At 45.4% G+C, this 72,089-nt stretch overlaps 2 protein-coding genes across 6 annotated transcripts; both read left to right on the top strand.

Moving 5' to 3' along the window:
* The first annotated feature begins 6,718 nt into the window (after nt 1-6,718).
* On the top strand, nt 6,719-10,166 carry LOC123139271 (uncharacterized). Its single transcript, XM_044559068.1, has 4 exons — nt 6,719-6,799; nt 8,246-8,307; nt 8,979-9,315; nt 9,619-10,166. Exons 1-4 carry the CDS (start codon nt 6,719-6,721, stop codon nt 9,958-9,960), a joined length of 822 nt encoding a protein of 273 aa, XP_044415003.1. The 3' UTR covers nt 9,961-10,166.
* Nucleotides 10,167-48,520: 38,354 nt separating this feature from the next.
* Nucleotides 48,521-51,041, top strand: LOC123137486 (uncharacterized). 5 transcript variants are annotated; one of them, XM_044557264.1, is made up of 4 exons: nt 48,523-49,866; nt 50,306-50,358; nt 50,470-50,579; nt 50,831-51,041. In XM_044557264.1, the coding sequence occupies exons 1-3, from the start codon at nt 48,588-48,590 to the stop codon at nt 50,542-50,544; spliced, it is 1,407 nt and encodes a 468-aa protein (XP_044413199.1). In that variant the 5' UTR covers nt 48,523-48,587; the 3' UTR covers nt 50,545-50,579; nt 50,831-51,041. The 5 variants fall into 5 exon arrangements, 3 of the variants coding, with proteins under 3 accessions (XP_044413199.1, XP_044413198.1, XP_044413200.1); XM_044557263.1 differs by having other exon boundaries at nt 50,467-50,579; XR_006468323.1 differs by having other exon boundaries at nt 48,525-49,866; nt 50,464-50,579.
* The last annotated feature ends 21,048 nt before the right edge of the window (nt 51,042-72,089 follow it).

The raw sequence follows: 72,089 nt of genomic DNA, 5'->3' as shown, positions 1-72,089 counted from the left end.
AGCCCTGTCGAACCCGTGACATCGCCGCCGACGGCCATCGTCGTTGTGGCCTTCTCCGGCCACCCCCAGGTCCCAACTGCACCACCAGTGGATGCGGCCGAGCCACAGCTACTCGTAGCTGTGATCGACTCGCCGAACCATCGCCCGATGCTCCTCCACCGTGCCTGGACGTCACCAGTGGTTACCTCCGGCCAGCTGACGTGTCCGGTTAATTAGGGGCACTAATTACCCTATTAGTTGCCCCTGTCACTATGACATGTGGGCCCCAACTAATTAGGAATAACTAAACAGCTCTTTGATTAAAACCTGAGTCTATTACATGTGGGACCCGTGTACTGTTTAAAAGGATAAGTTTTGGTTAAACTAACGGCCAATGACAGTCGGGGCCCTCCCCTGGAAAGATATTAACAAAAGTTAATAAAATAAATAAATAAATAAACATTAATTAATTAGTGGATTAATTAAGTTAATTAATATTGTTTAGCTAAGCTAATTAAAATTAGTTAACCTGATCAATGTAATTAAGCTAATTAACATGTTTAGTTAATCTAAGTCAATGACATATGGACCCACGCGTCAGCTTGACCCAGTCAACACCTCTGTTGACTGATGATGTCATGCTGACGTCATACTGATGCAGTAATGCCATTTTCGAATTAAATTAATAATATTAATTTATAAATTGAATTAAATCTTTATACATGAAAGTTGCTCGGATGAAAATACTTTATACATGACTCGGATGAAAATACTTTATACATGAAAGTTGCTCAGAATGACGAGACGAACCCGAACACGCAACCCGTTCGTCCGCCACGTGTCCCTAGCATAGCGAACCTGCAACATTTCACCTCCGGTTCATCTGTGCGAAAATGCAAAACACCGGGGATACTTTCCCGGATGTTTCCCCCATTCATCGGTATCACCTACTACCGCGTTAGGGCACACCTAGCACCGCGTGTTGCCATGTTCCGCTTTGTTATGCTTTGAGTGCTCTGTTATTTATTGTGTTCCCCCTCCGTTACTTCTTTCCGGTAGACCCCGAGACTGCCGACGACCCCCAGTTCGACTACGGAGTTGACGATCCGTCCTTCTTGCCAGAGCAACCAGGCAAGCCCCATCCCTTGATCACCAGATATCGCCTATTCTTCTCTATACTGCTTCCATTAGAGTAGTGTAGCATGTTACTGTTCGGTTACTCCTATTATGTTGCATAGCCTGTCATTGTTGCTACAGTCATTGATACCTTACTCACAATCCTAAATGCTTAGTATAGGATGCTAGTTTATCACCATTGGCCCTACATTCTTGTCAGTCTGCCTTGCTATACTATTGGGACGTGATCACTCGGGAGGTGATCACGGGTTTATACTATACATATATACATACTACAGATGGTGACTAAAGTCGGGTCCGCTCGAAGAGTACCCGCGAGTGATTCACGGATTGGGGGCTGAAAGGACCTTTGTCCCGACGGCCCTCTGTGTGGATCTTTGTGGCGGAGCGACAGGGCAGGTTGAGACCACCTAGGCGAGAGGTGGGCCTGGCCCTGGTCGGCGTCCGTGGTTGCTTCATAATAACACACTTAACGAGATCTTGGTATTTGATTTGAGTCTGGCCATTTGGTCTATACGCACTAACCAACTACATGGGAAAGATATGGGCACTCGACGTCGTGGTATCAGCCGAAGCCTTCTTGACGTCAGCGACGGAGCGGCGCGCGCCGGATTGGACTGGAATGCCTGCTCTTGTATTAGGGAGGCTACGTCTGCTTCAGGCCGCCCTCGCAACATGCAGGTGTGCAATGGGCGATGGGTCCAGACCCCTGCGCGCATAGGATTTTGACCGGCGTGCTGACCTCTCTGTTGTGCCTAGGTGGGGCTGCGACGTGTTGATCTTCCGAGGCCGGGCATGACCCAGGAAAGTGTGTCTGGCCAAATGGGATCGAGCGTGTTGGGTTATGTGGTGCACCCCTGCAGGGAAGTTAATCTATTCGAATAGTCGTGTCCCTCGGTAAAAGGACGACCTGGAGTTGTACCTTGACCTTATGACAACTAGAACCGGATACTTAATAAAACACACCCAGACAAGTTCCACAGACAACCCGGTGATCACTTTTCCATAGGGCGACGAGGGGAGGATCGCCGGGTAGGATTATGCTATGCGATGCTACTTGGAGGACTTCAATCTACTCTCTTCTACATGCTGCAAGACGGAGGCTGCCAGAAGCGTAGTCTTCGATAGGACTGGCTATCCCCCTCTTATTCTGGCATTCTGCAGTTCAGTCCACTGATATGGCCTCCTTACGCATATACCCATGCATATGTAGTGTAGCTCCTTGCTTGCGAGTACTTTGGATGAGTACTCACGATTGCTTTGATCCCTCTTTTCCCCCGTTTTCCTCTTCTTCCCGGATGCCGCAACCAGACTTTGGAGCCCAGGAGCTAGACGCCACCGTCGACGACGACTACTACACTGGAGGTGCCTACTACTATGTGCAGGCTGCTGACGACGACCAGGAGTAGTTTAGGAGGATCCCAGGCAGGAGGCCTGCACCTCTTTCGATCTGTATCCCAGTTTGTGCTAGCCTTCTTAAGGCATACTTGTTTAACTTATGTCTGTACTCAGATATTGTTGCTTCTGCTGACTCGTCTATGATCGAGCACTTGTATTCGAGCCCTCGAGGCCCCTGGCTTGTATTATGATGCTTGTATGACTTAATTATGTTTTAGAGTTGTGTTGTGATATCTTCCCGTGAGTCCCTGATCTTGATCGTACACGTTTGCGTGCATGATTAGTGTACGATTGAATCAGGGGCGTCACACACGTGATCCAAATCAACTAAACCATGTCCGATCATCACGTGAGATGGAGTAGTTTTCAATGGTGAACATCACTATGTTGATCATATCTACTATATGATTCACGCTCGACCTTTCGGTCTTAGTGTTCCGAGGCCATATCTGCATATGCTAGGCTCGTCAAGTTTAACCCGAGTATTCTGTGTGTGCAAAATTGTCTTACACCCGTTGTATTTGAACGTAGAGCTTATCACACCCGATCATCATGTGGTGTCTCGGCACGAAGAACTGTCGCAATGGTGCATATTCAGGGAGAACACTTATACCTTGAAATTTTAGTAAGGGATCATCTTACAAAGCTATCGCTGAACTAAGCAAAATAAGATGTATAAAAGATAAACATCATATGCAATCAAAATATGTGACATGATATGGCCATGATCATCTTGCGCCTTTGATCTCCATCTGCAAAGTACCGTCATGATCTTTATCGTCACCGGCATGACACCATGATCTCCATCATCTTGATCTATATCAATGTGTCGTCACATGGTCGTCTCGCCAACTATTGCTCTTGCAACTATTGCTATCGCATCGCGATAAAGTAAATCAATTATTTGGCGCTTGCATCTTATGCAATAAAGAGACAACCATAAGGCTTCTGCCAGTTGACGATAACTTCAACAAAACATGATTATCTCATACAACAACTTATATCTTATCACGTCTTGACCATATCACATCACAACATGCCCTGTAAAAACAAGTTAGACGTCCTCTACTTTGTTGTTGCAAGTTTTACGTGGCTGCTACGGGCTGAGCAAGAACCGTTCTTACCTACGCATCAAAACCACAATGCTAGTTTGTCAAGTTAATGTTGTTTTAACCTTCTCAAGGACCGGGCGTAGCCACACTCGATTCAACTAAAGTTGGAGAAACAGACACCCGCCAGCCACTTGTGTGCAAAGCATGTCGGTAGAACCAGTCTCGCGTAAGCGTACTCGTAATGTCGGTCCGGGGCGCTTCATCCAACAATACCGCCGAATCAAAGTATGACATGCTGGTAAGCAGTATGACTTGTATCGCCCACAACTCACTTGTGTTCTACTCGTGCATATAACATCTACGCATTAACCTGGCTCGGATGCCACTGTTGGGGAACATAGTAATTTCAAAAAAAATCATACGCACACGCAAGATCATGGTGATGCATAACAACGAGCGGGGAGAGTGAGTCCACGTACCCTCATAGACCGAAAGCGGAAGCATTAGCACAACGTGGTTGATGCAGTCGTACGTCTTCACGATCCGACCGATCCAAGTATCAAACGTACGGCACCTCTGAGTTCAGCACACGTTCAGCTCGATGACGTCCCGCGAACTCTGATCCAGAAGAGCTTCACGGGAGAGTTCCGTCAACACGACGGCGTGATGACGGTGGTGATGTTGCTACCGATGCAGGGCTTCGCCTAAGCACCGCTATGATATGACCGAGGTGGAATATTGTGGAGGGGGGCACCGTACACGGCTAGGAGAGATCAACAGATCAACTTGTGTGTCCATGGGGTGCCCCCTTCCCCCGTATATAAAGGAGTGTAGGAGGGGGGAGGGCCGGCCCTCCTATGGTGCGCCCTGGAGGAGTCCTACTCCCACCGGGAGTAGGATTCCCCCCCTTCCAGGTAGTAGGAGTAGAAGTCAAGGAAAGGGAAAAGAGAAGAGAAGGAAGGAGGGGGCGCAACCCCTGCCCCTAGTCCAATTTGGACTAGGCTTTGGGGGGTGTGCAACCTCCCCTCTCTCTTTCTCCTAAAGCCCAATAAGGCCCATATACTCACCGGCGAATTCCCGTAACTCTCCGGTACTCCGATAAATATCTAAATCACTCGGAACCTTTCCGATGTCCGAATATAGTCATCCAATATATCGATCTTTACGTCTCGACCATTTCGAGACTCCTCGTCATGTCCCCGATCTCATCCGGGACCCCGAACTACCTTCGGTACATCAAAACACATAAACTCATAATATAAATCGTCACCGAATGTTAAGCGTGCGGACCCTACGGGTTCGAGAACTATGTAGACATGACCGAGACACGTCTTCGATCAATAACCAATAGCGGAACCTGGATTCTCATATTGGCTCCTACATATTCTACGAAGATCTTTATCGGTCAAACCGCATAACAACATACGTTGTTCCCTTTGTCATCGGTATGTTACTTGCCCGAGATTCGATCGTCGGTATCTCAATACCTAGCTGAATCTCGTTACCGGCAAGTCTCTTTACTCGTTACGCAATGCATCATCCCGTAACTAACTCATTAGTCACATTGCTTGCAAGGCTTATAGTGATGTACATTACCGAGAGGGCCCAGAGATACCTCTCCGACAATCGGAGTGACAAATCCTAATCTCGAAATATGCCAACTCAACAAGTACCTTCAGAGACACCTGTAGAGCACCTTTATAATCACCCGGTTACGTTGTGACGTTTGGTAGCACACAAAGTGTTCCTCCGGTAAACGGGAGTTGCATAATCTCATAGTCATATGAACATGTATAAGTCGTGAAGAAAGCAATAGCAACATACTAAACGATCAAGTGCTAAGCTAACGGAATGGGTCAAGTCAATCACATCATTCTCCAATGATGTGATCCCGCTAATCAAATGACTACTCATGTATATGGCTAGGAAAACTAACCATCTTTGATTCAACGAGCTAGTCAAGTAGAGACATACTAGTGACATTATGTTTGTCTATGTATTCACACATGTACTAAGTTTCCGGTTAATACAATTCTAGCATGAATAATAAACACTTATCATGAAATAAGGAAATAAATAATAACTTTATTATTGCCTCTAGGGCATATTTCCTTCACTTTAGTGGCGCCGCGTGACGCTATTCTTTTGTAGAACCCTCCTAGCTTTCTTGAAAAGAAAGAGAAAAATCGCGCTCCACCATGTGGCGCGGCTGAGGGGTTTCTGCAAATAAAGAAAAAAAACACCCACCCTTGTCTCGAGCCCCTCTCCATATTTTTTTTGAATAAAAAGGTAGATTACTTTCTACCTTATGCATTCAAAACGGACCGAAGTCCGAATGACCAAAGTGATTTACATGAAGGTGATGTGAGCACCACACAGAAAGTGCAGCAGGCCACTACCAGACCTTGATAGATACTTCCTCCATTCCTAAATGTAAATATGTTTAGAGATTTCAATACGAACTACATACAGATATGTATACATATTTTAGAATGTAGATTCATTCATTTTGCTCCATAAGTAGTCCATATTAAAATCTCTAAAAAGACATATATTTAGATATGGAGGGAGTACAACACAAGGGGAGGGGGAGTAGAGATAAGCTAACCGTGACACATCTCATTGGCCCAGGGTTTATGGATTTCCTTCTCATTTGCTCCTGGTGCACGTACTCCCCAAAATATGAGCAGTTTGGCAATTTCCTTGAAAATCCTACTAGTGTGCCAGATATCATCATGGAAGACTTGTGCATTCCTGGTGCGTCAAAGAGCCACCGTGCATGCCACAAAGAAGATGTTCCAGAGCCTACCATTTAGATTATGTGGCAACGAGGAGGCAATGAAGTCGTTGATTGTTGTGGCTGAAACTGCGGGGTCCATGGGCCTTGCTTTGGACCAAACGGCGTGAGCAGGTTGGCACCTGAGCATTATGGGATGCATGGTCTCAGCCGCTGGACAACGGTCGCATCCATTGTGTTTCACAATTCTTGTCCATTGTTTCCTGAGCATGTTATCCCTCGTGTTGTGCCTATCTCTGTCTTCGAGAGCAATCCAAAGGAAGACGTGGTGCCTTCTGGGTATGATTTATCCCAAATGAATGGCGCTACCGGGCAGCCCAGACCTCTGAATGTTAGCAGCTGATAGAAGTAGGCCATGGACAACTTCTTGGCAAAGGCAATTGGCAGTCTGATGTTTGGTTTGTCAGCCTCGAGCGAGACATTGAGGAGTAGCCTGGTGAGGGTTTCCAACTATTCTGAGGCCGTAAAATATAGGACTGGGTGTAGCTGAATTATCCAATGGCCATTGGTTTATTGGGAGGCAACAATGCATAACCTGGAAGTGGAGAAGGTGTATAGCGTTGGGAAGCAGAACATGAGACGACCGCAATCCAACCAGAGATCGCACCAGAACGAGAATTTAGTGCCGTCATCGAGCTCACATCTGGTAGCCCGTTGAACTAGCTACATAGATGGCTTGAGGCAGCGCCACATTGGAGTATCTCCACTCTGCATGCTCGTGGATATGACCTTTGACAGTATTTTGAGGCAAACCATTGATAACATGGCACGCCACTATGTTTAGCATCATTTTGAACGAATTCTTGTTTATTCCCGTTGCAACGCACGAGCATGTTTCCAAGTAAAGCAAAAAGAAAAGAAACGAAGGAAAGACCCGGTTCATGAACTTTTCAGAAGTTTTGCAAACCATAAAAACCAGTCGGAACCTACCCAAAATCAGGGTTTGTAGAGGCAACAAATAGAGTAAACTAGACCAGCCCATGATCAGTCGTCTCGCTAGGGTCTATGCGAATCAGCCATCGTTTGACGCAATAAGCGTCAAATAGTGTTTTCTGCAGTACACGAGAAATAGAGGCGTTTCTGTTTCCAAACGGGCGTTACTTGGGCCTGACCCATGTTCTCTGATTAAATCCAAAAAAAACTATGCATGCAGCGTGACTCGAACCTAGAATCTCCAGATTGAACAAAGAAAATATTGACGCAACATTCCTTCTTGTACGCCCTAAATGCAGAGAGTAAAAACGCAACTCTTCTCCCTTTTTCTTTTTTTCTTTTTCTTAAATGTGGGGGAAATCGTAATTCCTTTCTCTTTTCTATTTTGTGGAAATGCACGAACGTTTTACATCAAATTCGTTGAGCTGGTTTCAAATTTGATGATTTTTGTTTCACATTCAATGAACATTTTTGAAATTCGATGAACTTTTTTTGACATTCGATGAACTTTTTTTAAATTCGATGACTTTTTTCTAATTCAATGAACTTTTTCCAAGCTTGATGAACTTTTTTAAAATATTTGATGGGCTTTTTATCAAATTCGATGAAGATTTTTCAAATCAATGAATGTTTTTCAGTTTTTGATGAACTTTTTCAAAAAACTTGAATGATCAATTTTTTCAGAGTTGTGATTTGTTTTTCAAAATTGATGAACTTTTTTCATTTTTGGGAACTTTTCATACTAATAATTTTTTTTCATAATTTTGTTGTGTTTTTTCAGATAATTTAACGTTTTATTAAAATAAAGGTTAACTATCATTGTGTTCTTGTAGTGATAATAGAGCAAGTATGGTACAATGGTTATTGCAGTAGGCTGTCTACCCGGTGGTGCTGAGTTTGAATCTTAGTGCTCCCAGAATTGATGTTTATTTTTTCTCTTTCTGAACAGGTTGCTGGTCCAGCCCGCCTCGTGTCGCTTGCGAGCGCTAGAAGCGCCAACCGGCGCTTAAGGCGCGGATAGGAGCTCCCAGAAATAGGGTGTTCCCTATTTGACGCTCGCGAGTGTCAAGGTGCTGCGCTTCCGCTGAAGCGCTCGAGCGAGCACCGCGAAGCGGGCCGGCCCAATTAGAGCTTCAACGGTTTTTAGGAACCTTGTAGAAGGTTCCCTCAACCGATTATTTTCTGGGGGTTTTCATTTTTTCGTTTTCCCGGTTTTTTGGGTTTCCCTGTTTTCTTTTTTCTTTTATTTTTCTTTTTTGTTTTTGTTTCTTCTTTTCTGTTTCTGCTTCTATTTCCTTTTTTCCTTTCCTTCTATTTATCCTTTTTTGTTTTTTTAAAGGTTTGAATTTTTAAATTTTGTTCATGATTTCAAAAATTGTTCATAGTTTTCAAATTTGGTTCTTTTTTTAAAAATTTGTTCACAACTAAAAAAATTGTCCATAGTTATACCACAAATTTTTCAGTGTGTATTTAAATTTTGTTTATCGTACCTCACAAAAATGTTCAATGTGTAGTTAAAAATGTTCAATGTATATCCTCTGTTTTTAAGGCGTCTGTAAGGCGTCGCTTAGGCGACGCCTAGGCGTCAGGGCGCCCTCCAGGCTCAGGGCGTCGGCCTTGCCTTAGACAGTCGTGTAAGGCGTCCGCCTTAGGCTGTAAGGCGTCTGAAGCGTCCGCCTTAGCGCCGCCTTGCACGCCTCAGACCAAATCGGACGCCTTAGCTTGTCAGGCAGGGAAACAGAGATTGCAGGCGGGAAAACTGACCTGGGCGGGAACACAGGCGCGGGAAACATTGGTTCAGGTGCGACCAGTTATGAGAAAGGGAAAGAGAGAGTGAATCGACGCGAGAGGTCTCTCCTGTCTCCTCTCTGGACCATTGACGGAGGCTTCCTCCTCAGATCTGCGGCAGCCGCCAGCCTCCTCCCTCCGGCCACAGTTCCTCCCCCTCCTCTCTGGCTGCAGCTCCTCCCCATCCTCCTCTGGCGCAACCCTCTTCCAGCAGATCAGCACCACATCAAGGTATGAATTCAGCCCTCTCTTCTCCCCCCTTTCCCCCTCTCCTCTTTCTTCCATCCAGCAGTGTAGCTTGCCATGCTTGCCTGCTCTGTTATGCACAGCTCCTCTACTAACTGTTAGGTGCTGCCTCTCTTATGCACAGCAGTGTAGCTAGATGTGCTTGCCCGCTCCTCATCTGCATCTGTTTCTTCCCAGATCTGCTTCTCCACCCACAAGGCAGCAGCCCCACCACTGCTTCTCTCCTTCCCCATGCTTGATCTGGCTGCTCTAGTGATTTGGCTCTTCTCTCTTTTTCTTTGACAGTAGCCAGGTGTACCTGCTCTGATGGATCTAGCCAATGATCCTAGGAGAAGAGCTACATCAGATGATCCAGCCTGGAAGTATGGGTTCTGGCCAGATTTAGAGAGGAAAGATTTACTCCAGTGTACATTGTGTGGCAAGATAGTCCATGGTGGAGTGAGAAGGCTAAAGCAGCACTTTTCTGGGGGTTCCAGTGATGCGGATAAGTGTCCCGAGGCATCCATGGAGATTAGGATAGAGATGCACAATTCCTTAAACACTAGAAAGTTTAAAGCTATGGAGCAATATATTGATGAGGAGGATGAAGCTGAACTTCAAAGGCGCCGTTCTGTCATATACACAAGATGATTTGAGGCCTATGCTTTGGTAACAGTTTATATGTTAATGTTAGTTGTTAAATCTCCTAATTGGTGGCCATCTATTATATATGTATGTACAATTTATTAAGTTAATGCTAGTTGTTAAATCTCCTAATTGGCTGCCATATATTATATATGCACGTGTCTAAGGCGTCGCCTCGCCTTACGCTTTAGCGCTTAGGCGGTGAGGCGCCCCCCCCCCCAACGCCTCGCCTCGCCTTACCGCCTTAAAAACATAGCGTATATCATAAAAATGTTCAATGTGTAGTTAAAAGTAGTTTAGCGTATATTAAAAAATGTTCAATATATATTTAAAATTTGTTTATCATACATAGAAATATTCAATAAATATTTTGGAATTTCATAATTGTATTCATGTTTAAATAATTGTTTACGTTTTTGAATAAAAAATATGTTTTCAAATTTGTCCAAGCAAACATTATTCTTTTTTAAGGAAGATTAAAAAACATATCTGCCGGTGCACATATTACTTCAAGCGTGGCGCTGTAGTTTGAAACATACCCAGTCCAGAGTTGTAGCGGATGGCAACGCTGTTATCCAGCTTTAGGTCGACGGTTCGAATCCATCTTTCGCTGGTATATTTCTCCAGAAATAGACTCACCGGAGGGGGCTAGCCAGATGCCCTGATGGGCCTAGTTCACAACATATGGTATTTTTGGGTTGGGCTGGATTCATTCAAAACAGAACCAAATTGGAGTTGGTTCCTCCAGCTGAGACCTCCTATGCGCCACTTATTGCCGCAAGGAGTCGAAGTTTCGCACAGGAGCATATGGTATTTTTGGGCTGGGCTGGATTCATTCAAAACAGAACCAAATTGGAGTCGGTTCCTCCAGCTGACACCTCCTGCGCCGCTTATTGCGGCAAGGAGTCAAAGTTTCGCACATGAGACGACTCCGCAGAATGAAAAAAAATGCAAAAATATAAAGAGCACTAACCAGGATTCGAACCCGCGAACTGCTGTAGATGCACACCGCACGCTCGCCACTGGGACACGCAAGCGCCAGGTTAAAGAACTGGAACGAATCAATAGCCACTATAGTAACTGAGGTTATTTTTTGCATACAATTACATATTAAAACTTCTATTAAAATTTCAAGCGTAAAAAGGAAAAACTTATTGAAACGCAAACATTATTTAGGAACTGAATAGAAACTAAAACCAAGTAGGCACACAAAATTGAATACGAGAATATTTTCTAAATTATGAACTACTTTTCGTAAACGCAAAACGTATTTTCCAAAACAAATATCAAATTGAAAAGGCGATAATTTTTCTCAAAACTAAACTATTTTCAAAAAACACGAGCATATTTTGAAATTGTGGACTAACTTCTAAACCATAAACATTTTTTAAATTTCAGAACAAATTTTGAAAACTGTAGCTTTTAAGAATATGTGAACAAATTTGGAAAACAAGAACTTTTTCGAAATTCCAAATGTTGTAGAATTTCCGAACAAAAATTAAACATGCGAACACATTTTCAATTTATCAACAAAATTTATAAAATGATCATTTTTTGAATATGTGCACAAATTTTGAAAACGAAAATATGTGTCTGAAATTGTGAACAAATTTGAAAAATGGGAATAATTTTTGATATTCCAGAACATTTTTGAATTTGTGACCAAAAATTGGAATTTTTTTATGAAATTCCCGAACATTTTTTATTTCTGAAAAAAATTAAATATGTAAACATTTTTTGAATTTGTGAACAAATGTTTGAAAATGGGAACTTTTTTGAAAACAAATAGTTTTGGTTTGTAACAAAATTTAAAAAGGTGAACATTTCTTGATTTATCGGGCATTTTCTGAAACGAAAAGAACATTTTTGGATTTACCAAACATTTTTTGAGACGAATTGAACAAATTTTTATATTACTTTAAAACAATTTATGATCCAAATTTGAAAAAAGGAAAAACAAATTGTAAAAATGAACAAAATATGTAAGAGGCAAACATTTTTTTGTAAAAAAGAACAATTTTTGAGAAAGAGAAAAGGTGAACATTTTCATACCAGTGAACAATTTGTGAGAAAGGGAACAAATTCTCTAAATGCGAACATTTTTTATTTTTTTAAATAAAAAGAACATTTTTTAATTTGTCAAGAACTTTTGAAAACAAGAACATTTTTTAAATTTATGAACAGAATTTTGAAATTCGAACATTTTTTAAATTTTCAAACATTTTCATGAATAAAATCTTCAAAAATCACAGTTTATTTAAAAATTACAAGCATTTTTTCAAATTAGCATACATATTTCAAAATTGTGAACATAATTTGAAAATAGGAACAAAATTTTAAATTTTGAACAATATTTAAAATTTCCAAACATTTTTGAAATAGGTAAAATAAACTTGAAAACGGAAAAAAAGAAATGAAAAGGGAACAAAATAAAAAGGAAACAGTAAAAAAGACAAACTAAAATCAGGAGGAAAAAAATGAAATCACTACTTAAGGAGTACTCGTTGCAAGATCACTCCAACTTCCCTAGGTTGCACCACTTGTCGCAACCTGGGAGTTTTCCCTTTTTTCGTAGATACGTTTATTTAAAACGTTTTATCTCTTAAACCGTGCGTCCAAATCTCGAACCGCTTTTGCCGTTTGATTCCTCGTGTCGAGATCTTCAAAACTAGATCCCATGTTGATAGGTTTTGACGAACTTTTTTTCAAAAAAAAGACCGGACGAAAAAACGAACAGGAAGAAAAACCGTGCCTCTCGCAAAAGAAAAAAAACAGAAAACGATTTTTTTTTCCGGTTCCGAGGAGGCATGGCCATGACTCGCGAAAGCACAACCATGCCTCTCGCGGAAGCAAAACCGTGCCTCTCGCGGAAGAAAAAAAAAACAGAAAACGTGTTTTTTTTCGTTTCCAAGAGGCACGGCCGTGACTCTCGCAGAAGCAAAACCGTGCCTATCGTGAAAGAAAAAAAACCAAAAAACACATTTTTTCCGTTTCCAAGAGATACGGCCGTGCCTCTCGCGAAACAAAACCGCGACTCTCGCGAAAAGAAATGTGTTTTTTTGCGCAAAAAAAATTTTTGTTGTCGAAAAGCTAGGGAAGATCGGTGGAAAACCAAAACATAAAAAAACCGAAAAAAACATTTAAAAAAGCCCGAAAACGCGTACGGAAAAATAAATAAACAAAATCTAGAGGAAACGCATAGAGCGCGACACGTGGCGAATGAGTGAGAGCATTATGGATGATCTTTTTTTTGCACGGGCATTATGGATGATGTTCAAGGCTATGTGTTTTGAATGAATTCTTCTTTATTCTCGTTGCAACGCACGAGCATGTTTCCTAGTAAAGCAAAAAGGAAAGACATGAAGGAAAAACCCGGTTCATGAACTTTTCAGAAGTTCTGCAAACCATAAAAACCAGCCGGAACCTACCCAAAACCAGGGTTTATAGAAGCAACGAACAGAGTAAACTGGGTCGGCCCATGGTCAGTCGTCTCGCTCGGGTCTATGCGAATCAGCCACTTTTGACGCAATAAGCGTCAAATAGTGTCTTTTTAAGTACGCGGGAAATAGAGGCGTTTCTGTTTCCGCAATCGGTCGTTACTTGGGCCCGACCCATTACTGTTTCTCTGATTAAATCCAAAAAAACTATGCATGCAGCGTGACTCGAACCTAGAATGATGCGGAGCATCCCTCGCTCATCCCCATGGACGTGCCTACATCTCCCTCAACACCACTTGGACCCATGACGCGAGCCCGAGCTAAGGCTATTGAAGATAAGGTGAACTCACTCCTCTCCGAACTCCCTCTTCCTACTCACGAGACATGGCTACTACCTCATTCGGAAACTCTGTGTGTGATCAGGTGCCTGGAAGCGAGCCACGGAATAGCTGCATACAAGAGCCAAGACGGCGAGGACACCAAGCATGATGGACAAGAAGAAGAGCTGCCGCGGAAGCTACAGGCGTCGGACGACCGACACTGTCCGGACGTCCGACGAGTCCCAGGACACGGACGACCGGCCTCTCCGGACGTCCAGCACCTGGCCACCCGAACCGAATCCACGGATGTCCGTGACGCTCTGGACGACTGGGCGACAAGCACCCGAGCCAAATCTACGAACGACCGACAGCCTACGGACGTCCGGTCCCTCCAGAAGCTCCGGACGACCGACCCTCTCCGGACGTCCGACGCACCAACGACAGAGCCGAATCTATGGACGTCCGAGCCCTGCCGGATGTCCGGACCGTCCCGAGCCTCCGGACGTCCGACGTCTTCCGGACGTCCGGCACCTGAGTGACCGCACCTGCGGGCTGGAGCCCTTGTATCCCTTCACTTTAACTTCCATTTGCATTAAGACTATAAATAGGACGCCCCCATCTCCTATCTAGGGTTAGCGTTGATTTAGCTCAATTAAAGATAGAGCTTCGCTCATCCACCGGATCTCCTCCTCGTGAGAGACTGCGGCCTCCTCGGAGAAGATCCTATCGGATTCAAGACACTAGTAGAAAACCACCCATTAGACCCGGTTCGTAAGGGCCTTTAGTCCCGGTTCATGAACCGGGACTAATGGGTCGTTACTAATACCTCCACCCATTAGTCCCGGTTCAAACACGAACCGGGATCAATGAGCCTCCACGTGGCCCTGTGCGCCGAGCCCAGTCAGGGGGCCTTTGGTCTCGGTTAGTGGCTCCAACCGGGACCAAAAGGCATCCACGCGTCTGCATTCTAGTGGCTGGGGTTTTTGTTTTTTTTAAAGGAGGGGGGTTGGGGGTTTTGGGGGGTTAATTTAGGTGTTTCATATATTGTGTTAGCTAGCTAATTAATAGAGAGAAGTGTCCTCTCTTATGTCCGTGCTTGGTCGATGCTACGTAGTATATATACATAAGTGATTGAGAGAACCATTCAGTACAGAAGTTCGTCATGCATACCGAGAGAAGATCGATCGGCCTCTCCTTCTCCGAGAGATTGGTCGAACAACAAGTTTTTTACTGGCTACATACATGTATAAGATCTCTTAATTACAAACCCCTAGCATTTGAAATCAAGTTCCACATGGTATTTTTCTCCGGCTTTACTGATGACGTGTTCAAGAAAGAATCCCGCCAATTCCTCTTGAATTGCTTTCATGCGATCTGGTGATAGGAGTTCATCCCGCATCTACCACGTCTAATTTGAAGAAGGGGGTTAATTAATACATATATATGAATGAAACTCAACAGAAATGATGGTGTAATAAAATGAAATTGTGAATATTATTGCTTACGCACTTCATATTGTCTTCTAGAGTAGCCCGGCTTGTTTTTCAAAGTCGCGTTGTGGATGAACTTGCACACGTAGTATCCACAGAAATCATTCCCTTCCTCCTGCCACAAGCACTTTACGAGAAATAGAGGTCAATCAAACTGATAATGAAGCATTATAAATGGCATTGATGAAAGTATAGCTATAGAATCAACGGGAGATGCGCGCAACTAGCTAGCCAGTAGTACTTACTTTCGGTTATACATATCGCAGCTCCTTCGGCAGTCCCGGAGCTTGTGCGGTGAACTGTTTCCAAACCCTGCAAGACAAATAAAATAATTATTATTACTTGAGATATCAGGAAATGAACAAAAAGTTGCCGATATGGTGCGATAATGATCGATTGAACTTACTTGCTGAGCATTTCAGTGATGTCCGCATAGTTTTCGGGATCTTTCCGTCTCGAGTCTAAGACGGTTACTAGTCCACGCTCAAGCTTAATCTCCAGAGGAATATAGTGGTACCTGCGCACGCATGCATAACTCATCAATTACATTACTATAACCTCGCTCGAGTAATAAGGGAAACCGAATATGCACACGACAGTAACACTCATGGGCCGTTATAAGGAAAGAGTATGGTATCTTTGTTTTGATTTTTGATCAACGATTGTAGCAAGTTGTCCTCGGCCGGTTCGACGCGCTTTTTAACCAGAAATACATCTATGATATTTGTGTTGGGGAACGTAGTAATTTCAAAATTTTCCTACGCACACGCAAGATCATGGTGATGATATAGCAACGAGAGGGGAGAGTGTTCGTCCACGTACCCTCGTAGACCGTAAGCGGAAGCGTTAGCACAACGCGGTTGATGTAGTCGTACGTCTTCACGATCCGACCGATCCAAGCACCGAACGTACGGGGCCTCCGAGTTCAGCACACGTTCAACTCGATGACGATCTCCGGCCTCCGATCCAGCCGAGCTCCGGAGATGAGTTCCGTCAGCACGACGGTGTGGTGACGATGATGATGTTCTACCGGCGCAGGGCTTCGCCTAAACTCCGCGACGATATGACCGAGGTGGAATATGGTGGAGGGGGGCACCGCACACGGCTAAGGAACGATCCGTAGATCAACTTGTGTGTCATGGGGTGCCCCCCTTCCCCCGTATATAAAGGAGCAAGGGGGAGGAGGTGGCCGGCCAAGGGAGGGCGCGCCAGGGAGGAGTCCTACTCCCACCGGGAGTAGGACTCCCTCCTTTCCTAGTCCAACTAGGAGACCTTCCATGTAGTAGGAGTAGGAGAGAAGGAAAGGGAAGAGAGAAGGGAAGGAAGGAGGGGCTGCGGCCCCTCCCCCTAGTCCAATTCGGACTAGGCCTTGGGGGGGCGCGCAGCCTGCCCTAGGCAGCCCCTCTCTCTTTCCCGTATGGCCCAATAAGGCTCAATACTTCTCCCGGCGAATTCCCGTAACTCTCCGGTACTCCGAAAAATACCCGAATCACTCGGAACCTTTCCGAAGTTCGAATATAGTCGTCCAATATATTGATCTTTACGTCTCGACCATTTCGAGACTCCTCGTCATGTCCCCAATCTCATCCGGGACTCCGAACTCCTTCGGTACATCAAAACTCATAAACTCATAATAAAGTTGTCATCGTAGCGTTAAGCGTGCGGACCCTACGGGTTCGAGAACTATGTAGACATGACCTAGAACTATTCTCGGTCAATAACCAATAGCGGAACCTGGATGCCCATATTGGTTCCTACATATTCTACGAAGATCTTTATCGGTCAAACCGCATAACAACATACGTTGTTCCCTTTGTCATCGGTATGTTACTTGTCCGAGATTTGATCGTCGGTATCCAATACCTAGTTCAATCTCGTCACCGGCAAGTCTCTTTACTCGTTACGTAATGCATCATCCCGTAACCAACTCATTGGTCACATTGCTTGCAAGGCTTATAGTGATGTGCATTACCGAGAGGGCCCAAAGATACATCTCCGACAATCGGAGTGACAAAACCTAATCTCGAAATACGCCAACTCAACATGTACCTTCGGAGACACCTGTAGTACTCCTTTATAATCACCCAGTTATGTTGTGACGTTTGGTAGTACCCAAAGTGTTCCTCCGGTAAACGGGAGTTGCATAATTCTCATAGTTACAGGAACATGTATAAGTCATGAAGAAAGCAATAGCAGTATACTAAACGATCAAGTGCTAGGCTAACGGAATGGGTCATGTCAATCACATCATTCTTCTAATGATGTGATCCCACTAATCAAATGACAACACATGTCTATGGTTAGGAAACAAAACCATCTTTGATTAATGAGCTAGTCAAGTAGAGGCATACTAGTGACACTATGTTTGTCTATGTATTCACACATGTTTATGTTTCTGGTTAATACAATTCTAGCATGAATAATAAACATTTATCATGAAATACGGAAATAAATAATAACTTTATTATTGCCTCTAGGGCATATTTCCTTCAGTCTCCCACTTGCACTAGAGTCAATAATCTAGTCCACATCGCCATGTGATTTAACACCAATATTCATATCTGTATATGATTAACACCCATAGTTCACATCGTCATGTGACCAACACCCAAAGGGTTTACTAGAGTCTAGTTCACATCGCTATGTGATTAACACCCAAAGAGTACTAAGGTGTGATCATGTTTTGCTCGTGAGAGAAGCTTAGTCAACGGGTCTGTCACATTCAGAGCCATATGTATTTTGCAAATATTCTATGTCCACGATGCTCTGCATGGAGCTACTCTAGCTAATTGCTCCCACTTTCAATATGTATCCAGATTGAGACTTAGAGTCATCTGGATTGGTGTAAAAGCTTGCATCGTTATAACTTTTTACGACGGGCTCTTTTATCACCTTCATAATCGAGAAACATGTCCTCAGTCCTCACTAAGGATATTCTTGACCGCTGTCCAGTGATCTACTCTTAGATCAAAATTGTATTCCTTTGTCAAACTCAGAGCAAGGTATACAGCAGGTCTGGTTCACAGCATAGCATACTTTATAGAATCTATGACTGAGGCATAGGGAATGACTTTTCATTCTCTTTCTATTTTCTGCCATGGTCGGGTCTTGAGTCTTACTCAACTTCACACCTTTGCATCACAGGCAAGAACTCCTTCTTTGACTGTTCCATTTTGAACTATTTCAAAAATTTATCAAGGTATGTACTTATTTGAAAAAATCTTATCAAGCGTCTTGATCTATCTATATAGATCTTGATGCTCAATGTGTAAGCAGCTTCACCGAGGTCTTGCTTTGAGAAACTCTTTTCAAAACACTCCTTTAAGCTTTGCAGAATAATTCTACATTATCTCCGATCAACAATATACTTATCAGAAATGTTGTAGTGCTCCCACTCACTTTCTTGTAAATACAGGCTTCTCCAAAAGTCTGTATAAAATCATATGCTTTGATCAACTCATCAAAGCGTATATTCCAACTCCGAGATGCTTGCACCAGTCCATAGATGGATCGCTGGAGCTTGCACACTTTGTTAACATCTTTAGGATTGACAAAACCTTCTTGTTGCATCATATACAACTCTTCTTTAATAAATTCATTAAGGAATGCAGTTTTGACATCCATTTGCCACATTTCATAAAATGTGGCAATTGCTAACATGATTCGGACAGACTTAAGCATCGATACGAGTGAGAAAATCTCATCGTATTCAACCCCTTGAACTTGTTGAAAACCTTTTGCAACAAGTCGAGCTTAGTGGATAGTAACACTACTATCAGTGTTTGTCTTCCTCTTGAAGATCCATTTATTTAACATGGCTTGCTGATCATCGAGCAAGTCAATCAAAGTCCATACTTTGTTCTCATACATGGATCATATCTCAGATTTTATGGCCTCAAGCCATTTCGCGGAATCTGGGCTCATCATCGCTTCCTCATAGTTCGTAGGTTCATCATGGTCTAGTAACATGACTTCCAAAACAGTATTACCGTACTACTCTGGTGCGGACTGTACTTTGGAAGACCTACGAGGTTTTGTAGTAACTTGATCTGAAGTTTCATGATCATCATCATTAGCTTCCTCACTAATTGGTGTAGGAATCACTGGAACTGATTTCCGTGGTGAACTACTTTCCAATTCGGGAGAAGGTACAAATTACCTTATCAAGCTCTACTTTCCTCCCACTCACTTCTTTCGAGAGAAACTCCTTCTCTAGAAAGGATCCATTTTAGCAACGAATATCTTGCCTTCGGATCTGTGATAGAAGGTGTACCCAACAATTTCCTTTGGGTATTCTATGAAGACGCACTTCTCCGATTTGGGTTCGAGCTTATCAGGATGAAACTTTTTCACATAAGCATCGCAGCCCCAAACTTTAAGAAACGACAACTTGGGTTTCTTACTAAACCACAGTTCATATGCTGTCGTCTCAACGGATTTAGATGGTGCCCTTTTAAACGTGAATGCAGCTGTCTCTAATGCATAACCCCAAAACAATAGTGGTAAATCAGTAAGAGACATCATAGATCGCACCATATCCAATAAAGTGCGGTTACGACATTCGGACACACCATAACGTTGTGGTGTTCCAGGTGGCGTGAGCTGTGAAACTATTTCACATTGTTTTAATTGAAGACCAAACTCGTAACTTCAATATTCGTCTCCGCGATCAGATCGCAGAAACTTTATTTTCTTGTTACGATGATTTTTCCACTTCACTCTGAAATTCTTTGAACCTTTCAACTATTTCAGACTTATGTTTCATCAAGTAGATATACCCATATCTGCTCAAATCATCTTGTGAAGGTCAGAAAATAACGATACTTGCCACGAGCATCAATACTCATTGGATCGCATACATCTGTATGTATTATTTCCAACAAGTTAGTAGCTCATTCCATTGTTCCGGAGAACGGAGTTTTAGTCATCTTGCCCAAAAGGCACGGTTCGCAAGCATCAAATGATTCATAACCAAGTGATTCCAAAAATCCATCTTTATGGAGTTTCTTCATGCGCTTTACACCGATATGACCCAAACGGTAGTGCCACAAATAAGTTGCACTATCATTATTAACTTTGCATCTTTTGGCATCAATATTATGAATATGTGTATCATCACGATCGAGATCCAACAAACTATTTTCATTGGGTGTATGACCATTGAAGGTTTTATTCATGTAAACAGAACAACAATTATTCTCTAATTTTAAATGAATAACCGTATTGCAACAAACATGATCAAATCATATTCATGCTCAACGTAAACGCCAAATAACATTTATTTAGGTTTGACACTAATCCCGAAAGTATAGGGAGTGTGCGATGATGATCATATCAATCTTGGAACTACTTCCAACGCTCATCGTCACTTCCCCTTCAACTAGTCTCTGTTTATTCTGTAACTCCTGTTTCGAGTTACTAATCTTAGCAACCGAACAAGTATCAAATACTCAGGGGCTACTATTGTTGGAAATATGCCCTAGAGGCAATAATAAATTGATTATTATTATATTTCCTTGTTCATGATAATCGTTTATTATCCATGCTAGAATTGTATTGATAGGAAACTCAGATACATGTGTGGATACATAGACAACACCATGTCCCTAGTAAGCCTCTAGTTGACTAGCTCGTTAATCAATAGATGGTTACGGTTTCCTGACCATGGACATTGGATGTCGTTGATAACGGGATCACATCATTAGGAGAATGATGTGATGGACAAGACCCAATCCTAAGCCTAGCACAAGATCATGTAGTTCGTATGCTAAAGCTTTTCTAATGTCAAGTATCATTTCCTTAGACCATGAGATTGTGCAACTCCCGGATACCGTAGGAGTGCTTTGGGTGTGCCAAACGTCACAACGTAACTGGGTGGCTATAAAGGTACACTACGGGTATCTCTGAAAGTGTCTGTTGGGTTGGCACGAATCGAGATTGGGATTTTGTCACTCCGTGTAAACGGAGAGGTATCTCTGGGCCCACTCGGTAGGACATCATCATAATGTGCACAATGTGACCAAGGGGTTGATCACGGGATGATGTGTTACGGAACGAGTAAAGAGACTTGCCGGTAACGAGATTGAACAAGGTATCGGTATACCGACGATCGAATCTCGGGCAAGTACCATACCGCTAGACAAAGGGAATTGTATACGGGATTGATTGAGTCCTTGACATCGTGGTTCATCCGATGAGATCATCGTGGAACATGTGGGAGCCAACATGGGTATCCAGATCCCGCTGTTGGTTATTGACCGGAGAACATCTCGGTCATGACTACATGTCTCCCGAACCCGTAGGGTCTACACACTTAAGGTTCGATGACGCTAGGGTTATAAAGGAAGCTTGTATGTGGTTACCGAATGTTGTTCGGAGTCCCGGATGAGATCCCGGACGTCACGAGGAGTTCCGGAATGGTCCGGAGGTAAAGATTTATATATAGGAAGTCCTGTTTCGGCCATCGGGACAAGTTTCGGGGTCATCGGTATTGTACCGGGACCACCGGAAGGGTCCCGGGGGCCCACCGGGTGGGGCCACCTGCCCCGGGGGGCCACATGGGCTGTAGGGGGTGCGCCTTGGCCTACATGGGCCAAGGGCACCAGCCCCTAGAGGCCCATGCGCCAAGATAAGGAAAAAGGGGAGAGTCCTAAAGGGGGAAGGCACCTCCGAGGTGCCTTGGGGAGGATGGACTCCTCCCCCCCTCCTTAGCCGCACCCCTTTCTTGGAGGAGGGGGCAAGGCTGCGCCTCCCCCTCTCCCCTGCCCCTATATATAGTGGAGGGGAGGGAGGGCATCCATACCTGAGCCCTTGGCGCCTCCCTCCCTCCCGTGACACCTCCTCCTCTCCCGTAGGTGCTTGGCGAAGCCCTGCAGGATTGCCACGCTCCTCCATCACCACCACGCCGTTGTGCTGCTGCTGGATGGAGTCTTCCTCAACCTCTCCCTCTCTCCTTGCTGGATCAAGGCGTGGGAGACATCGTCGAGCTGTACGTGTGTTGAACGCGGAGGTGCCGTCCGTTCGGCACTAGGATCATCGGTGATCTGAATCACGACGAGTACGACTCCATCAACCCCGTTCACTTGAACGCTTCCGCTTAGCGATCTACAAGGGTATGTAGATGCACTCTCCTTTCTACTCGTTGCTGGTCTCTCCATAGATAGATCTTGGTGATACGTAGGAAATTTTTGAATTTCTGCTACGTTCCCCAACAGTGGCATCATGAGCTAGGTCTATTGCGTAGATTCTTTGCACGAGTAGAACACAAAGTAGTTGTGGGCGTCGATATTGTTCAATATGCTTGCCGTTACTAGTCTTATCTTGATTCGGCGGCATCGTGGGATGAAGCGGCCCGGACCAACCTTACACGTACGCTTACGTGAGACCGGTTCCACCGACAAACATGCACTAGTTGCATAAGGTGGCTGGCGGGTGTCTGTCTCTCCCACTTTAGTCGGATCGGATTCGATGAAAAGGGTCCTTATGAAGGGTAAATAGCAATTGGCATATCACGTTGTGGTTCATGCGTAGGTAAGAAACGTTCTTGCTAGAAACCCATAGCAGCCACGTAAAACATGCAAACAACAATTAGAGGACGTCTAACTTGTTTTTGCAGGGTATGCTATGTGATGTGATATGGCCAAAAGGATGTGATGAATGATATATGTGATGTATGAGATTGATCATGTTCTTGTAATAGGAATCACGACTTGCATGTCGATGAGTATGACAACCGGCAGGAGCCATAGGAGTTGTCTTTATTTATTTGTGACCTGCGTGTCAACTTAAACGTCATGTAATTACTTTACTTTATTGCTAACCGTTAGCCATAGTAGTAGAAGTAATAGTTGGCGAGGCAACTTCATGAAGACACGATGATGGAGATCATGATGATGGAGATCATGGTGTCATGCCGGTGACGATGATGATCATGGAGCCCCGAAGATGGAGATCAAAAGGAGCAAAGTGATGATGGCCATATCATGTCACTATTTGATTGCATGTGATGTTTATCATGTTTATACATCTTATTTGCTTAGAACGACGGTAGTAAATAAGATGATCCCTTACAACAATTTCAAGAAGTGTTCTCCCCTAACTGTGCACCGTTGCGACAGTTCGCTGTTTCAAAACATCACGTGATGATCGGGTGTTTTATTCAGACGTTCAAATACAACGGGTGTTGACGAGCCTAGCATGTACAGACATGGCCTCGGAACACATGCAAAACACTTAGGGTTAACTTGACGAGCCTAGCATGTACAGACATGGCCTCGGAACACGGTAGACCGAAAGGTCGAGCATGAGTCGTATAGAAGATACGATCAACATGAAGATGTTCACCGATGATGACTAGTCCGTCTCACGTGATGATCGGACACGGCCTAGTTTGACTCGGATCATGTAATCACTTAGATGACTAGAGGGATGTCTATCTGAGTGGGAGTTCATAAGATGAACTTAATTATCCTGAACATAGTCAAAAGGATTTTGCAAATTATGTCGTAGCTCACGCTATAGTTCTACTGTTTAGATATGATCCTAGAGAAAAATTAGTTGAAAGTTGATAGTAGCGATTATGCGGACAGTAGAAAGCTTATGTCCTTAATGCACCGCTCAGTGTGCTGAACCCCAAACGTCGTCTGTGGATGTTGCGAACATCGGACATACACGTTTTGATAACTACGTGATAGTTCAGTTAAACGGTTTAGAGTTGAGGCACCAAAGACGTTTTTGAAACATCGCGAAACATATGAGATGTTTTGAGGGCTGAAATTGGGATTTCAGGCTCGTGCCCATGTCAAGAGGTATAAGACCTCCGATGACTTTCTTAACCTGCAAACTAAGGAGAAAAGCTCAATTGTTGAGCTTGTGCTCAGATTGTCTGAGTACAACAATCATTTGAATCGAGTGGGAGTTGATCTTCCAGATAAGACAGTGATGGTTCTCCAAAGTCATTGCCACCAAGCTGTTAGAGCTTCGTGATGAACTATAACATATCAGGGATAGATATGATGATCCTTGAGGTATTCGCGATGTTTGACACCGCGAAAGTAGAAATCAAGAAGGAGCATCAATTGTTGATGGTTGGTGAAACCACTAGTTTCAAGAAGGGCAAGGGCAAGAAGGGATACTTCATGAAACGGCAAATCAGCTGCTGCTCTAGTGAAGAAACCCAAGGTAAAACCCAAACCCGAGACTAAGTGCTTCTGTAATAAGGGGAACAACCACTAGAGCAGAATTACCCTAGATACTTGGTAGATAAGAAGGCTGGCAAGGTCGATAGAAGTATATTGGATATACATTGTGTTAATGTGTACTTTGCTAGTACTCCTAGTAGCACCAGGGTATTAGATACCGGTTCGGTTGCTAAGTGTTAGTAACTCGAAACAAAAGGCTACGGAATAAACGGAGACTAGCTAAAGGTGAGCTGACGATATGTGTTGGAAGTTTTTCCAAGCTTGATATGATCAAGCATCGCACGCTCCCTCTACCAAAGAGATTGGTGTTAAACCTAAATAATTGTTATTTGGTGTTTGCGTTGAGCATAGACATGATTGGATTACGTCTATCGCAATACGGTTATTCATTTAAGGAGAATAATGGTTACTCTGTTTATTTGAATAATACCTTCAATGGTCTTACACCTAAAATGAATGGTTTATTAAATCTCGATCGTAGTGATACACATGTTCATGCCAAAAGATAGTAATGATAGTACCACCTACTTGTGGCACTGCCACGTAAGTCATATCGGTATAAAACGCATGAAGAAGCTCCATATTGATGGATCTTTGGGCTCACTCGTTTTTGAAAAGTTTGAGACATGCGAACCATGTCTATTGGTGTATATGCATGAAGAAACTCCATGCAAATGGACCGTTTTGACTCACTTGATTTTGAATCACTTGGGACATGCAAATCATACCACATGGGCAAGATGACTGAAAAGCCTCGTTTTCAGTAAGATGGAACAAGATAGCAACTTGTTGGAAGTAACACATTTTGATGTGTGCAGTCCAATGAGTGCTGAGGCATGCAGTGAATATCGTTATGTTCTTACTTCACAGATGATTCGAGTAGATGTTGAGTATATTTACTTGATGAATCACGAGTCTGAATTATTGAAAGGTTCAAGTAATTTCAGTGTGAAGTTGAAAGATCGTCGTGACAAGAGGATAAAAGATCTATGATATGATCATAGAGATGAATATCTGAATCACGAGTTTGGCACAGAATTAAGACATTGTGGAAATTGTTTCACAATTAATACCGCCTGGAACACCATAATGTGATGGTGTGTCCGAACATCATAGTTGCACCCTATTGGATATGGTGCGTACCATGATGTCTCTTATCGAATTACCACTATCGTTCATGGGTTAGGCATTAGAGACAACCACATTCACTTTAAATAGGGCACCACGTAATTCCGATGAGATGACACCGTATGAATTATGGTTTAGAGAAACCTAAGTTGTCGTTTCTTAAAAGTTTGGGGCTGCGACGCTTATATGAAAAAAGTTTCAGGTTGATAAGCTCGAACCCAAAGCGGATAAAATGCATCTTCATAGGAAACCCAAAACAGTTGGGTATACCTCCTAATTCAGATCCGAAAGCAATATGAATTGTTTCTAGAATCGGGTCCTTTCTCGAGGAAAGGTTTCTCTCGAAAGAGTTGAGTGGGAGGATGGTGGAGACTTGATGAGGTTATTGAACCGTCTCTTCAACTAGTGTGTGGCAGGGCACAGGAAGTTGTTCCTGTGGCACCTACACCAATTGAAGTGGAAGCTTATGATATTGATCATGAAACTTCGGATCAAGTCACTACCAAACCTCGTGGGATGACAAGGATACGTACTACTTCAGAGTGGTACAGTAGTCCTGTCTTGAAGGTCATGTTGCTAGACAACAATGAACCTACGAGCTATGGAGAAGCGATGGTGGGCCCAGATTCCGATAAATGGCTCAAGGCCATAAAACCCGAGAGAGGATCCATGTATGAAAACAAAGTGTAGACTTTGGAAGAACTACTTGATGGTCGTAAGGCTGTTAGGTACATATGGATTTTGAAAGGAAGACAGACAATGATGGTAAGTGTCACCATTGAGAAAGCTCGACTTGTCGTTAAGATGTTTTTCGACAAGTTCAAGGAGTTGACTACGATGAGACTTTCTCACTCGTAGCGATGCTAAGAGTCTGTTGGAATTATATTAGCAATTACTGCATTATTTATGAAATCTTGCACATAGGATGTCAAAACATTGTTTCCTCGACGATTCTTGAGGAAAGGTTGTATGTGATACAACCGGAAGGTTTTGTCTATCCTGAAATATGCTAATAAGTATGCAAAGCTCCAGCAATCCTTCTGAGGACTGGAGTGAGCATCTCGGAGTTGGAATGTATGCTTTGATGATGATCAAAGATTTTGGGTGTATACAAAGTTTATGAGAAACTTGTATTTCCAAAGAAGTGAGTGGGAGCACTATAGAATTTCTGATGAGTATATGTTGTTGACATATTAATGATCAGAAATGACGTAGAATTTCTGGAAAGCATATAGGGTTATTTGGAAAGTGTTTTCAATGGAAAACCTGGATTAAGCTACTTGAACATTGAGCATCAAGATCTATAAGGATAGATCAAAACGCTTAATGGTACTTTCAAATGAGCACATACCTTGACATGATCTTGAAGGTGTTCAAGATGGATCAGTCAAAGAAGGAGTTCTTGCCTGAGTTGTAAGGTATGAAGTTAAGACTTAAAGCTCGACCATGGCAGAATAGAGAGAAAGGAACGAAGGTCGTCCCCTATGCTTAAGACATAGGCTCTACAGTATGCTATGCTGTGTACCGCACCTGAAGTGTGCTTTACCATGAGTCAGTCAAGGGGTACAAGAGTGATCCAAGAATGGATCACAGGACAGCGGTCAAAGTTATCCTTAGTAACTAGTGGACTAAGGAATTTTCTCGATTATGGAGGTGGTAAAGAGTTCGTCGTAAAGGGTTACGTCGATGCAAGCTTAACACCTATCCGGATAGCTCTGAGTAGAGATACCGGATACGTATAATGGAGCAACAATTTAGAATAGCTCCAAGTAGAACAGTTATTTGGAATAGCTCCAAATAGAACGTGGTAGCTGCATCTAGGAGATGACATAGAGATTTGTAAAGCACACACGGATCTGAAAGGTTCAGACCCGTTGACTATAACCTCTCTCACAAGCATAACATGATCAAACCCAGAACTCATCGAGTGTTAATCACATGGTAAATGTGAACTAGATTATTGACTCTAGTAAACTCTTTGGGTGTTAGTCACATGGGGATGTGACCTTGAGTGTTAATCACATATCGATGTGAACTAGATTATTGACTCTAGTGCAAGTGGGAGACTGTTGGAAATATGCCCTAGAGGCAATAATAAATTGATTATTATTATATTTCCTTGTTCATGATAATCGTTTATTATCCATGCTAGAATTGTATTGATAGGAAACTCAGATACATGTGTGGATACATAGACAACACCATGTCCCTAGTAAGCCTCTAGTTGACTAGCTCGTTAATCAATAGATGGTTACGGTTTCCTGACCATGGACATTGGATGTCGTTGATAACGGGATCACATCATTAGGAGAATGATGTGATGGACAAGACCCAATCCTAAGCCTAGCACAAGATCATGTAGTTCGTATGCTAAAGCTTTTCTAATGTCAAGTATCATTTCCTTAGACCATGAGATTGTGCAACTCCCGGATACCGTAGGAGTGCTTTGGGTGTGCCAAACGTCACAACGTAACTGGGTGGCTATAAAGGTACACTACGGGTATCTCTGAAAGTGTCTGTTGGGTTGGCACGAATCGAGATTGGGATTTGTCACTCCGTGTAAACGGAGAGGTATCTCTGGGCCCACTCGGTAGGACATCATCATAATGTGCACAATGTGACCAAGGGGTTGATCACGGGATGATGTGTTACGGAACGAGTAAAGAGACTTGCCGGTAACGAGATTGAACAAGGTATCGGTATACCGACGATCGAATCTCGGGCAAGTACCATACCGCTAGACAAAGGGAATTGTATACGGGATTGATTGAGTCCTTGACATCGTGGTTCATCCGATGAGATCATCGTGGAACATGTGGGAGCCAACATGGGTATCCAGATCCCGCTGTTGGTTATTGACCGGAGAACATCTCGGTCATGACTACATGTCTCCCGAACCCGTAGGGTCTACACACTTAAGGTTCGATGACGCTAGGGTTATAAAGGAAGCTTGTATGTGGTTACCGAATGTTGTTCGGAGTCCCGGATGAGATCCCGGACGTCACGAGGAGTTCCGGAATGGTCCGGAGGTAAAGATTTATATATAGGAAGTCCTGTTTCGGCCATCGGGACAAGTTTCGGGGTCATCGGTATTGTACCGGGACCACCGGAAGGGTCCCGGGGGCCCACCGGGTGGGGCCACCTGCCCCGGGGGGCCACATGGGCTGTAGGGGGTGCGCCTTGGCCTACATGGGCCAAGGGCACCAGCCCCTAGAGGCCCATGCACCAAGATAAAGGAAAAAGGGGAGAGTCCTAAAGGGGGAAGGCACCTCCGAGGTGCCTTGGGGAGGATGGACTCCTCCCCCCCTCCTTAGCCGCACCCCTTTCTTGGAGTAGGGGGCAAGGCTGCGCCTCCCCCTCTCCCCTGCCCCTATATATAGTGGAGGGGAGGGAGGGCATCCATACCTGAGCCCTTGGCGCCTCCCTCCCTCCCGTGACACCTCCTCCTCTCCCGTAGGTGCTTGGCGAAGCCCTGCAGGATTGCCACGCTCCTCCATCACCACCACGCCGTTGTGCTGCTGCTGGATGGAGTCTTCCTCAACCTCTCCCTCTCTCCTTGCTGGATCAAGGCGTGGGAGACATTGTCGAGCTGTACGTGTGTTGAACGCGGAGGTGCCGTCCGTTCGGCACTAGGATCATCGGTGATCTGAATCACGACGAGTACGACTCCATCAACCCCGTTCACTTGAACGCTTCCGCTTAGCGATCTACAAGGGTATGTAGATGCACTCTCCTTTCTACTCGTTGCTGGTCTCTCCATAGATAGATCTTGGTGATACGTAGGAAATTTTTGAATTTCTGCTACGTTCCCCAACAACTATAAACACTAGCAAGGCACACATTAATAACCTGTATATCAAATATACCCTTGTTCACTTTGCCATCCTTCTTATCTACCAAATATTCAGGGCATTTCCGCTTCCAGTGACTATTTCCTTTGCAGTGTAAGCACTTAGTTTCAGGCTATGGTCCAGCTTTGGGCTTCTTCGCAGGAGTGACAACTTGCTTGTATTTCCACTTGAAGTTCCCTTTCTTTCCCTTTGCCCTTTTCTTGAAACTAGTGGTCTTGTCAATCATCAACACTTGATGCTCTTTCTTGATTTCTACCTTTGTCGATTTCAACATCACGAAGAGCTCGGGAACCGTTTTCGTCATCCCTTGCATACTATAGTTCATCACGAAGTTCTACTAACTTGGTGATGGTGACTAGAGAATTCTGTCAATCATTATCTTATCTCGAAGATTAACTCCCACTTGATTCAAGCGATTGAAGTACCCAGACAATCTGAGCACATGCTCACTAGTTGAGCGATTCTCCTCCATCTTTTAGCTATAGAACTTGTTGGAGACTTCATATCTCTCAACTCGGGTATTTGCTTGAAATATCAATTTTAGTTTCTGGAAAATCTCATATGGTCCATGACGTTCAAAATGTCCTTGAAGTCCCGATTCTAAGCCGTTAAGCATGGTGCACTAAACTATCAAGTAGTCATCATATTGAGCTAGCCAAACGTTCATAACGTCTGCATCTGCTCCTGCAATAGGTCTGTCACCTAGCGGTGCATCAAGGACATAATTCTTCTGCGCAGCAATGAGGATAAACCTCAGATCACGGATCCAATCCGCATCATTGCTACTAACATCTTTCAACACAGTTTTCTCTAGGAACATATCAAAATAAACATATGAAAGCAACAACGCGAGCTATTGATCTACAACATAATTTGCAAAATACTACCAGGACTAAGTTCATGATAAATTTAAGTTCAATTAATCATATTACTTAAGAACTCCCACTTAGACAGACATCTCTCTAGTCATCTAAGTGATCACGTGATCCAAATCAACTAAACCATGTCCGATCATCACGTGAGATGGAGTAGTTTTCAATGGTGAACATCACTATGTTGATCATATCTACTATATGATTCACGCTCGACCTTTCGGTCTCCGTGTTCCAAGGCCATATCTGTATATGCTAGGCTCATCAAGTTTAACCTGAGTATTCCGCGTGTGCAACCGCTTTGCACCCGTTGTATTTGAACGTAGAGCCTATCACACCCGATCATCACGTGGTGTCTCAGCACGAAGAACTTTCGCAATGGTGCATACTCAGGGAGAACACTTCTTGATAATTAGTGAGAGATCATCTTAAAATGCTACCGTCAATCAAAGCAAGATAAGATGCATAAAGGATAAACATCACATGCAATCAATATAAGTGATATGATATGGCCATCATCATCTTGTGCTTGTGATCTCCATCTTCGAAGCACCGTCATGATCACCATCGTCACCGGCGCGACACCTTGATCTCCATCGTAGCATCATTGTCGTTACGCCATCTATTGCTTCTACGACTATCGCTACCGCTTAGTGATAAAGTAAAGCAATTACAGGGCATTTGCATTTCATACAATAAAGCGACAACCATATGGCTCCTGCCAGTTGCCGATAACTTCGGTTACAAAACATGATCATCTCATACAATAAAATATAGCATCACGTCTTGACCATATCACATCACAACATGCCCTGCAAAAACAAGTTAGACGTCCTCTACTTTGTTGTTGCAAATTTTACGTGGCTGCTACGGGCTTAGCAAGAACCGTTCTTACCTACGCATCAAAAACCACAACGATAGTTCGTCAAGTTAGTGCTGTTTTAACCTTTGAAAGGACCGGGCGTAGCCACACTCGATTCAGCTAAAGTGAGAGAGACAGACACCCGCCAGCCACCTTTAAGCACGAGTGCTCGTAACGGTGAAACCAGTCTCGCGTAAGTGTACGCGTAATGTCGGTCTGGGCCGCTTCATCTCACAATACCGCCGAACCAAAGTATGACATGCTGGTAAGCAGTATGACTTGTATCACCCACAACTCACTTGTGTTCTACTCGTGCATATAACATCAACGCATAAAACCTGGCTCGGATGCCACTGTTGGGGAACGTAGTAATTTCAAAATTTTCCTACGCACACGCAAGATCATGGTGATGATATAGCAACGAGAGGGGAGAGTGTTCGTCCACGTACCCTCGTAGACCGTAAGCGGAAGCGTTAGCACAACGCGGTTGATGTAGTCGTACATCTTCACGATCCGACCGATCCAAGCACCGAACGTACGGGGCCTCCGAGTTCAGCACACGTTCAGCTCGATGACGATCTCCGGCCTCCGATCCAGCCAAGCTCCGGAGATGAGTTCCGTCAGCACGACGGTGTGGTGACGATGATGATGTTCTATCGGCGCAGGGCTTTGCCTAAACTCCGCGACGATATGACCGAGGTGGAATATGGTGGAGGGGGGCACCGCACACGGCTAAGGAACGATCCGTAGATCAACTTGTGTGTCATGGGGTGCCCCCCTGCCCCCGTATATAAAGGAGCAAGGGGGAGGAGGCGGCCGGCCAAGGGAGGGTGCGCCAGGGAGGAGTCCTACTCCCACCGGGAGTAGGACTCCCTCCTTTCCTAGTCCAACTAGGAGACCTTCCATGTAGTAGGAGTAGGAGAGAAGGAAAGGGAAGAGAGAAGGGAAGGAAGGAGGGGGTGCGGCCCCTCCCCCTAGTCCAATTCGGACTAGGCCTTGGGGGGGCGCGCAGCCTGCCCTAGGCAGCCCCTCTCTCTTTCCCGTATGGCCCAATAAGGCCCAATACTTCTCCCGGCGAATTCCCGTAACTCTCCGGTACTCCGAAAAATACCCGAATCACTCGGAACCTTTCCGAAGTCCGAATATAGTCGTCCAATATCGAGACTCCTCGTCATGTCCCCAATCTCATCCGGGACTCCGAACTCCTTCGGTACATCAAAACTCATAAACTCATAATAAAACTGTCATCGTAACGTTAAGCGTGCGGACCCTACGGGTTCGAGAACTATGTAGACATGACCTAGAACTATTCTCGGTCAATAACCAATAGCGGAACCTGGATGCCCATATTGGTTCCTACATATTCTACGAAGATCTTTATCGGTCAAACCGCATAACAACATACGTTGTTCCCTTTGTCATCGGTATGTTACTTGTCCGAGATTTGATCGTCGGTATCCAATACCTAGTTCAATCTCGTCACCGGCAAGTCTCTTTACTCGTTACGTAATGCATCATCCCGTAACCAACTCATTGGTCACATTGCTTGCGAGGCTTATAGTGATGTGCATTACCGAGAGGGCCCAGAGATACCTCTCCGACAATCGGAGTGACAAAACCTAATCTTGAAATACGCCAACTCAACATGTACCTTCGGAGACACCTGTAGTACTCCTTTATAATCACCAAGTTAAGTTGTGATGTTTGGTAGTACCCAAAGTGTTCCTCCGGTAAACGGGAGTTGCATAATTCTCATAGTTACAGGAACATGTATAAGTCATGAAGAAAGCAATAGCAGTATACTAAACGACTGCTAGGCTAACGGAATGGGTCATGTCAATCACATCATTCTTCTAATGATGTGATACCACTAATCAAATGACAACACATGTCTATGGTTAGGAAACAAAACCATCTTTGATTAATGAGCTAGTCAAGTAGAGGCATACTAGTGACACTATGTTTGTCTATGTATTCACACATGTTTATGTTTCTGGTTAATACAATTCTAGCATGAATAATAAACATTTATCATGAAATAAGGAAATAAATAATAACTTTATTATTGCCCCTAGGGCATATTTCCTTCAATTTGTGTTAATGAACCCAATATCATAGATTTCATTTTTTTTTGCACTCGACGATCTTCAATCTGCATAATAAATTGAGGATAATTAATTATAAATACATGCAATGAAAGAGCCGAGCTATATATAGAGACTTAATGACAGAAATAGTACTTACAGGCTGTAGCAAAAGACCATTAATTTATCGAGGGCCTTTTGATTGAAGAACTCGAAGAACTCCTCAAATGGAACACACAACAGATCATTTGAAACGAGGTCGTGCTCCTCTTTAATGTTCAGATACAAATTGTTCTTCCCCTCAGACTCTTTGCAGGTTTTCATGTACCAACTATGGAATCTTCACATCATTGTTGTCAGAGATTTTTCATCTTTGACGAGAGGCTTCCCGTACTCGTATCTGAATTCGTCCACCTCCATGAAATCAGGAAGTGCATCGTTAGGCAGGTAATCTTCAAGATTGCCATAACCGGCCACCGTCCCCGGAGGATTAGACACATTGAGCGGGGGGCACGATTGCTGTGCTTGTTCGCCGAGCTGGGCAATTTTTCCCCTTTGCTCGTTGTTCTTTTAACCTTTTATCACTAATAGTAGTTCTCGACCACTTGGCTTGGAGATATGTTTGTTCAGTAATGCGCTCATAGTTGGTTCTCGGCGGAGACTTTGGTGGTTTCCTTAGGGCATCGAGAGTGCGCTTTGCTTTCACCGGATCTACCTTCTCCTCCGGAGGTGGATGTCTCTTTGCTTTCACCCCTTCAAAGAACTCCTTCACTTGGGCCTGCACGATCGTATTGTTTTCCTCCTTGGTCCTCTCGTACGGTAACTTCTCTAGAGGATTTAGAGGTGGACCGTATCTGAATTGCCTCTCTCCTCTTCTTGTGCTGCTAGACGCCGGAGCAGATGGAGCGGCTGCGGCGTCTGTCTTCTTTCGTGCTTGCTTACGAGGCGGGGGAGAAGGACTACAATGCGCCAGAGCAGCCGGGGCGGCGGTGGGTCTCTTCCGCCCTTGCTGGCGAGGCGGAGAAGGAGGAGGCGGAGTGCCACCACACGCCGGAGAAGGAGGCGGAGTGCCGCCACGCGTGCCCTGATCGTCAGTCGCCGGAGGAGGAGGCGGTGTAGGAGGCGGAGTGCCGCCACGCATGCCCTGATCGTCACTCACCGGAGGAGGAGGCGGTGGAGGAGGCGGAGTGCTATGACTCGCCGGAGGAGGAGTAGGAGGCGGAGGCGTGTAGTTCGGAAGGTTGATGAGCTCCTTCCGCCATAGGCATGGAGTCTTCAGAGCAGAACCCAGCCTAGTCTCCGTTCACCGGTAGGGTGCTCAAGCACGAGGTCCTCAAATCCCTCCGTTATTTCATCCACCATCACCTTAGCAAATCCTTCTGGAATTGGCTGGCAGTGATAAATTGTGCCGGGTCCACTAGGATAAACTTGGCCAACAGCCGCCTTGACCTTCAAATTCATCCATCGCGCCATAATGTGGCAATTTTGAGACTTCGTGATACCATCCACGGGATAGCTGGCAGGAGCCGTCAAGACATTCTCCGGCTGAAGCAGCTCGGTGGAAGCCACGCTGCTTCTCCGCTGAGATGGCGGGGTAGCTTCGGGGGAAGCTTCGGCAGGTCGTTTGTTGTGATCTACTGCTTCTTGTTCCTCTTCTCGATCCTCTAGCCCCATTACCCTTCCAAGTAGCGCCTGCATTTGGTCCTGCTCCAGTTTCTTCCTCCTCTCATGGGTTTTGTAACCCCCTGCGTCCGGAAAACCAACCTTCCACAGAATGGAGCCTGGCGTGCCTCGTGTCCGTCCAGGGTGCTCGGGATTCCCAAGGGCCATTGTGAGCTCGTCCTTCTCCCTGTTTGGAAGGAACGTCCCTCGCTGCGCTGCATCGATATAGTGTCGAAGGTTCTTGACTGGTGTTTGTAGTTGCTCGTCCATCCACTGATACTTCCCTGTTACAGGGTCCAAGGTTCCGCCAGCCTCGAAGAACCAAGTCCGGCAACGGTCTGGCCAACGCATTGTCTCTGGTTCGATCCCTTTTTCAAGCAGATCATGCTCAGCCTTGGACCACTTAGGCCGGGCTTTGAGGTAGCCACCTGACCCTGTGCGATGGTGAAGCTTCTTCTTCGCAACATTTTTCTTGTTTGTCTCCGACATCTTCTTACTCTTTTCCGATGTCTTGTGGGCCACAAATGCGGGTCAGTGATCTTTGATCTTCTCATATTTGCCGATGAATTCTGGTGTCTTTTTTTCTCGACAAACTGGTTCAGCTCTTTCCTCCACCTCCTCATTAGGCTTGCCATCTTCTTAAGAGCACAAGACTTGATTAATTGCTCTTTAATTGGCTTCTCCGGATCCTCCTCTGGCGGTAGGGTGAAATTTGCCTTCAGCTCAGTCCAAAGATCTTCTTTCTGCATATCATTGACATAAGACACCTCAGGGTCTTCATCCTTAGCAGGCTTATACCATTGCTGGATGCTGATCGGGATCTTGTCCCTAATAAGAACCCCGCACTGAGCAGAAAATGCCTTCCTTGTCCGGATGGGTTCAATCGGTTCGCCGTCGGGCGCGATTTCTATGATCTCAAACTTTTCATCCGAGCTCAACTTTTTCTTCGGGCCTCGTCTCCTTACCGAAGTTGTGCTCGATCCGGAGGGCTAGAAATTATAAGGAAGAAATACGATAGTAATTAATATGTGTACATATACCAAAACAATGGATGCATCAATTAACTAGTCAGCACGGGCTTAACTAATATATATACCTGGCCGTACTCGGTTCGGTGACCGGAGCAGTCAGCACGGTCTCCTTCTTGTACCTCCATTGTGTCACCGGAGGCATCATGAACATACTCCTCCTCTTGTACCGACATTAATGGGTTGAAGCCATCATAAACATAGCCGCCCTCTTCTTCATCCAGTCCTTCCAGCTGACCATCGGTGTCGATGAGAAATGACGCAACATCATCACTTCCATTTGCGATTATGTCCCCCAACATCGCTTCTGTTTCTTCGTCTCGGGAGTGCTCCATAGTTTCTGCAAATATTTACAACATGTCAATTATTATTTAAACATGGTACAGATGGATATATATATATATATATATATATATATTAGTGGCAAACGTAGAACTAGCTAGCTAATCACAATAAGGAATCATGTTAGTGGCCTCGACGCTGCTTCTCTAGGGTTTGGGGTCGCCTCGACACAACGCTTCAAGGGTTTGGGGTGGCCTCGACGACAACGCTCTTTTAACTTGATAAATTTGGGTGGCCTCGAGAGAGTTAATTTGTCGGGTAGGGGCGCAACGGGAGGGGGTAGGAGACCAACATCGTTTTCTCTCTAGGGTTTGGGTGTCCTCGAGAGTTATCAGGGAGGGGGTATCGGTACCACCCCCTAGCTCGTGTTGAAGTTTCTTCTTTCTCCTCTATTCCTTTCTTTCTTCTTCTCCTCTTCTTTTTCTTCTTCTCCCTCGAGAAAGGAAAATAATTAAGGAAAAGGAAGAAAAGAGAAAGAAGGAAGAAGGAAGAAGGAAGAAGAAGAAGAAAAAAAGAAGAAAAAAAGAGGAGAAGAAGAAAGGAATAGAGGAGAAAGAAGAAAAAATAGAATTTCTTCTTTCTCCTCTATTCCTTTCTTCTTCTCCTCTTCTTTTTCTTCTTTTTTCCTCTTCTTATTTATTTCTCCTCTTCTTCCTCTCCTCTTTTTCTCCTTTCTTCCTCTTCTTATTTTCCTTTTTCCTCTCATTCTTTTAGTATTGCTTGTTTTAAAAAAAATGTTCAAATAGAAAATTTCGAAAAAAACAAAGGTTTCGCCTAATGCATTGTTCATATGAATATACAAATATTTGCATATTCTACAATAATTAATATCACCAAAAAAATCTTTGAACAGAAAAAAACCTAACTTTTCTAAAAATCTATCTTTTGCATATATGAAAACATTAATACACATATGAACAATAAATACATATATGAACAAAAACATGCTCTGAACAATTTTTGAACATTACATACACATAGCCACATACATACACATATACATTATATATATATATGAACAAAAAAACTAAACTAATAAAAATGAAAAAAACAGAGCCGCATATATATATATAGCCACATATATACATACACATATATATATATATATACATGAACAAAAAATTAAACTAATAAAAATGAAAAAAAAACAGAGCCGGTGCGGCGCGGCGGCTCACAGCGGTGGCGGCGCGTGGGGGCGGGCGACAGGGCAGGGGCTCGGGGCGCGGCGCGCGGGGGCGGGAGACGGCGACGGGGCAGCCTGGCGGCGACGACGGCGGGCGCGGGCTTGGGGAGGCCGGCGACGACGACGGCGACGGCGGGGGCGGCGGGCGGCGTCGGGGCAGCCTGGCGGCGTCGATGTGCTCGGCTTCGTCGGGGGGCAACTGGTGGTGATGATCTCTGCAAAGCTGCGAAGTGCTACTTATATACAAGGAGCATTGGTCCCGGTTGGTGGCACCAACCGAGACTAATGCCCCCTTTAGTCCCGGTTGGTGCCACCAACCGGGACCAAAGGTCTCTTTTCGGCAGCCCAAAGGGCGGGACGCTGCGGCCTTTAGTCCCGGTTGGTGGCACCAACCGGGACCAATGCCCCCCCCCCTTTAGTCCTGGTTGGTGCCACCAACCGGGACCAAAGGCCCCTGTGCTGCCCGCGTCGGGGCCAAAGTTTAGTCCCACCTCGCTAGTTGAGAGGGGCATGCAGTGGTTTATAAGCCCCACTGCCGCACCCCTCTCGAGCTCCTCTCCATTGCAGGCTTACGGGCCTACTAGCTACTGCTTTGCCTGATGGGCCTTCTGGGCCTTCTGCGGGCCTGAATCCTGGCCCAAAGTAGGGATTCAGGCCGTGTGAGCCCAGTAGGTGGTATTTTTTTGTTTTTTTGTTTTCTTTACTTATTGTTGCTATTTTTATTTTTTTCCACTTTTTTGTTTTGTTCTCTGCATTATTTATTTTCTTTTGTTTTTTGCTTTATTTTTTAATTCTTTTTGCTTTTAGTTTTAGGAAAATTATAAACTTTCTGTTAGTGCCATTACTTTTCAAATTTGAAAACACTTTTTTTTGTTTTCTTTCTTGCTTTATTTATTTTATTTTGTTTCTACTTACAACAAAATACTTATTGTTTTTTTTGTATTGTTTTCTGCATTATTTATTTTCTTTTGTTTTTTGCTTTATTTTTTAATTCTTTTTGCTTTTAGTTTTAGGAAAATTATAAACTTTCCACTTTTTTGTTTTTTTGTTTTCTTTCTTGCTTTATTTATTTTATTTTGTTTCTACTTACAACAAAATACTTATTGTTGCTATTTTTAATTATTACAAGGGCCGAACCATAAGACATTAAAGCATTTCAAATGAACTCTGAAAAAGTTAAAAGTTGGCATGGTATCATAAATTGACCCACACATAGCATGTGCATGTACAAAACGGATAATGGTATCATACTCGTCAGTTACAAAGTTGGCATGGTATCATCATAATAGTTGTGGGAGAAAGTCTTCACTTTTTCTTCGCTTGTGTCATTTGCTTATTGCGCCATAACCATGGATAATCTTCATCGTTTATCAGGATGCTGGGGGTCAGCCTTGACTTTAAAGGGAGGAATTTCATGAAACTTTTCATAATCTTCAGACATGTCTGTCTTGTCCTCCACTCCCACGATGTCCCTTTTTCCTGAAAGAACTATGTGGCGCTTTGGCTCATCGTATGATGTATTCACTTCCTTATCTTTTCTCTTTCTCGGTCTGGTAGACATGTCCTTCACATAGATAACATGTGCCACATCATTGGCTAGGACGAACGGTTCATCAGTGTACCCAAGATTTTTCGGATCCACTGTTGTCATTCCGTACTGTGGGTCTACCTGTACCCCGCCTCCTGACAGATTGACCCATTTGCACTTAAACAAAGGGACCTTAAAATCATGTCCATAGTCAAGTTCCCATATGTCCACTATGTAACCATAATATGTGTCCTTTCCCCTCTCGGTTGTTGCATCAAAGCGGACACCGCTGTTTTGGTTGGTGCTCTTTTGATCTTGGTCAATCGTGTAAAATGTATTACCATTTATCTCGTATCCTTTCCAAATCAATACAGTCAAAGATGGTCCCCTGGATAACAAGTACAGCTCATCACAAATAGTGTTGTCACCTCTGATACGTGCTTCCAACCAACTGCTGAAAGTCCTGATGTGTTCACATGTAATCCAGTCGTCGCACTGCTCCGGGTGTTTGGAGCGCAGACTGTTCTTGTGTTCATCGACATACGAGGTCACCAAGGTAGAGTTCTGTAGAACTGTGTAGTGTGCTTGAGACCAAGAATATCCGTCCCTGCATATTATTGAGTCCCTTCCAAGTGTGCCTTTTCCAGTCAGTCTCCCCTCATACCGCGATTTAGGGAGACCTATCTTCTTAAGGCCAGGAATGAAGTCAACACAAAACCCGATGACATCCTCTGTTTGATGGCCCATGGAAATGCTTCCTTTTGGCCTAGCACGGTTACGGACATATTTCTTTAGGACTCCCATGAACCTCTCAAAGGGGTACATATTGTGTAGAAATACGGGGCCCAGAATGACAATCTCGTCAACTAGATGAACTAGGACGTGCGTCATGATATTGAAGAAGGATGGTGGGAACACCAGCTCGAAACTGACAAGACATTGCACCACATCACTCCTTAGCCTTGGTATGATTTCTGGATCGATCACCTTCTGAGAGATTGCATTGAGGAATGCACATAGCTTCACAATGGCTAATCGTACGTTTTCCAGTAGAAGCCCCCTCAATGCAACCGGAAGTAGTTGCGTCATAATCACGTGGCAGTCATGAGACTTTAGGTTCTAAAACTTTTTCTCTGCCATATTTATTATTCCTTTTCTATTCGACGAGAAGCCAGTCGGGACCTTCATACTAAGTAGGCATTCAAAGAAGATTTCCTTCTCTTCTTTGGTAAGAGCATAGCTGGCAGGACCTTCATACTGCTTTGGAGGCATGCCGTCTTTTTCATGCAAACGTTGCAGGTCCTCCCGTGCCTCAGCTGTATCTTTTGTCTTCCCATACATGCCCAAGAAGCCTAGCAGGTTCACGCAAAGGTTCTTCGTCACGTGCATCACATCGATCGAAGAGCGGACCTCTAGGTCTTTCCAGTAGGGTAGGTCCCAAAATATAGATTTCTTCTTCCACATGGGTGCGTGTCCCCCAGCGTCACTCGGAACAGCTAGTCCGCCGGGACCCTTTCCAAAGATTACGTGTAAATCATTGACCATAGCAAGTACGTGATCACCGGTATGCATGGCGGGCTTCTTCCGGTGATCTGCCTCACCTTTGAAATGCTTGCCTTTCTTTTGACATTGATGGTTGGTCGGAAGAAATCGACGATGGCCCAGGTACACATTCTTCCTGCAGCTTGCCAGGTATATACTATCGGTGTCAAGTAAATAGTGCGTGCATGCGTGGTATCCCTTGTTTGTCTGTCCTGAAAGGTTACTGAGAGCGGGCCAATCGTTGATGGTCACGAACAGCAATGCCTTTAGGTTAAATTCCTCCTGTTTATGCTCATCCCACGTACGTACACCGTTTCCATTCCACAGCTGTAAAAGTTCTTCAACTAATGGCCTTAGGTACACATCAATGTCTTCGCTTATTTACTTTTCCGTTGCTATTGTTACAATCACTACAATACCCAAAAACATTACTTTTGCTACTGTTACCTTTATTATCATACTACTTTGCTACTTAATACTTTGATGCAGATACTAAGTTATCCAGGTGTGGTTGAATTGACAACTCAACTGCTAATACTCAATAATATTCTTTGGCTCCCCTTGTGTCGAATCAATAAATTTGGGTTGAATACTTTACCCTCGAAAGCTGTTGCGATCCCCTACACTTGTGGGTTATCACTCTGCCACCAGAGATACCAGGATGCCACAAGAATTAACTCGGCCATGGGCAGTTCCTCGCATACGCCATGTACCCGAGTGAGAATCTGTAAAGTGACTGATCCTGATCGGTCCTGCCTAAAAGCCTCCAAAATGGTGTTATAAACCCCCAATTCTATCCATATTTCTTGCGCTCTCCTGCATGTAAACAGGCAGTGCTAGTTTCTACCAACCCCACTGCGCAGAACAGGCATTGTGGGATTAGAGGGATATGTCTGTTGGCCAGAATTCCATAGTAGGGTAGTGATCCATTAAGTGCCTTCCAAGCAATTTTTTTATCTTTCTAGGGATTTTAAGATTCCACACTTCTTGCCATATTGTATCCTCCTGAGTGTTTCCTTGCCCATCTGATCTTGCAATACGATGCCCATACTGGTGTTCAAACTCTCTGTGGTAAGCTGACCGGACTGAAAAAGTCCCTGATCTCGTGTAGTTCCATGCTATAAAGTCCTCCAAGCCCTAAACATTAAGAGGTATTTGTAGGATCCTATATGCATCAACGGGAGAGAATACATCTTTGATTAGGCTTCATCCCAATGTCTGTTATGTGGATCTATCAGTTCCTCCATGTATCTTAGCATGATCGTTCCTCGGGGTGTAATCACTTTCCTTGAGGGGCTCGATGGGATCCATGGATCCTGCCATATATCTATTTGCTCTCCTGTGCCCACACACCATATACATCCCCTTTTGAAGGTTTGAATCCCTGCAACAATACTCTGCCAGGTGACCGATGAGCCTTTCTTTGGGCCTGCCTTCAGAATATTCCCATCTGGATAATACTTTGCGCTTAGTACACATGCAGAGAGAGAGTCCGGGTTCTGGATTAGTCGCCAACACTGTTTTGCTAGTAAAGCAAGGTTGAAACCGTGAAGGTCTCTAAATCCTAAGCCCCCTTTCTTCTTCGGTACACACATCTTCCACCACGCAAACCAATGCATTTTCTTCTTCTCTTCCCCATCTCCCCACCAAAAGCCAGCAATCTCATCAGTTATAGTTTTACAAACTCCCTTAGGGAGTTTAAACACTGACATAGCATACGAAGGAATTTTTTGGGCCACAGATTTCAATAGAATTTCCTTGCCCTATACGGAGAGAAATTTCTCCTTCCACCCTTTGAGCCTCTGGCAAATTCTATCTATTAGATGTTGAAAGCAATCACTCCTATCCACGCCAACCAAGGTGGGCAGCCCCAAATATTTATCTGATAGAGCTTCAGTGACTATATTAAGTTCTTCACATATCTCTTCTCTTACTCCAACCGGTGTATTCGGGCTAAAAAAGACACTCGATTTCTCATTGCTTAACCTTTGTCCTGAGCTTTCACAGTAAGTATCAAGAACTCTTTTCAGAGTGTCTGCACTTTGAAGATTAGCTTTCAAAAGAATTAGGGAATCATCCGCGAACAGGATGTGAGAGATCATAGGGGCGTTTCTGCTCACCTTTATCCCTTCCAAGTTCCCAATCTCTTCCTCATGGGCCAACAAATTTGATAGTCTCTTTGAACATAGCAAAAATACGTATGGAGAGAGGGGTTCCCCTTGCCGCAGCCCCCTCGTAGGAATAATCTCTTCTGTTTCTGTGTCACTGAACCGTATCTTATATCTGACAGATGACACACACTCCATTACCAATTGCACCCATTGTTCCTGGAACCCCATCTTCAGCATCATTCTTTCTAAAAAGCCCCATTCAACTCTATCATAAGCTTTGTTCATATCTAACTTCACTGCACAGAAACCGGAATTTCCATGTGTCTTCTTCTTTATCGTGTGGAAGCATTCATAAGCTACCAGAACATTGTTTGTAATCTGCCTCCCGGGCACAAATGAACTCTGCGTAGGGGAAATGCTTTCTGGTAGTATGCTCTTCAACCTATTAGCTATCATTTTTTAGATGATTTTGTAAACAACATTGCATAGGATTGCTAGATCTGCTTGCCGCCGCCGCTGGCATCACTCCCTTCCCCGCCATGCAAACGATCTCAGTGATCGCAACCCTAGCGGTACGCAGCCCGGACCACCGCCACAGATTGATCGATGTCAAAATTGAACGGGAACCCTAGGGTAGATGGGGAACTCTCCCGGTCGCCGCGGGAGGAAGTTGGAACCCTAGGTGACCCTAAGGCAAGAGGTTCGACATTCTCAAGTTTTGAGGACATCTTGTTGGTCGAAGCTTGGTTGGGAACAAGTATTGGGAGAAGATTTGGAAGGAGTATCACGAACAAAAGGAACATGTGGAGCTGCATCCTATCGTGACCAACCGCAATGTGGCATATCTCCAACATTGATGGGGGGTCATTCAAGGGAAAGTGAACAAGTACGTCGGCTACTACTCACAAGTGACCAAACGCCCTCAAAGTGGGATGGGAGTGGCAACTCACGTAAGCTCAATTGCTTCATCTTGTCGTCATTTGCATATGCTTGTTGTGTTTGCATTCTCGTGCTCATACATATGTTGTTTGCTGGATGGCGGTGGCGGCACTTTGTATCACAAGATGGAGAAGAAGACTATGCTTTTAGCCATTATTGGATCTTATTGAATGGAGTGCCAAAGAGAACACATCTTGTGGCCGATCTCAAGGCCGTCATGAAGAGAAATGACGGCTCAAGCTCCCACCAATCAATTAGGTTGGATGATGAAGAGGACGATGTTGTCGTCGAGAATGGAAGAGCCACTGTGTCAAAGGATAACCGGCAAGGCATGGGAACAAGTGGGAGAAGGCAAGGGTCTCCCATGACGCCGCCGCTACAAAAATGGCATCCACATGGACAGGCATCTTTTCGGCAAGGGAGAACAAGAAAGAGGAGAGGTACAAGCTCATGTTGGATGCGCAAAAGGAGAGGATGGAATGGGACTGGAAGAGGTCGGAGAAGAAGCTGGAAATTGAGAGGGATAAGATCGAGTTGGTTTCGAGAAGGCCAAGACATTTGGAAAAAATGAGCTTGAGAAGGAGGGGTTGTAACTCGCATGGGACGCGGAGGATGCGAAGATCATGTTGGCGGATGAAACCCTCTTGGGTGAACATGAGAAGTGGCTTGCGGATAAGAAGAAGGAGATCAACGAGTGTAGGGAGTAAGAAGCGGCGAGGGTGGCAGCGGCAGCGGAGCATGCGGCAAGGATGCAGGCGGAGCAGGCATCCCGAATGCAGGCGGAGCATGCGATAAGGATGCAGACGGAGCAGCACGAGGAGGACGCAAGCATGGCCTCGGAGCAGATGGCATGGATGGCATCCGGCTAGTGATTTGACATGTCCAGTTTGTTAAACTATGATTTGCTTTGCTTTAATTCGGACCGTTGAATTCGGACAATTTGTATCGTATGATCGACGTATATGAATTGTATGGATTTGAGGATCCGCATTTGAAATATGTGATGCGGTGCCAGATATGAGGGGCCGGCGGGCACTGTCTGTGGACGTGACCGTATAGGAGCCCGGATTTGAGTCCGGTCGTAGATGCTCTTATAACAGCCCAAGCAAGGTCACACCCAACGCACAATACAACGCCCCTAGACGCTAGTCGTAACTTGTTGTTTTTAATTTCTAGAAAGCTACTCCCTCCGTTCCATAATGTAAGACGTTTTTCGACACTACAGTAGTGTCAAAAAGTGTCTTACATTATGGGATGGAAGGAGTACGTAATAGATCGTCATAATTACAAACTAAGAAAACGTGAGAATAATTCCACCCTACTATACAAAGAAAAAACTACGAGTGTGGACACACGAACGATCTTTTCATCACAATTCGTGAGACCTTTTTACATGTTGTGACGATGGAGCGCGAAAGATGCATGCAGGTACAAGGCATCTACTAGTGCTTTGCTGCTTTTGCAGTAATGGTTGAAACTAGAACACTGGTTCTTCTTCCTCCGGTCTAAAGTTTAGTCATGATTTTCCTAAGCTAGCTACGTCCTAGCAATGTTCATCACGTCTCTCTCTCTCAAAAAAAAAAACAATGTTCATCACTAGAGGTGGTGAAGCTAAAGCACTTTGTTTCCTTCTATTTTCTTCTGAAAGAGAAAAGTGCTTTATTCCACGGCTACCCTAGTCAGTCCGACGTGTTTTCACAGTATTTTTAGTCGAGCAACATGCGTCCATTCGGATCGATGCTGAAAGAGAGCCCTTTTGCTATGTTATTACATCTATAAATATATAATTATGCCGGTACTCTTACATAAGAAATTCCGTTTTATATTCCGACACTAGAAAGGAACTCCATGTGTAGTCAGAAAAGGAGAGATCTTATTCACTTCCCGTGCATGTGTGGGTGCCTATCCTAAAAAAATGTAAGCTCACTTTTCCGTCAAGCAACGGTGAGAAAACCTGAGAGAACTGCTGCATCAGTGCGTTAGAATTGCAATCCTGCAGTGGTTGCCACTAAGAGCATATCTAGCCGCGCCTCCAACAGTCCCCAGGCCTGTTTTCTTCCGCCGACGTCGGAAAAAAATAATCCAAGTCACGCCAACAGGATGTCGATTTTCGCTGGTTCGGCCCATTTTTGGGTCTGGCGATCCCATGCCGAACCCGGTGCACTAGTGGCGCTTGGGGGCTCCGGCGGAAGGGAAAACGGCGCATGGGCCACCACTGTCAGGCCAAATCGTCTTCTTCCACCTTTAGATTCGCCCCCCTCCCCGCGCGCACTGCACCTCCCGCCGCCATGCCGGTCCCTGTGCCACCCACCTGCCTACCGCCGCTAGAAAGGCCATCTCCCCGTCGATAAAAGAGAGGGTCCGCCGCGGCAGCGCCTACTCCTGCTTCTGGGCGAGCTTTCCTGGCGCTCCGGCCACGCCAGCACCAGCCATGCCTAGCCATGCCCGCCAGGTGTTCGGTGATTTGTCTGCTCGGCGATGAACTCCGACGACGAGGAGGCGTTCGTGGCGCTGCTGGAGGAGGAAGCCGATGCCGACGCCTAGGACGAAGAACACTTCATGGTCCTCGCCGCTCTGGCCGGCCTATTCACGAGCAATGCAAAGCCGCGGCGAGGTGGCTCGGCGCCGGGACGACTGAAGGCAAAGCAGAGGCATCAACTAGAAGGCTATTGCTCTACGCCGACTACTTCGCCGATGCTCCACTGCATGACGAGAAAGTATTTCGGCGCCGTTATCGGATGAGCCGGAAGCCCTTCCTCAAGATTGTGAATTTCATTCGGGAGTTTGACAGCAACTTCAAGTGCAATAAGGGTTGCACCGGCACACTTGGATTCAGCTCACTCCAGAAGTGCACGGCAGCTATGAGGATGCTTGCATACGGAGCTCCCGGTGATATACTAGAAGACTATGGGCGCATGGCCGAGTCCACCATCATCGAGTGTTTGTACAAGTTCCGCATGGCAGTGGTGGCAGTGTTTGGACCTCAATACTTGCGATCACCAAATGCTGAAGACACTGCTCGGATCCTAGCACATAATGCAGCAAGAGGATTTCCTGGGATGCTTGGAAGCATCGACTTCATGCATTGGAAATGAAAAAACTGTCAATTTGCTTAGCAGGGGATGTACAAAGGCGCCAAAGGCAGTTGCAGTGTCGTACTTGAGGCAGTGGCCACACACGACCTCTGGATTTGACACTCCTTCTTTGGTATGCCAGGAACTCATAATGACGTCAATGTACAAAGGCGCCAAAGGCAGTTGCAGTGTCGTACTTGAGGCAGTGGCCACACACGACCTCTGGATTTGACACTCCTTTGGTATGCCAGGAACTCATAATGACGTCAATGTACTGCAGTGCTCCCCTGTCTTTACTAAGCTTGTTGAAGGTCATGCTCCTCCGGTGAATTTCGAGGTCAATGGGCGCCACTACAACAAGGGATACTACCTCGCAGATGGCATCTATTTGATATGGTCCACATTTTTGAAGACTATCTCAAACCCTATGCCAGGAGGCAAGAACTCCTACTTTGCCAAGTGTCAGGCGGCTTGCAGGAAGGATGTCGAGTGGGCATTTGGTGTGCTCCAATCTCGATATGCTGTTGTCTGGTACCCCGCTCAGACCTGGTCGAAAGATAAATGTGGGAGGTCATGACTTGCTGTGTCATCTTGCACAACATGATCATTGAGAGCGAGCAGGAAGAGCTAGTGTTTGACACTGAACCATATTACAGGCAGTGTCCTCTTGCCCAAGTTGATCACCAGCGACCGACAACCTAGACTGCCTTCCTCAATATGCGTCAGGAGATCCGAGAACCACAGGTGCATCAACGACTGCAACAAGATCTAGTGGAGCACCTATGAAGGCTCAAGGGCAACGTCTAGCTCGATGTGTGATGAAATATGAGTTTTTATTATTTGTTGAACTATTTGATTTGTAATGATATGATGAACTATTTGATTTGTATTGATTTTCTGTGATGAACTATGTGATTTAAAATAGCTTAGGTTGAATCTGTGCTGAAGTACGCCGAATATGAGTCGAAACAGGCTGAAAATGGGCCAATTTGCATCGAAAGTGGGTCGACATCGGTGCTCGGGGTGCGACCTTGGGAGGCGGTTGGGAACCTGAGCACCCCACGCTGAATTTTTCGCCGGCGCACACCCAGGCGGTGCTATTTCTAACCCCTGAAGGGCCGAACTGCTGGAGATGCTCTTAAGGCGCGGATCCGGCGCTCCCGGAAATAGACTCACCGGTAGGGAGCTCCTATCCAGCGCCGCAGGCGCCCGTTGCTAGCATGGGCTAGCCCACTAGCGTGCCGCCACAGTTTCTTTTTTTTGTTTTTTTTGTTACAAAAATAAAAATATGAATCAAAAAAGGTTTACAGGTTTAAAGAAAATAGGTTCATCCATTTAAAAAAATTCATATCTTTAAAAAAGGTTCATCAATTTTGAAAAAAAATCATAAATTAAAAAAAATCATTCAAATTGTAAAAAAAAGTTCATTAAATTTTAAAAAAGTTCTTACAAATTCAAAAAAAGTTCTTTTATTTTTAGAAATTTTTTATTGAACTGAAAAAAGTTCATAAATCTAAAAAAAGTTCATCCATTTTCAAAAAAATGTTCATCAAATTTCAAAAAAGTTCATCAATATTAAAAAATGTTCATCAGTCAAAAAAGTTGTTGAAATTTTAAAAGATTCATCGATATTCAAAAAAGTTCATGGAATTTTCAAAAAAAGAAATCATCAACTGGCGCTTAGATGGGCCGGCCCATTTACGGACGCCACAGGGGCCAGTTAACAAAAATGCACGTTAACTGGCGCCTGTGGCGCAAAATAGGAAATGCCCACCGGTAGGGCTAGCCAGATGCCCAGATGGGCCTAGTTCACAACATATGGTATTTTTGGGTTGGGCTGGATTCATACAAAACAGAACCAAATTGGAGTCGGTTCAACCCAAAGTCGGTTCCTCCAGCTTGGCCTGCGCATAAATTTCTGGTTCCTCTCACCCGGAAACCCTAATCCCCAAATCGCAACATCCCGAGCAACGAGCAACGATGGACCTTCGCCTCGCCGCCGCCTCCCGCAAAATTGGCCGCCCCGACTACGTCCTCCTCTGCACATATGGGTGCAGCGACGCGGTGGACATTAACAAGACCACAGCGTGCGTCTCGCTGAGCAAAATGGGATGCATCAAGGTAACCATCTCAAAACAAGATCTGCCATCGATCTCCTACTTCCATGTTACCTGTCCCGACCTCACAGAGAACCCCTTCACCCAAAGTCCTGAGATCCTTTGGTCGTCGGAGAACTTCATCCTCTTCCGTGTCCATCTCGTGGGACCCGGCCCACCAGAGTTCTTCCTCTATATGGTCGAAGGCCCGGAGTTCAAGAGGCCGATGCTTAGTCTGCTTCCTGACTTTGGCTCGTATTGTGTTCGCGAGATGCTAGATCCATACCTTGTAGGCGTCGTTCCCGACGATGACGGCAAGAGCCATTTCGTGACCGCTTTCAAAAGGAAGGAGTCAGCGGATTGCGAACTCCACATCTACAGGCTTGAAGGCAGTACCGGGACCTGGAGCAAAGAGCATATTTTCCCAGATTTCCCCTCCTGGGCACGTTCAGGGGTTTTTCCAGATAAGGTGGTTGCATTAGGTCAAGAAGTGGGCTATGTCGATCTCTTGAAGGGGATTCTTTTCTGCAATGTGGTCAAAAATCCGGTGAAGGCACATTTCATTCCATTGCCGAACCTGCTACCCAACAACCAACACTACTTCTATGAAGAATTGCCAGGACAGGCAATACGTGATGTCACCTGCACTGATAGTTATAAAATCATGTGTGTTGAGCTGGAAGATTTATTCGGTTTCACAACCAGAATCCCTGATCCTGATGTACTCCATGATTTTGAAGTTGATCCATCTATGAAGGTGGTAAAGCACATGCGTGTTGGTTGGAGGCTCGTGACATGGTATCGGGAGATTTTTTGGGACCATTGGCAAAAGGTGTGTAAGATTCATGTTGATGAACTTGGAGAAGTCTCCTTGCCTCCTCATGGTAGAACAGAACCCTTGCCACCCAAGAACCTGAAACCATCTTCTAGAGCTAAAAAGTTGCCTCTGAGCGACCTGCAAACAGCTTGTCCGATCCTCTGTGGCGATTATGTTTGCCTCCTCTCCAAGTGGGACTATCGTGATGATGAGGCTTGGATTGTCACTGTTGACATGTGGAAGAAAGCAGTGAGAGGACTGGTGCGAGTTAAAGATGGGATATCCATGCGTCTCAATCCAGCCTACATATCCTTTGTGATGAAGAATTATCGCAAGGGTGAATCAGGTAACATTAGCGCTACCTGTTTATCATGTGACACTGCTGAGGCATGTTATTCCCCTCGTCCTTTTTGGGGATATGTTTATTTATCAATTAGCTGTGGTTTGAGCAAATTTAATTTTGGTATTCACGTTTTTTTTTGTGTAGCACATGTTATCATTCAGTCTGTACAGTAATAATAGTTAAGCCTTAAAACGATGGTGGTTCTTATTCAGGCTGTACAGTAATTATTAAGACTGAAACCATGGTGGTTAAACCACATTCAGTATGTGCATTAGTAGTTAAGACCTAGGCTAAAGTATTTTAAATTGTCTGGGGTAGGTCCTCAGTAATCAGCATGATCAATCACTTGTTACTATTTGGCCTGTTCAGTGTTATGATTGGTCATCTATAGTGATGAACAAGTGATCATGAATCTGATGTTTATCTGCTCGTTATGCCTTAGATGGACGTAGCTCTCTTGTGAAGGATACTCCTTTTCACGGCAAACGTTGTCTGGTATGTGCTGTTATCCTTATGTTCTTCTGCTGGTATTTCCATTCCTCCCTATTCAGGTATGATTATCTAAATCTTGGTTTTGCAATCGCTCCTGGAAAACACTAGTAGCAGTTTCCAGCCGAAGAGGATACTGAGGGGTTCGACAATGGAACAAAGAGAACGATATGGTTGAGTCGACCTCCATAGGATCGCCACCAATAAGCTCATGCAATCCTTATCAGGTCATAGTAACATTTGTGAATCTTGGTATGCAGTATGTATTACTTAAAACACCTACCATATAAACCACCTTAGACAAGATAGTTTGTCTAAAATCTTGATGTCGATGGTATCCAAATAGAGAAATGTGCCTGCATTATTGCTCATTAAGGTTGTCAGGCATCGTACCTACTAATGTTTGTATATTTCATGTCCTATGATTATTTCTGTGTATAAATATTAGGCTGATATAGTTTGTTTGTGTTTTTTGCAGTGATGATGCAAGTTTTGGACAAGGATCTTCATTCATTTGAAGCACTGATGATGATTTAAGTTAGATGTGTGTCAGTTGTGCTTTAAAACCATCATGCTTATTCTGCGTGTAATGTTGTTTAATGCATATTGATCCTTCTAGTTGTGTATCTATGCCATGTTAGCATCGGATATGTCAGTAATATGATTTAAAACCATCGTACTTATTCTAATATGCATATTGATCCTTCAGTTCTACTCCGTCCGTTCCTAAATACAAGTCCTTTTAGAGATTCCAATATGGACTACATATGGAGCAAAATGAGTGAATAAGATATGTCTATATACGTACTTATACTCTAAAGTACTCCCTTTGTAAAGAAATATAAGAGCGTTTAGATCACTAAAGTAGTAGTGATCTTAACGCCCCTATATTTGTTTACGGAGGGAGTATATCTTACCCTATGCTGTAGTACCATTCCGTGGGTTGGTTGATAAGTTCAACGTTTCTTGTGATTAGGCCACTTCAAGTGCAAAATGGTGCACAAAATTCCTGTCTATCTCATAATTAAGGAATAAGGGAGTATGTTTTTACATAGTATTCTATTTTTTGCAATGATTTCTTTTGTATGTCCCTGTTTCATAAATATATCAGCGGACCCTGGGCTGAAATAAGCCAAGTGGAGATTTGTGCTAGAGCCCTTTTGGGCTGAAATAAGCTAAGTGGAGATTTCTGCCAGAGCCCTTTTGGCTACACGTACGGTACTCCAGAAAATGGAGTACAATATATCGACCCTTCTAGCTTTCTTGAAAAGAAAAGAAAAGCCGCGTGACGCTGTTCTTTTGCAGAAACCCTTCTAGCTTTCTTGAAAAGAAAAGAAAAACCACGCTTGACCGTGTGGCGCGGCCGAGGGTTAAAAGAGGGGAAGCAGAACCAAGTCAAGATGATATGGGTCGCCCCTTCTTCTTGCGCCAAAGATCTTACCATTTCCGAAGGAACTAGGGCTACATTTTTTTTCAATTTCCATTCAAGAGTTTCTACTGTTTCCACGCCCTTTTCTTGAGACCTCGAAACATGAGGACAAATTACTTCTCTTAGGAACACATACAAGAAAAAGGATAACGGTAGCCCTCCCATTAACTACTTCATTTTCATTTATGAATGTTTTTTTAATAAAAAGGTAGATAACTCTCTACCTTATGCATTCAAAACGGATAGAAGCCCGAATGACAAAAGTCATTTACATGAAGATGATATGAGCACCGCACATAAAGTGCAATGGGCCGCTACCAGACCTTGATAGATACTCCCTCCATTCCTAAATATAAATGTTTTTAGAGATTCGTAAATAGTCTTCGCCGCTCTGGCCAGCCTGTTCGCGAGCAATGCAAAGTCACAGCGAGGTGGCTTAGCGCCGGGCCGGCTAAAGGCAAAGCAGAGGCATCGACTAAAAGGCTATTGCTTGTTCTACGCCGAGCTCAGCAACCCCTGGGCTGAAATAAGCTAAGTGGACACTAGTAGAAAACGACCCATTTGTCCCGGTTCCAGAGGCCCATTTGTCCTGGTTCTGGAACCGGGACTAAAGGGTCGAGATTAAAGCCCAAAACCTTTAGTTCCGGTTCGCTTACGAACCGGGACAGAAGGGGCTCCACGTGGCCGTTGCGGGGATCCCAGGCACGAGTGCCTTTAGTCCCGGTTGGTAACACCAACCGGGACCAAAAGACATCCACGCGTCAGCAGCTGGCACTAGCTGACATTTTTGTTTTTTAGGGGGGGGGGGGGTTAGGGGTTTTTGAAGGGTTAATTTAGGAGTTCCATATTGTGTTAACTAGCTAATAGAGAGAAGTGACCTCTCTTATCTCCGTGCTTGGTCGACGCTATCTACTATATGTATAGAGAGAACTCAACACGCTAGGTAGTACGCAAATGAAGGAATCATTAATTACACAAGATCGTCATGAACATATACAGAGAGGAGTGCGCCTCTCTTTCTCTGAGAGATTTGTTGAACAATTTTTCGTATATCTATCCGACTCTACTAGCTACATATATACAATATAAGATCTCTTAGAATCCCTAACATCTCATGTCTATATCAATTTCCACATGGTATTCTCCGGCTTTATTGATGACGTGGTCAAGAAAGAATCCCGCGAATTTCTCTTGAATTGCTCGTATGCGATCTTGTGCTAGGAGTTCATCCCGCATCTGCCAGATCTAAATTGAAGAAGAGGGCCAATACATCTATATGAATGAAACTCAACACAAATGATGGTAATAAAATAAAATTGTGAAAATTATTGCTTACGCACTTCATATTTTTTTCAGAGTAGCCCCGCTTAGAGGTCGTGACGTTGTAGATGAACTTGCAAACGTAGTATCCACAATAATTATTCCCTGATTCCTGCCACAAGCACTTTACGAGAAATGAAGTTCAATCAAACTGATAAGCAAGCATGTTAAATGATATTGATGAAACTAGGTAGAATCAATGAGATGCGCGGAACTAGGTAGTAGTACTGTGACGCCCCGAGTTTGATGCGCCAGGTGTCTTCCTGTTATTCGTCGTCGTTGCCATGTCATCCGCTTGCGTGTTGCATTTTGCCATGTCATCATATGCATTTCATGTGCATGTTTTTCAAAACTTGCATCCGGTCTTTTTCTCCGTTGTCCGTTTCGGAATCCGACACTCTCACACGCACCCGCCGCACCTTTCAGATCTCATTTCGTGAGCGGGAGAAAAAGGTCCTCGGAATGGGCCGAGAGTTGACGAGCGGTCTTGGTATATCACCGGTAGAACGACTGTCAAATTTCGTTCCATTTGGAGGTCGTTTGGTGCCCCAACGGTTAACCGCCTTAACCACCGGACCTCTATCTCTCTGCAGCCCAGCACCCCTCCACAATAGCCCACTAGCCCATCTAAACCCCTCCATGCTCTTCACCGTCGGATCATGATCGTGTAGGCGAAAACCGCACCTCAATAGCCCTCTCCTAGCTCCCTCTACCTATAAATAAGGCCTCCCCCGTCCAAATTCGGATCAAACCCTAGCCTCCTCCTCCTCTGAGTCGCCGGACATGTCCAGCCACTGCCCCCGAGCCAATCCGCGCGTGCCACGTCGCCCCGCACCACCACCTCGCGCCCGTGGCCACCGAGGCACGCCGGGCCCAGGCGCGGCCAGGCCAGGCCCGCGCGGCCGCCCGAGTGTCGCCGCCCGTTCCGCAGCCCGCGCCAACTATCGTAGCCCGGCTCCAGCGCCGCCCCGCACCTTGTCGGTGCCACCCCGACCGGGCCCCGCGAGCTCCGCCGCCGCACCGGACCCCGCCTTCGCCCCACCACTGACGTGCACTAGCGCCTCCGCCGGCGTCCCCAACCCCGTCGGCCATCGCTCCACCACCGCGCGCCTCACCATCCTCGCTCCGCTTCGCCGCTCGCCGACTTCGCCGGCGCCCGGCGTGACCCCGCCGCCGTCCGAGCTCGCCACTATGGCCTCCTCTTCGCCGGATCCGGTCGGGAGGTCACCGGATCCGCCGCCCCACGCCGTTCCCCGCCATCGCCGGAGTCCCACCTTGTCGGAGCCGTCGTTGACCCGCGCCCGAACTACGTCGTCCCGATTCGGCCGCGGATCCATCCAAGCCGTCCGTCCAAACACCCCGCTGCACCGCTTCGTCCTGTTGGACTCCTCCGTCCCAGTTTCTGCGAGGTGATTTTTTGGCTAAGTCCTTGAATTCTAAACATCATGTGTGCATATTTGAGTGGCTCTAACTTCGTGCATATTACTCCGATTTCCGTGCATGATATGTCAAAATGTTCATCTCTCAGTGCTATAGATAGTGGTGTAGTTTGCATGAATGTTACTATTCATCTTGATGCCTTAATCATCGTTGCAAAAATGCTAAATGTTATAATCTGTTGGAAATTGTCATAACTTGGTTGTTTGTCTTTTTCATAGCATTTAGTGTGATTATCTTTTGAGCATCATGTCAAGATGTTTTAGGAGCGCATTCATGCCATCTTTACAGTGATGCAATCCATGTATTTTTATGTGCCCTGTGGTGACTATCACAAGCTTGTAAAGTAGGCTACTTGTTGTTGCTGATTTCAGTGACTTGGTGTTTTCTGCTAAGTATGAACCTGCTATATTATGTTGCCATGTTAACTTGATGCTACTAGTGAATCCATGCATAATATGGATATGGTCAGTAAGGATGTTTTGTATATCTTGTTATGCTCTATCCATGCAAGCCCTTGTTTGCAACTATAGCCTACTGTAGCTTGTTGTAACCATGCTCTAAAATTGCTAAATAATGTTTCTGTCAGCCTGTTAACAGTAAGTTCTTCTTTTCCATGTGAATAGCTAGTGTTCTATGCATCCTATGACCATGTTATTGCCATGAGTAGTTGTACAAACATTCCATGTTGCTGTTGGTTGTATTCATATGTCATGATATGCTTTGTGGTGAGTTGCACAAGCTCGCATACATGCCTACTTAATGTTGTTTCTGCTATGTCCAGTAAATTCCACGAAGTGTGTGAATCTGTTATCATTTGCATTCTTGCCATGATGTTTTGATCATGTTCTAGTGGTTTCTAGTAGTATCTCAGTGACCATGTTTTGTGTTGCTCTATCTGTACATGCTTGCCATGCCCTTTGATGCCATGTAATGTTCCTGTAGCATACACTTTTGTTGCCTCAAAATGTGCGCCATGACTCTATTTTCAGCCTTGCTCTATTTTTCACCAAGTCTGAGAATCTGTTATGACTTACCTACTTGTCTTGATGAATGCCATTGATCTAGATGTTATATGGAGATACTTAGTAATCATTTTTTTCCATGTTTAACCTGTACTTTAATGACATGCTTTTGTTTGCCATGATCTTGCACTTAAGCATGCTTGTTTCATGCCTCCAACATGTCAACATGTTATTCCTGCCCACATGTATCCCCTGTTTTTCACTAAGTCATAATCTGTGTTATAAAGTTTCTTTTTTTGCATTGATCATATTTGTTTAATTTTGATGCCTATGAACCTGAACCTTGATGTTATTTGAATTATGTAATCTATACTTGAATTTCATATCATGTTTGTGCCCATCTTGTTCTTGTAGCATGTTGTTATGATGCTTATAAGATGCCTTGTTGCTGTTTTGGACAACTTGTCCATTAAACTTGTTTCGTGTGTATGTGTTGAACCGTGGCTCCGTTTGGAGTATGCTCTATATGAAACTTGCTTGGTTTTGCATGTAGTTTCATCTAATCTTGTTGCATCCTTGATTTGAGTATGTGTGCTTGATGTTTGTATGCATTTTTCATCAATGCCATGTCTGGCTTGTTTTGCTCATATCTTCTAGGCCGTAGCTCCGAATTAAATGAACTTTATATGTAACTTGACTAGAAAGACGGATAGATCATCTTGGTGCACCTTAACTTGCTGTTTAACAACTTTAACTTAATGTTTTGTTTAGATCAGTACCAATTTCGAAATTTGCATATGGGGACTTTCCAGAATTGTTATGTGTTGTTTCCGGCCTCATTTAAACTTGTTTGAATGTGTTGTTCTTGTATGCATCCTCTCTTTCCATGAGTAGCATCATGTAGACTTGTCATGCATCATACTTGGATGAGCATCATGCCTTGTTTTGAGTTGTGTGTTTACCGTGTTGTTTGCTTCTTTCCAGTGTTGCTTCTTCTTGATAGTTCCGGTAACGTTGTGATTGTGAGGATCCGTTCGACTACGTGAGTTCATCTTCTTCATGACTCGATCTTCTTCCTAGCGGGATTTCAAGCAAGATGACCGTCACCTTGGATCTCACTACTATCTTTGCTATGCTAGTTGTCTCGATGCTATCGCTATGTCGCGCTACCTACCACTTGTTTGTCAAGCCTCCCAAATTGCCATGATAGCCTCTAACCTTTTCACCCTTCCTAGCAAACCATTGTTTGGCTATGTTACCGCTTTGCTTAGCCCCTCTTATAGCATTGCTAGTTGCAGGTGCAGTTGCAGGTTGTTCCATGTTGGGACATGGATATCATGGGATATCACAATATCTCTAATTTAATTAATGCACATATATACTTGGTAAAGGGTGGAAGGCTCGGTGTTTTGCCTGGTGTTTTGTTCCACTCTTGTGGCCTTAGTTTCCATCATACCGGTGTTATGTTCCTTGATTTTGCGTCCCTAACATGATGAGGTTTATGGGCCCCTCTTAACAGTTCGCTTTGAATAAAACTCTTCCAACAAGGCCCAACATTGGTTTTAACATTTGCTCAACATAATAGACCTAATAATTAATTAATTCACATAGGGGGTCGCGTCCCCAAGGAGTAATTTAACACAAACAGGGGGGCCAGTGCTGATGGTGTTGGTCCCAAACAGGCAGCCTACGGGGCCACCTCGCGGAAACTCGAGGGCTGGTTTTACTCGTAGCTTGACCCATCCGATCGTGGCCTGAGACGAGATATGCACGGCTACTATCAGGGTGTCGGCATGTCGGGAGGTCTTGCTGGTTTTGTTTTACCATTGTCGAAATGTCTTGTGCACTGGGATCCCAAGTTTGATTGGATGTCCCGCGATGAAGGATTGTCTCTGTGGATCGTGAGCTTGTCATGGGCTAAGTTGGGACACCCCTGCAGGGTATAAACTTTCGAGAGCCGTGCCCGCGATTATGTGGCAGATGGGAATTTGTTAATATCCGGTTGTAGTGGACTTGAACTAAACTCAATTAAAATACACCAACCGCGTGCATAACTGTAACTGTCTCTTTTCGAATGCATTCAAAAGAGAACACGGTTGGGTTATGTTTGTGCGTAAGTAGTTCAGGATCACTTCTTGATCATTACTAGTTTGCAACCGTTTGCGTAAATTCTCATCTTACTTTTGTAATCGTAAGCTAGCCACCATACAATGCTTAGCTGCTTGCTGCAACCTCACCACTTATCCATTCCATACCCATTAAGCTTTGCTAGTCTTGATACCCATGGCAATGGGATTGCTGAGTCCTTGTGGCTCATAGATTACTACAACAACAGTTGCAGGTACAGGTAATGCGATGATCATGACGTGAGAGCGATGTTTACTTGTTTTGGAGTTCTTCTTCTTCTTCGTTGATCTTGGGATAGGTTCCTGGTCGGCAGCCTGGGCTAGCAGGGTGGATGTCTGCTACCTCTTGAGCACTGTGTTAGTTTTCCCTTGAAGGGGAAAGGGTGATGCAGCAAAGTAGCGTGAGTATTTCCCTCAGTTTTGAGAACCAAGGTATCAATCCAGTAGGAGGCTCCTCAAAAGTCCGACGCACCTACACAAACAAACAAGAACCTCGCAACCAACGCTATAAAGGGGTTGTGAATGCCTTCACGGTAACTTGCGAAAGTGAGATCTGATAGAGATAAAAAGATAAGATAAATATTTTTGGTATTTTTATGATATAGATTGGAAAATAAAAGATGCAAATAAAAGTAGATGGGAAACTTATATGATAAAAGATAGACCCGGGGGTCATAGGTTTCACTAGTGGCTTCTCTCAAGATAGCATAAGTATTACGGTGGGTGAACAAATTACTGTCGAGCAATTGATAGAAAAGTGCATAGTTATGAGATTATCTAGGCATGATCATGTATGTAGGCATCACGTCCGTGACAAGTAGATCAAAACGATTCTGCATCTACTCCACACATCGACCGACTCCTGCCTGCATCTAGAGTATTAAGTTCATGAAGAACAGAGTAACACATTAAGAAAGATGACATGATGTAGAGGGATAAACTCAAGCAATAATGTAGTAGGCCAAACCAAACTGATAATTAGAAGAGACTTGCAAAGATAACCAATCACACATTGTTGGGGATATAACTATTTGTGTAAGCCGTCCAGGAGGGGCCGGGTTATGCAAAGAGGACTCACCAGAAAGAAGCCCAAGACCAAAGCATGAAGATGGTGGTTCAAAGAGGGCTTAAGGCCCACAGGCGACTTAAGGCCCGTTGTATTAAACCACCACAGTAATATAACATGTATCATAAGGTAGACTTAACTAGTCACCGAGCCGGACATTGTTATAAGCCGACCGGGACTCTGCAAGCCGCAGGGCGTCAACCCGTGTATATAAGGGGACGACCTGCTGGTGGCTTAGGGCAAGAAACAACTCATCGAGAGCCGGGCATAGCATATCTCGCTCCCTGGTCATCGAAACATCAATACCAACCCAACTAGACGTAGGCCTTACCTTCACCGTAAGGGGCCGAACTAGTATAAAAACCTCTCATGTCCCTTGTCCCGATTAACCCCTTCAAGCTTCCTAGTTGCGATGGCTCCACAACTAAGTCCTTTCACGAGGACATCTGACGTGACAATTCCACGACAGTTGGCGCCCGTCGTGGGGCCAGCGCACGGTGGATTTGAGTTCTTGAAGGGCAACTTCGAAGGGCTCAAGGGATACGCTGTGGGCCGGATGACCAAGAGTCGTCGCGACAAGATCTACATCGACGACGAAGGCTAGGGCCCTGATGCTGGCTCAATTGAGTACGGGTACCGGGTCCCCTTCGGAGGGATCCACGTTTTCATCGGCCGGATTGGAGAGCCGGGACCTGAGCCGGACAACTGCACTGACCTCGTCGAGACGGCTCAGCATGCGAAACCCGCCCGAGCTCCAACCGGCATGAAGCATGTCTTTGTGGGCTGCGTCCACGGAGAAGAGCTTTCTGAAGGACCTAAAGATGGTGGTGAGACGGCCGCCCTCTCTGACGGTGATTCGTCCGCCGGTTCAACGGATTCGCTGTATCAAGTACAAGATGGCATGCTCGGGGGTTGTTCCGATGGCTTCAGTATCCCGGACCCCTGTGAGTCGCCGAATTGGGCAGGAGTCTTCATGGCTGGAACTCAACCCGACCAAAACTCTACAGCCGCTGCTGCAATTACGTCCAGGATAGGAGCGGCCGGGGCAGGAGGCCCTGTGCGCCCGCCGGCTCAAGTGCTGATAGATCTCATGGATAAGCTTACGACCCTGTTAACCGCCATGGTTATCCCTGCGAACAAAGATGAGCATGACGCGGAGGTGGCACAGGTACATGAGGAGATAGCTCAGGCCAAGGAGGCCTTGGCAGCTGAGGATACTAGACTAGCTACAGAGCGGGCGTCTCTCGATGCCCGGGCACAACGGTTGCAATCGGAAGCTTACCAGCTTACGATGAGCTTAAATGCGTCCAATGAGGTAATGAGGAGGAGGCACTAGAAAACTCAGTCCCGTTTGCCTCTGAATTATGACCCTCAGGTTCTGTTTGCTACACCCGGAGCAGGCCCAAGTAACCCGCCAGATACAAATCAGTTTATGACAGGCGGAACAAGGGGACCGGCTCAGCCTCGGGAGATGGTACCTCTTCATGGAAACATGGCGCCACCACGTTATGTGCCGATACCACCGGGTCACTTTTCCAACCCCATGGAGAACTTAATCGCAGCATCAGCGCGCCTGGCGGCTCTCCCAGTGGACAGTGATGATCCAATAACGGTGGAGACCCGGAGAATCAGGGAACTTGTCCAGACGGCCCTGGCTCAGCAAGAGACCTATTCTTATAGCCGGGATAGGATTCATTCAACTCCTCCGCCTTGGTTAGCACCGCCTTGTCAGAACCGGAGCCCGAGTTACAGCAGGCACATGGAATCTGAAGCTTTGTCAAGCAACGCCCAATGCCGTAACCAACACGGTGGCTATAACCTGGTGCAAGACCGAGTACGTCAGGAGAACGAGCAGGCGGCTCAGCTGGCAGCTCAACAGGCGGCTCATCAGGATATTCCAGAGTATCCAACGACTTCTGTTGAGATGTGAGTAGCCACTAGAACTGGTGGTGTTCCTTGGTTGGTACCGGCTTTACGCAACGTGCGCCTGTGTGACGCCCCCGATTCAATCGTACACTAATCATGCACGCAAATGTGTACGATCAAGATCAGAGACTCACGGGAAGATATCACAACACAACTCTAAAACATAAATAAGTCATACAAGCATCATAATACAAGCCAGGGGCCTCGAGGGCTCGAATACAAGTGCTCGATCATAGACGAGTCAGCGGAAGCAACACTATCTGAGTACAGACATAAGTTAAACAAGTTTGCCTTAAGAAGGCTAGCACAAACTGGGATACAGATCGAAAAAGGCGCATGCCTCCTGCCTGGGATCCTCCTAAACTACTCCATGGTCGTTGACAGCGGCCTGCACGTAGTAGTAGGCACCTCCAGTGTAGTAGGAGTCGTCGTCGACAGTGACATCTGGCTCCTGGGCTCCAACATCTGGTTGCGACAACCAGGTAGAATGGAAAGGGGGAAAAGAGGGAGAGAAGCAACCATGAGTACTCATCCAAAGTACTCGCAAGCAAGGATCTACACTACACATGCATGGGTATATGTGTAAAGAGGCAATATCGGTGGACTGAACTGCAGAATGCCAAAATAAGAGGGGGATAGCTAGTCCTATCGAAGACTACGCTTCTGGCAGCCTCCGTCTTGCAGCATGTAGAAGAGAGTAGACTGAAGTCCTCCAAGTAGCATCGCATAGCATAATCCTACCCGGCGATCCTCCCCTCGTCGCCCTGAGGAAAAATGATCACCGGGTTGTCTGTGGAACTTATCTGAGTGTGTTTTATTAAGTGTCCGGTTCTAGTTGTCATAAGGTCAAGGCACAACTCCGGGTCGTCCTTTTACCGAGGGACACGGCTATTCGAATAGATTAACTTCCCTGCAGGGGTGCACCACATAACCCAACACGCTCGATCCCATTTGGCCAGACACACTTTCCTGGGTCATGCCCGGCCTCGGAAGATCAACATGTCGCAGCCCCACCTAGGCACAACAGAGAGGTCAGCACACCGGTCTAAATCCTATGCGCGCAGGGGTCTGGGCCCATCGCCCATTGCACACCTGCACGTTGCGTACGCGGCCGGTGAGCAGACCTAGCAACCTCCATTACAAAGGAAGTCGCGTTACGCAGTCCAACCCGGCGCGCGCCGCTCAGTCGCTGACGTCACGAAGGCTTCGGCTGATACCACGACGTCGAGTGCCCATATCTTTCCCACGTAGTTGGTTAGTGCGTATAGACCAAATGGCCAGACTCAGATGAAATACCAAGATCTCGTTAAGCGTGTTATTATGAAGCAACCGCGGACGCCGACCAGGGCCAGGCCCACCTCTCGCCTAGGTGGTCTCAACCTGCCCTGTCGCTCCACCACAAAGATCCACACAGAGGGCCGTCGGGACAAAGGTCCTTTCAGCCCCCAATCCGTGAATCACTCGCGGGTACTCTTTGAGCGGAACCGACTTTAGTCACCATCTGTATAGTATGTATGTATGTATAGTATATACCCGTGTTCACCTCCCAAGTGATCACGGCCCGATAGTATAGCAAGGCAGACTGACAAGAATGTAGGGCCAATGATGATAAACTAGCATCCTATACTAAGCATTTAGGATTGCAGGTAAGGTATCAACAGATGTAGCAACAATGTCAGGCTATGCATCAGAATAGGATCAACGGAAAGCAGTAACATGCTACACTACTCTAATGCAAGCAGTATAGATGAGAATAGGCGATATCTGGTGATCAAGGGGGGGGGGGCTTGCCTGATTGCTCTGGCAAGAAGGAGGGGTCGTCAACTCCGTAGTCGAACTGGGCAGCAGCAGCGTCGGTCTCGTAGTCTACCGGAGAGAAGAGGGGGAAGAAACAATGAATACAATGCAAACAGATGCATATCAATGCATGACAAGACAAGTAATGATGCTAGGTGTGCCCAATCGTGGTAGTAGGTGATACCGACGAAGGGAGAAAACATCCGGGAAAGTATTCCCGGTGTTTCGCGTTTTCTAACCGGTGAACCGGAGGGGGAAAGTTGCGTGTTCGATATGCTAGGGGTGCGTGGCGTACGAACGGGCTGCGTATCCGGATTCGTCTCGTCGTTTTGAGCAACTTTCATGTACAAAGTATTTTCATCCGGGTTACGGATTATTTTATATTAATTTTTAAAGATTTAATTCATTTTTAGAATTTATTTAATTATTTAATTCTAATATTATCCAGAATAGTGCACAGTGACGTCAGCAGTCAACAGAGGCGTTGACTGGTCAACTGACGTGTGGGTCCAGTGGGACCCACCTGTCATACTCTGTTTAGGTAACTAGGGTTTAGTTAAACTTATTACTGCTTAGTTAGACTAACATGTTAATTTAGACTAATTAAGTAGGATTAATTAACTTAATTAATTTAGTTAATTAATTATTAATTAAATTTATTATTATTATTATTATTATTATTATTATTATTATTATTATTATTATTATTATTATTTTCTAAAAACGTTCTGGGGCGTGGGGCCCATCTGTCATAGGCCAGGGCCTTAGCGGGCGCCGGTGTTGGCGGGTTCGAGCGCAACGGGTGCCCAACACCCGTTCGTTCGGGCGCACGCCCAGGGACGGGCGAAGCCGGCAGGGCGCCGGAGCAGAGGGAGGCCGGTGGACACGGCGCCGGCCAGGTGGCCGGGGCGGCGAGGAAGTGGCACAGGCGAGGCCATGGCAACCTGGGGAGGTAGCGGCACGACGGGTGTGGTGGCTAGAGGAGGCAACAGCAGCCGTGGAGCAGGGAGCACAGGACGCAGCCGGTGTGGCGCAAAGCGCGGTCAGGCAGGGTCGGCCATGTGCGGGCGGTAGTGGGCGTGCGCGTCCAGAGCACAGCGGGGTGCAGGGCCGCGGGCGGACGTGGTCTGCGTGTGGCGAGCACGAGCGCGCGACGGTGACCGCGGGGAAAAGGGGAAGGAGGGGGGCTCACAAGTGGTTGCAGGGCACAGGGCAGTGGGGGGCGAGGAGGTCGTCGGGGACGACGCGGATGAAGTGGAGGCAGGCCGGCGAGGAGGAGGAAGCAGACCGGCGAGGAAGCTCCGGCGAGGTCCTCGGGCGGCGGCGTCGGGGCGGCGATGAGGCGTGGCCACGGCTTCACGTGGTGTCGCGGAGGGAGAGGAGGGCGAGGAGGTAACGGCGACGGTAGGCGACGGCGATCCGGGGCGGTGGCGTTGACGGGGTCGGGGCGGCGGCGGGGGCGAGTGCCCCGATCCTAATCTGGATCGGGGGGAGGAGAGGAGCATGGGGATCATGGGTGGGAAGTGGGAGGTGTCGGTGGGGGGTTACGGGTTAGGGTTCGGCCTCCAGGGGGGTTATGGAGGAGTGGAGGGGGGCGGCCCAGGCCAGGTGGGCCGGTTGGGCGGCCTGGTGGCCTGCTGGGCCAAAGGCCAGTGAGGGGGGGGTCCTTTTTCACTTTTGTTTTATCTTATACCCTTTTATTTGTTCTCTTTATTGTTTTAATTTTATTTCCCGAATTGCTATAGTTTGGTAGAATATTCAATTAGCACCTAACATAGTAACATTAATTATACCACTACCACAATAACTTTGGCACCTAACTAAAATAGTTTAGTATTTTGTAAAAATATATTAGGAGTATAACTAATTGTTTTGTTGTTGTTTTAACCACTTTAGGGTATTTAATTATTTTATAAAGATGTTGTTTCTCCACCAATAATATCCATGATTTATTTGTCACATTAAGAACATTTTAGTTTTTGACTTTTGAAAACTTTAATTGTTTGACTTGATTTTGAATTTGAATTTAATCGGTTTCGAACTAACGTGAGACTAGCAACAGTAATCGAGGTGACATGGCATCCTTAGCGAAGCTTCACTGTAGCTTAAATATCCGGGCGTCACAATTCTCCTCCACTACAAGAAATCTCGTCCCGAGATTTAAGAGGGGGAGTAAGGGGGAACAGATTTGGTTTCGAAATTCTAACGAGTCTTCTCGAACTTGGTTGCTCTTCTCAAAGAGGTTGATCCATAACGTTGATGTCTTCATAGCTCGGCTTCATGTCATCATGATGAAGTCGTCCTTTTTTTTTGGGAACTCCAACGTACTTACGAATAGGTAAGGGGCAGCTCGGCTACGACAGAATGCTTATGAGGGAAACATTCTGGGGTTAACCCATGAATGAGCATAAGATTATCTCTCGTTTTGAACAAATAAAATACATCGAGAGTAAGGTACGAAGGTACAATGAGAGGGTCCAAGTGGATAGATAGCTGCTCAAAATCTGAACCAGAGCGAGAAAGGGATTCAGAGCAGCGAGAGTAAGTATTGCGTCTTATACGAGAATAGAGCACTCGGAAGGTGGCTCGCGAATTACCTATGGAACCAAGAGCAAGGGATAACTTTGTCAACAAGGTGTACAGGAGAGTCAGGTTTTGATCTTGTGAAACTGTGGGTTATGGGCCCACCATGTGGATTAACAGTGGGAAGGGCGATGACATCTTGCACGACCATGTAAGCATGGCAAGTCAGAGGATAGTCTGTCAGCTATGTCGGCAACAACATCGGTACCAAGGGTGAGGGACGGAGAGAACCATTTTCCTGCTCGTTGAACAAGGCGGACCAGTAGGCAAAGTTCTCGTCCGTCGGTGGTTACCGGAATGTCATCAACAATAGTAACAGGTTCTTACTGATAGAGTTGTACACCGAGGTGCTTACAAAATCAGTGACTTATTAGTGCTTAGATCATATAAACCTCAAGAAGGTTAAACAAAACAATGGAAAGGAAAATGTGATATCAGACTAAACAGAACAATGGAAATGAAAAATGTGTTTAAACACATAATTCAGGGGTATATCCTTCCCAAGGACAAGTAGAGCATGATATGCATGAAAAGATATAATGTAGAAAACCCTTTAGGTAAGGCAGAGAATTTTCATGACATTACCCATACAACGGTGTTTGGATAATTGTGCAAGAAACATTTACCATTGGGCTTCAAATGTTCTTGTTGAAAATCAGAATACCATAGACATGCTTCAAGATAGCATTGACATGGTCATCAGGTGAAGATCAGACTTTGGAAGCACAAAGGATCCATCAGGAACAACTTGTAGAATAAGTCTTACAATTTCCTCATGGAAGAATGGATAACCTTGCTGAAAAGGAATCTACAACAATAGGGCCTCGGGCCAGGTGTGCTAGGCATGACATCACCTTACCAGGTCATATAAAGACCAACGTTATAACTCTTGGAATTATGTTCCAACCATCATATCTGACCGAGATTCAGATATGATTGGTGACAGGATACCTCAGACCCAGGATGCCTAAGAAGAAAAGGTGCAACACAAAATGACGAGATGACATCGAAGATTCTCGGGAAAAGAACTATGGAAGCGAGTTCCGAAACAAGGTTTCATCATTAAATCAAGAAGAGGATGTGGAGATGGCTGATGGACTCAGCGACAACTCATCGAGATTTCCAAAAAGATGTATTTCCACAATTATGTGAACAAGGAGATATCATTTGTCAGATTAAATGATATAATGATTTATGCTTGAGCAAAACATACATATTTAAACATTGGTTGAAAGTTGCACCCGAAATATGGGCTCGATAGCACGATCAAGGTTAGAATGGTAATTCGATAACCATTGGTCTAAGAATGAACTGTCGATCATTAACTTCAAAGCATTAGGGTTGCCAGAAGTACAGAATCCAAACAGCACCGTTCACTTGTTGGTACCCCGGTTAGAATCAACACGGGAACCAAGAAAGAATGGTGATGGTGAGTAGTATCACTATACCAAGAATTCTTAAGAGGTGGAGTAATCCTCATGACATTCTTGACATAAAAGATGGTAATACTCCAAGGTAAATAAGAACAATGCTGGGTAGCAAGGAACTCAAGGTATAACACAAAACACGAACAAGTTTGTGTTGGAGGGAAGGCAATAAAGTGGTTGATGATAACACAAATCATCGAGGCAAGGATGGTATTTCTCATCATGAATCCGATTGATATCCTGGAAGAGCTCATAAGGTTGATGATGATCACGACACATTTGTCGAGAGGTTACACGAAGATGTAATCGATCGATGATGACATCAAGTCAAACGAATGATGACGCGAAAGGTTATTGGAACCACGGTTAGGACACAAACTCGAAATCAAGTTTGTTGTTCAAGGAGAAATGATATGACGACGAAAATCGACGCAAGCTTAGTTCATCGTTGAAAGTTGTGCTCCGGGAATAAGGACCAGGTAGCACAGTTAAAAAAATTAGTATGATGATGATATAGCTGATCAGGCTAGGAATGACTTAAAGGATTATTAAACTCGTAAGCAACGAAAATTACTTAGAGTTATTGAATCGGAGTGCTGAATTGATTCACTTATTGGTGTTCTCGGTTAACAAACAACCCAGAAGCATGAAGTGACAAAGACAGGGTAAAGGTAGTACTCCATCAAAGGACATGGTAATGTAGTGCAATGGCATGATATCCTTGAGATACCAGGGGTAATACTCGACGACAGACTAAAGTAGAGGTTGGTCTAGGGTATTGCTTTGCAGAGGACAAGTGTTTAAACTTGCCCAAGAAATGGGATCAAGGAAGAACATATGGTCGGAACCACGATTGCAAAAGGCCAGATCCCAGATATAAGATGAACTTATACCAAGGGAATAATTAATTTAAGAGAATCTTTTAATGATAAGATCTACATCGTGTCCATGGGCATGAACACAAAGTTCAAGGTCGACTCCCACTTCTTTAATGCATAACCTTTCATTCACTTCTCGCCTTCAACGAAATTGTGTGTTGAAATTTTATCTGACATAACACTAGTAGAGTATGACCCGTAGTAGTTTCCGGGTTCACACAGTTTAGAGAAGGCAGATGTCCAACCCATCGGGGCCTCTTAGGAACATATACCACAAACTTCAGGAGTAAATGACACAAGCTCGATAGCAGAGCATGGTTGACAAAGCAGAGGATACAATTTACCCAAGGCATTATGTACTAGGAAAGAACTTCTCGAGGTTTTTGTATATGAAGGACACTGTCGGATGATATTTCAACAAAGGATCCGACGGTCCATAGTGAAACTGATGTGAGTATCGGCACACAACCAGAGGAAGAAACAATGCGAAGGCATTGGATTATAGAAGCAACTGACTAATTCAAAGCTCACATGTAAAGGAATTATGATTACCAAATCAAAGGATCAGAAGCAAATGCTCTGATTAAGGATGGATAGGTTGAGTAAGCTTAGGGGTAAAATCGACAACAATTTGATTGGTCGAGATCAAGCTCATATTTAAAGTGACGTCTGAGTCGGAAAGATAATTTAAAAGGATCAACTGATGATTGCATGCATTCGCACTCATGTTGAATCAATAGGATCAAAATGACGGTGCCTAAGGATGCTAACAAATATTGCCAGACATATGGAAAGCATCCACAATGCAAGCAGACAAGTATTGCAGAGAAATAAGCTACTAAGGATTTTTGGAGGATCGAATAGTATTTCGAAGACCATTGTGGAACACATGAACAACGGTGGAAGAACGGATACTCGGTAAGCGTGAGGAATTATCCATAGGGGGTATTCATGTGGCAAAGATCTGCAATGCAATGGCTCAAAAGATTCTTAAAAGACGAAGAACAATTCGATGCATCTTGTAATAACAAGAGCAGCTAGGGATGAATGTAAGAATGGCAAGGGTAATAAGTTATCCATAAGGATTTATCGGTGGTAGGGAATTGCAAAAGAAGTGGGCACAAAGTCTCGAGAGAACTTCAGCGAGTATCTTCGGAATCTTCTGGAGTAGCAAACGATCATCGGGAGCGAGGGGCTCTCCGGGAGAAAGTATTTTCGAGAACCTAAAGTTAGTTTTGTTTTTTTGCAAAATCATTTAATCCGAATAGAAGAGAGATCAGAGTCCCAGAGTATAGGTCGAGGAATAAAAGATCCTAATACCACCCAATGGCGACGTGGGCCCATGGGCTGCACAGCCAAGTTAGTAAAACAATTTTCATCGACTAGACTCAACTTCGGCCAAGGAGTTGGGAAGGGGGATTCCTACAGGCAGTCAGCTCTGATACCAACTTGTGACGCCCCCGATTCAATCGTACACTAATCATGCACGCAAATGTGTATGATCAAGATCAGAGACTCACGGGAATATATCACAACACAACTCTAAAACATAAATAAGTCATACAAGCATCATAATACAAGCCAGGGGCCTCGAGGGCTCGAATACAAGTGCTCGATCATAGACGAGTCAGCGGAAGCAACAATATCTGAGTACAGACATAAGTTAAACAAGTTTGCCTTAAGAAGGCTAGCACAAACTGGGATATAGATCGAAAGAGGAGCATGCCACCTGCCTGGGATCCTCCTAAACTACTCCAAGGTCATTGACAGCGGCCTGCACGTAGTAGTAGGCACCTCCAGTGTAGTAGGAGTCGTCGTCGACGGTGACGTCTGGCTCCTGGGCTCCAGCATCTGGTTGCGACAACTAGGTAGAATGGAAAGGGGGAAAAGAGGGAGAGAAGCAACCATGAGTACTCATCCAAAGTACTCGCAAGCAAGGATCTACACTACATATGCATGGGTATATGTGTAAAGAGGCAATATCAGTGGACTGAACTGCAGAATGCCAGAATAAGAGGGGGATAGCTAGTCCTATCGAAGACTACGCTTCTGGCAGCCTCCGTCTTGCAGCATGTAGAAGAGAGTAGACTGAAGTCCTCCAAGTAGCATCGCATAGCATAATCCTACCCGGCGATCCTCCCCTCGTCGCCCTAAGGAAAAGTGATCACCGGGTTGTCTGTGGAACTTATCTGGGTGTGTTTTATTAAGTGTCCGGTTCTAGTTGTCATAAGGTCAAGGTACAACTCCGGGTCGTCCTTTTACCGAGGGATACAGCTATTCGAATAGATTAACTTCCCTGCAGGGGTGCACCACATAACCCAACACGCTCGATCCCATTTGGCCTGACACACTTTCCTGGGTCATGCCTGGCCTTAGAAGATCAACACGTCGCAGCCCCACCTAGGCACAATAGAGAGGTCAGCACGCCAGTCTAAATCCTATGCACGCAGGGGTCTGGGCCCATCGCCCATTGCACACCTGGACGTTGCGTACGCGGCCGGTGAGCAGACCTGGCAACCTCCATTACAAAGGAAGTCGCGTTACGCAGTCCAACCCGGCGCGCGCCACTCAGTCGCTGACGTCATGAAGGCTTCGGCTGATACCACGACGTCGAGTGCCCATATCTTTCCCACGCAGTTGGTTAGTGCGTATAGACCAAATGGCCAGACTCAGATGAAATACCAAGATCTCGTTAAGCGTGTTATTATGAAGCAACCGCGGACGCCGACCAGGGCCAGGCCCACCTCTCGCCTAGGTGGTCTCAACCTGCCCTGTCGCTCCGCCACAAAGATCCACACAGAGGGCCGTCGGGACAAAGGTCCTTTCAGCCCCCAATCCGTGAATCACTCGCGGGTACTCTTTGAGTGGAACCGACTTTAGTCACCATCTGTATAGTATGTATGTATGTATAGTATATACCCGTGATCACCTCCCAAGTGATCACGACCCGATAGTATAGCAAGGCAGACTGACAAGAATGTAGGGCCAATGATGATAAACTAGCATCCTATACTAAGCATTTAGGATTGCAGGTAAGGTATCAACAGATGTAGCAACAATGTCAGGCTATGCATCAGAATAGGATCAACGGAAAGCAGTAACATGCTACACTACTCTAATGCAAGCAGTATAGAGGAGAATAGGCGATATCTGGTGATCAAGGGGGGGGGGGGGCTTGCCTGATTGCTCTATCAAGAAGGAGGGGTCATCAACTCCGTAGTCGAACTGGGAAGCAGCAGCGTCGGTCTCGTAGACTACCGGAGAGAAGAGGGGGAAGAAACAATGAATACAATGCAAACAGATGCATATCGATGCATGACAAGACAAGTAACGATGCTAGGTGTGCCCAATCGCGGTAGTAGGTGATACCTACGAAGGGGGAAAACATCCGAGAAAGTATTCCCGGTGTTTCGCGTTTTCGGACCGGTGAACCGGAGGGGGAAAGTTGCGTGTTCGGTATGCTAGGGGTGTGTGGCGGACGAATGGGCTGCGTATCCAGATTCGTCTCGTTGTTTTGAGCAACTTTCATGTACAAAGTATTTTCATCCGGGTTACGGATTATTTTATATTAATTTTTAAAGATTTAATTCATTTTTAGAATTTATTTAATTATTTAATTCTAACATTATCCAGAATAGTGCACACTGACGTCAGCATGACGTCAGCAGTCAACAGAGGCGTTGACTGGTCAACTGACGTGTGGGTCCAGTGGGACCCACCTGTCATACTCTGTTTAGGTAACTAGGGTTTAGTTAAACTTATTACTGCTTAGTTAGACTAACAGGTTAATTTAGACTAATTAAGTAGGATTAATTAACTTAATTAATTTAGTTAATAAATTAATTAATTAAATTTATTATTATTATTATTATTATTATTATTATTTTCTTCTACAAACGTTCTGGGGCGTGGGGCTCATCTGTCATAGGCCAGGGCCTTAGCGGGCGCCGGCGTTGGCGGGTTCGAGCGCAACGGGTGCCCAGCACCCGTTCGTTCGGGCGCACGCCTAGGGGCGGGCGAAGCCGGCAGGGCGCCGGAGCAGAGGGAGGCCGGTGGACACGGCGCCGGCCAGGCGGCCGGGGCGGCGAGGAAGTGGCACAGGCGAGGCCATGGCAACCTGGGGAGGTAGCGGCACGGCGGGTGCGGTGGCTAGAGGAGGCAACAGCAGCCACGGAGTAGGGAGCGCAGGACGCAACCGGTGTGGCGCGAAGCGCGGTCAGGCAGGGTCGGCCATGTGCGGGCGGTAGTGGGCACGCGCGTCCAGAGCACGGCGGGGTGCAGGGCCGCGGGTGGACGTGGTCTGCGTGTGGCGAGCGCGAGCGCGCGGCGGTGACCGCTGGGAAAAGGGGAAGGAGGGGGGCTCACAAGGGTTTGCCGGGCACAGGGCAGTGGGGGGCGAGGAGGTCGTCGGGGACGACGCGGACGAAGTGGAGGCAGGCCGGCAAGGAGGAGGAAGCAGACCGGCGAGGAAGCTCCGGCGAGGTCCTCGGGCGGCGGCGTCGGGGCGGCGATGAGGCGTGGCCATGGCTTCACATGGTGTCGCGCGAGGGAGAGGAGGGCGAGGAGGCAACGGCGACGGTAGGCGACGGCGATCCGGGGCGGTGGCATTGACGGGGTCGGGGCGGCGGCGGGGGCGAGTGCCCCGATCCCGATCTAGATCGGGGGGAGGAGAGGATCATGGGGATCATGGGTGGGAATTGGGAGGTGTCGGTGGGGGGTTACGGGTTAGGGTTCGGCCTCCAGGGGGGTTATGGAGGAGTGGAGGGGGGCGGCCCGGGCCAGG

Source organism: Triticum aestivum, chromosome 6B (genome assembly GCF_018294505.1).
Source record: "Triticum aestivum cultivar Chinese Spring chromosome 6B, IWGSC CS RefSeq v2.1, whole genome shotgun sequence".
Taxonomy (NCBI): Eukaryota; Viridiplantae; Streptophyta; class Magnoliopsida; order Poales; family Poaceae; genus Triticum; species Triticum aestivum.
This window is presented reverse-complemented; position numbering and strand designations above follow the sequence as displayed.

Excerpts from the sequence above, each read along its gene's own strand:
- LOC123137486 (XM_044557263.1), top strand. The coding sequence starts at position 48,588 with ATGGACCTTCGCCTCGCCGCCGCCTCCCGCAAAATTGGCCGCCCCGAC. Across the intron at positions 49,867-50,305 it reads TTATCGCAAGGGTGAATCAG|ATGGACGTAGCTCTCTTGTG; the intron begins GTAACATTAGCG and ends GTTATGCCTTAG. Across the intron at positions 50,359-50,466 it reads TTCACGGCAAACGTTGTCTG|CAGTTTCCAGCCGAAGAGGA; the intron begins GTATGTGCTGTT and ends AAACACTAGTAG.
- LOC123139271 (XM_044559068.1), top strand. The coding sequence starts at position 6,719 with ATGGACAACTTCTTGGCAAAGGCAATTGGCAGTCTGATGTTTGGTTTG. Across the intron at positions 6,800-8,245 it reads AGACATTGAGGAGTAGCCTG|GTTGCTGGTCCAGCCCGCCT; the intron begins GTGAGGGTTTCC and ends CTTTCTGAACAG. Across the intron at positions 8,308-8,978 it reads AGCGCCAACCGGCGCTTAAG|CGCCGCCTTGCACGCCTCAG; the intron begins GCGCGGATAGGA and ends CGTCCGCCTTAG.